Source organism: Dryobates pubescens, chromosome Z (assembly GCF_014839835.1).
Source record: "Dryobates pubescens isolate bDryPub1 chromosome Z, bDryPub1.pri, whole genome shotgun sequence".
Taxonomy (NCBI): domain Eukaryota; kingdom Metazoa; phylum Chordata; class Aves; order Piciformes; family Picidae; genus Dryobates; species Dryobates pubescens.
In genome coordinates, this window is record NC_071657.1 from 54735951 (window position 1) to 54806683 (window position 70733).

General features: G+C 45.1%; 1 protein-coding gene across 1 annotated transcript; it reads right to left on the reverse strand.

Annotated features, from left to right (window-relative positions):
• Positions 1–18291: 18291 nt before the first annotated feature.
• On the reverse strand, positions 18292–56457 carry RCL1 (RNA terminal phosphate cyclase like 1). Its single transcript, XM_054178756.1, has 9 exons — positions 56295–56457; positions 53893–53964; positions 52863–53038; positions 46022–46096; positions 44643–44767; positions 43188–43313; positions 40357–40513; positions 22995–23098; positions 18292–19007 (listed from the first exon to the last, which is right to left on the reverse strand). The coding sequence occupies exons 1-9, from the start codon at positions 56440–56442 to the stop codon at positions 18857–18859; spliced, it is 1134 nt and encodes a 377-aa protein (XP_054034731.1). The 5' UTR covers positions 56443–56457; the 3' UTR covers positions 18292–18856.
• Positions 56458–70733: the final 14276 nt, after the last annotated feature.

The following is a 70733-nucleotide window of genomic DNA, read 5'->3' on the forward strand; positions in this document are numbered from 1 at the left end:
CTGAGGTTGGAAGAGACCCCAAGGATCAAGTCCAACCTGTCTCGGTAGACCTCATGACTAGACCATGGCACCAAGTGCCATGCCCAGTCTCCTCTTGAACACTTCCAGGGACGGTGACTCCACCACCTCCCTGGGCAGCCCATTCCAATGACAAACAACTCGCTCAGTGAAGAACTTTCTCCTCATTTCGAGTCTAAACCTCCCCTGGCGCAGCTTGAGACTGTGTCCCCTTGTTCTGGTGCTGGTTGCCTGGGAGAAGAGACCAACCCCTTCCTGGCTACAACCACCTTTCAGGTAGTTGTAGAGGACAATGAGGTCACCCCTGATCCTTCTCCAGGCTAAACAATCCCAGCTCCCTCAGCCTCTCCTCACAGGGCTTGTGCTCAAGGCCTCTCACCAGCCTTGTTGCCCTTCTCTGGACACGCTCAAGTGTCTCGATGTCCTGTCATTAACTACACAGAAACAGTGATTTTTACAACTGTTGTAGCAACTTCCCTTCAGCGTCAGATTGCTTTTCAAAGCAGGTTAGAAAACTTGCCATCTGTGCAAAAGATACTGTTTTACTTTCATTACTTCTGTGTTCCAAATTCCGAGATTAACCTACAGACCAAGTAACAGACTTTGTTTCATTTTCGTATTCAAACATCTAAAAAAGGATAGAAGCAGTTGTGTGGTAGCTACTTGAAAAATTCTAATAGATTTATTTTTCAGCTGAAAATAAACTCAAAGTACATTTCATATTCAGGAACACGGGTGTTGTTTACAAAACTTTCACAAATTAGAAAAAGGATGAGGAAGTTACTGATTTAAATAAAATCTGTGAAACCAGGCTGTGTGTATTTTGCTTTTGTTCTATGTTTGGAGAAGGATATAAAACTCTTAATATTTAAAGATAAGTACATAAGTTGTAACAGGTTTCCCCTTGTCTGTTTGTAGTCCCAGCCTTAGAAAAACACAATACTTTGGCTAAAAAGACACACATGCATTTTCTTTAAATGTATGGCACAAAGAACATTCTTGAAGGAAACTTTTTAATTACTCACGTTCATTCTCTGAAACCTATTTCTTCCTTTTCCTAGGGGACAAAAAAAGGGACAAGCACCTGCAAGTATAGATTTGCATATGACTCAGCTCCTGAAAGGATGTGTGTGTCCCAATGGTACGCATTTGTCCCCTGCTAAACACTCCCTTGATGACTTTCCTCTGAAAGACAGGAAAAAAAAAAAGCATTCCTGCAAAGGCTGCTTTTGGAGCATATATCTAAGAATGCAGCATACGCTTCCCCAGACATTAAATTCTACCCTTAGCATTGCTTCTGGTAGATGTTCTTCTTTGTCAATACCTTCTCTAATAGCCCCCTGCTATTCACTTCATGTTGAAGTGAAATCTTCGGTGTTAGAATAGAACAGAATAGCATAGCATAGCATAGCATAGCATAGCATAGCATAGCATAGCATAGCATAGCATAGACCAGACCAGGTTGGAAGAGACCTTCAAGATCATCGCGTCCAACCTATCAACCAATCCAACCCACCTAAACAACTAGACCATGGCACCAAGCACCCCATCAAGTCTCCTCCTGAACACCTCCAATGATGGTGACTCCACCACCTCCCCAGGCAGCCCATTCCAATGTGCAATCACTCTTTCTGTATAGAACTTCTTCCTAACATCCAGCCTAAACCTCCCCTGGCACAGACTGAGACTGTGTCCTCTTGTTCTGGTACTGGCTGCCTGGGAGAAGAGACCAACATCTGTCTGTCTACAACCTCCCTTCAGGTAGTTGTAGAGAGCAATAAGGTCACCCCTGAGTCCTCCTCTCCAGGCTAAGCAACCCCAGCTCCCTCAGCCTCTCCTCATAGGGCTTGTGTTCCAAACCCCTCACCAACTTTGTTGCCCTTCTCTGGACTCGTTCCAGCAAGTCAACATCCTTCCTAAACTGAGGGGCCCAGAACTGGACACAGTACTCGAGGTGTGGCCTAACCAGTGCAGTGTACAGGGGCAGAATGACCTCCCTGCTCCTGCTGGCCACACTGTTCAAGCTTGTACCCATTGTTCCTTGTCTTATTATTGCATACCACTGAAAAGACATTCGTCCCCTCCACTTGACACCCACCTCTCAGATATTTATGGACACTGATCAGGTCCCCTGTCAGTCTTCTCAAGACTAAACTGCCCCAGGTTTCTCAATCTCTCTTTGTAGGGAAGATGCTCAAGTTCCCTGATCATCCTCATGGGTCTCCATTGGATTCTCTTCAGCAGTTCCCTGTCTCTCTCGAACTGGGGAGCCCAAAAGGCAGAGTAGAGGGAGAGAAGAACCTCCCTAGACCTGCTGGACACACTTTGCTTGATGCACTCCCAGATACCATTGGCTCAGAGAGTGGTTGCATTACTGTGTCGACTTCCTTTGGCAGGGGGAGTTGGACTCAATGATCTCTGGAGGTCTTCCAACCTCTAATGTTCTGTGATTCTGTGATTGGCCAACCTCCAGCCATCTGGGGCCTTCCCAGTTATCCAGCACCAGCAACAAATGATGGAGAACAGATTTGACAGCTCTTGTGCCAGCGCCCTAAGCACCCTAGAATGAATCCCATCTGGACCCACTGACTTGTTAGGATCTAAGTGGCACAGCAGGTCACTAATTACTTTCTCCTGGATTGCAGGAGGGATATTCTGTTCTCCATCCCTGTCTACCAACTCAGGAACCCAGTTGCCCTGAGGATATCCAGTCTTTTTGTAAAAGACTGAGGCAAAGAAGCTGGTAAGTACCTCAGCCTTTTCCTTGTTTTCCATTACTATGTTCCCCCCTTCATCCAATAAGGAATAGAGATTTTCCCTGCCCCTTTTTTGTTACTAAAATATTTATAGAAACACTTTTTATTATCCTTAACAGAACTGGCCAGATTAGGTTCTAACTGAGCTTTCATATCTCTAATTCTCTTTCTACATGACCTTACAATATCCTTAAACATTTCCTGGTTCAACTGCCCCTTTTTCCAAAGTTGATACACTCTCTTTTTTAGCCCCCGAGTTCTTGCAAAACCTTCCTGCTCACCCAGGCTGCTCTTCTTCCCACCAGCTCATTTCTCATCACACAGGGACAGCCTGCTCCTGTGCCTTCATAATTTCGTCCTTAAAGTAAGCCCAGCTTTCCCAGACCCCTTTGTTTTTGAGGGCTGCTTCCAAAGGGACTGTCTGAACCAGAATCCTGAATAGATCAAAGCCAGCCCTCTGGAAGTCCAAGGTAGAGATTTTTCTGATGGCCCCTCTGACTTCACCACATATTGAAAATTCTATCATATGGTTGCTGTCCCCCAGGCAACCTCCGACCACCACATCTTGCACCAGCCCTTCCCTGCTTGTAAACAGTAGGCTTAGGGAGGCACTACCCCTGGTAAGCTCACTCACCAGCTGCAACAGGAAGTTGTCATCCACACATTCCAGAAACCTCCTGCACTGCCCCCTTTCTGCTGTGGTGTACTTTCAGCAGACATCTGGTAAGTTGAAGTCCCCCACAAGAACGAGGTATAGGGAATGTGAGACATCTCTAAGTTGTTGAAGGAATGTCTTATTGGTGTCTTTATCCTGGTCAGGTGGTCTGTAGCAGACTCCCACCAGGATATCAGCCTCGATCGTCTTCCGCTTTATCCCTATCCATACACATTCCACCTTGGATGTGTCTAATACTGAATTCAAGGCAGTCAAAGCACTCCTTAACACACAGTGCTACCTGCCTCCTCTCTTTCCTTGCCTATCCTTTGTAAAAAACCTGTACCCATGGAAGCCATCCCACCATGTTTCCATGATGGCAGCTATATCATGGTTCCCCTGGTGTACAATAGTTTCTAACTCCTTCTGTTTATTCCCCAGACTCCCTGCGTTGGTATATAAGCATTTCAGAGAGGGAGTTAAGCCCCAGTGCAGAAATCCTTTCCTCTGAGGTCTTCAGTATGTTAGTCATGGGCAAAATAAAACTAAAACTACTTTATTAAAATAATAATATTATTAAAATAAAATATACATTGGTATATACAAAACTGATACCGAACCCAGCCCCTCTGATAGCAATTAGTCACTGCCACCACTGCCACTGTGTCAGAAGCCCCTGACTGAAGAGAGCTTGACTCTCATGATCTCCCGGGTTTATATTGAATATGATGCATATGGAATGTCTCAGTCAGTTCAGGGTCACCTGGCCCATCTGCTCCTCTCTGCAGGTGCAGCTGCAGCCTTTCACTCTGCACCTCCATGCAGTACAGAACATACAGCAGTCGCTGCTCCACATAATAATTCTTGGCACTAAATAGAAATGTTGAACTTCCTGAAGTACACACTGTTTGGGGAAACATGCCACTAATGTCAGAAAGTGCCATTACTTAGAAGAGACTGAGCTGAAAAGTGGAATGACTGAATAGAATCAGTTCTGTTGTAACTCAAACCAGAAGAGAAACCCCGCATGAAAGCCCCTGAAAGTGAGACAGATCAGCAACCATGGCATGAAAGAGAGGGAAGTTGTCTGGGTGAGTGGTCAGGGACAGCCTGCAGAGAAATCTGTGTATGTGCCGGGGAATAGAGAAGTGCAGCAGCTCAGAACTCTACAGGAGTATGGTTAGTGCTCTTCTTCCAGCTTTACAGTGGAGGAAAGACCATGGAGCTAACTGGAACAGGGAGAACAAGTCAGCAGAGTAAAGGAAATATTTCTTCACTAAAAATGGCAAGGTTTAGTCTTTATAAGAATCTAATGTAGACAAAATATGCCAAACAAATCCTATGACCAAAACAGATACAAATTTCAGGGAAAAAAAACAAACCACAAACCAAACCCCAACAAAAATCAAAACAGTATGTATTGGGTTTGGCTGAGCTGGAGTTGATTCTCCTCACAGCCTTCTTCTCGTGCTATGTTTTGCAGTACTGTAACTGATAACATAGCAGTATTTTGGCGGCTGCTGAACAAGCACCCAGGCCGTGTTTTTCCAACATCTCCCTGTGCCAAGAGTATGCTGAGGGATGGGCAAGACCTTGGGAGGGGACCCTCAAAAGCGTGCCATATGACGTCAGCTCAGATAGAAGAATGAAGTGAAACAAGGAAGTGTGTGTGGGGATATTCATCCATGGCGTACGTCCTCCAGAGGAACCATTACACATAGAGCCCTGCCTCCTGACTACCATCTTATAATGGAAAGTAGAGATAAATGTCTCACAGTATCACAGTATAACTAAGGTTGGAAGAGACCCCAAGGATCATCAAGTCCAACCTGTCTCGACAGACCTCATGACTAGACCATGGCACCAAGTGCCACGTCCAATCTCCCCTTGAACACCTCCAGGGACGGTGACTCCACCACCTCCCTGGGCAGCCCATTCCAATGACGAACGACTCGCTCAGTGAAGAACTTTCTCCTCACCTCGAGTCTAAACCTCCCCTGGCGCAGCTTGAGACTGTGTCCCCTTGTGCTGGTGCTGGTTGCCTGGGAGAAGAGACCAACCCCCTCCTGTCTACAACCACCTTTCAGGTAGTTGTAGAGGGCAATGAGGTCACCCCTGATCCTTCTCTTCTTCAGGCTAAACAATCCCAGCTCCCTCAGCCTCTCCTCATAGGGCTTGTGCTCAAGGCCTCTCTCCAGCCTTGTTGCCCTTCTCTGGACACGTTCAAGTGTCTTGATGTCCTTCTTAAACTGAGGGGCCCAGAACTGGACACAATACTCAAGGTGTGGCCTAACCAATGCTTTCTGCTTTTGCTTCCATGTGGTCTGCTGCTTTGCTCATCATCATTATTAAATTGCTTCTATCTTATAAATGCCTTTTGTTATATTTTCTCCCCTCCCCTGTCCATCTAAGATGGGAAGTGATAGAGCAGCTTTGGGGGGTAAGCCAGGGCCAGGGCCAAATCACCACACAGCAAAAATAAGCCAAGGAAATTTGAGATTGTAGAGCCACACCATGCTTATTCTTCTTAAAGTGAGGGAAATGTTTATACAAAGCTGAGAATCTGTGGATCTATATTTTTCTAGTCCACTTCCTTGTAGGATACAAATAAGTCACTTCATTTTACTGGAACCTGAAAAGATGTGATAAGAGGCCTCTGTGTCCTAAGACCTATTAGGTGAAAGACAGAAGCTTAAATGAAGTGTGTGAGTGGTGCTAGGTTCATGGCGTCAAGTGCTCATAGCAACCTCTTCCACAAGGAAGAAGAGTTCTGGTTGTTGGAGACTTGCTCCAGAGGGCCCAGTATGCAGGTTTGACCCTCATCATAGGGAAGTCTTCAGTCTTCCTGGAGCCCAAATCAGGGATATCACTAGAGAACTCCCCAAATTGGTATGTTCACCAGACTGTCATCCATTAGTGATCTTCCAGGCAAGCCGCATCCCACAGTCTGAGGGGAATGAAGAGAGATTTCAGGACTTTGGGACAGTTAGTGAAAGAGTCTGGGGCACAAGTTATTGTCTCTTCCCTACTTCCTGTACCCAGCCATGATATGGAAAGGAGTAGAAGAATACAGTCATAAATGCCTGGCTCTGAGGCTGGTCCTACAGACAGGGGTTTGGGTTCTTTGATAATGGCTGGGTTTACAGGACACCAGGACCAATGGCAGTACAGATGCACAGAGAGAGGATCCAGGTAGCTATAGAGCAGTCAGCCTCAAATCCATCCCTAGAAAGATAATGGGACAACTTATCCTTGGTGCTGTCCTTAGGCATATCAAGAACAAGAAGGTCATTAGGAGCAGTCAGCATGGTTTTACCAAGGGGAAGTCATGTTTGACCAACCTGATAGCCTTTTATGAGGATATAACCAGATGGATAGATGATGGTAGAGCTGTGGATGTGGTTTACCTTGATTTCAGTAAAGCATTTGACACTGTCTCCCACAACATCCTTGCAGCTAAACTGAGGCAGTGTGGTCTGGATGATCAGGTAGTGAGGTGGATTTGGAACTCTTCGCAGGAAAGAAGTCAGAGAGTTGTGGTCAATGGGACAGAGTCTAGTTGGAGGCCTGTGTCTAGTGGAGTCCCTCAGGGGACAGTACTGGGACCAGTACTATTCAATATATTCATCAACAATCTGGATGAGGGCACAGAGTGCACTGTCAGCAAGTTTGCTGATGACGCCAAACTGAGTGGAGTGGCTGACACAGCAGAGCATTCTGCTGCCATACAGTGAGACCTGGACAGGCTGGAGAACTGGGCAGGGAGAAACTGAATGAAATTCAACAAGGGAAAGTGGAAAGTCTGCACCTAGGAAAGAACAACCCCATGTATCAGTATAGGTTGGGGACTGACCTTCTGGAGAGCAGTGAAGGGGAAAGGGACCCTGGAAGGCTGACCATGAGCCAGCAATGTGCTCTTGTGGCCAAGAAGGCCAATGCCATTCTGGGGTGTATTAGAAGGGGTGTGGACAGTATACATAGAATACATAGAATAAACCAGGTTGGAAGAGACCTTCAAGATCACCTCGTCCAACCCATCAACCAATCCAACACCACCCAAACAACTAACCCACGGCACCAAGCACCCCATCAAGTCTCCTCCTGAAAACCTCCAGTGATGGCAACTCCACCACCTCCCCAGGCAGCCCATTCCAATGGGCAATCACTCTCTCTGTATAGAACTTTTTCCTAACATCTAGCCTGAACCTCCCCTGGCGCAGCCTGAGACTGTGTCCTCTTGTTCTGGTACTGGCTGCCTGGGAGAAGAGACCAACATCTGTCTACAACCTCCCTTCAGGTAGTTGTAGAGAGTAATAAGGTCACCCCTCAGTCTCCTCTTCTCCAGGCTAAGCAACCCCAGCTCCCTCAGCCTCTCCTCACAGGGCTTATGTTCCAAACCCCTCACCAACTTTGTTGCTCTTCTCTGGACTTGTTCCAGCAAGTCAACATCCTTCCTAAACTGAGGGGCCCAGAACTGGACACAGTACTCAAGGTGTGGCCTAACCAGTGCAGTGTACAGGGGCAGAATGACCTCCCTGCTCCTGCTGGCCACACTGTTCCTGATGCAGGCCAGGATGCCATTGGCCCTCTTAGCTGCCTGGGCACACTGCAGGCTCATGTTCAGTCTACCATCAACCAGCACCCCCAGGTCCCTCTCAGCCTGACTGTTCTCCAGCCACTCTGACCCCAGCTTGTAACTCTGCATGGGGTTGCTGTGGCCAATGTGCAGAACCTGGCACTTGGATGTGTTCAATCTCATGCCGTTGGACTCTGCCCATCTGCCCAGCCTGTCGAGGTCCCTCTGCAGAGCCTCTCTACCCTCCAGCAGATCAACTCCTGCCCCCAGCTTGGTGTCGTCAGCAAATTTACTGATGATGGACTCGATGCCCTCATCCAGATCATCAATAAAGATGTTAAAGAGCATGGGGCCCAGCACTGATCCCTGGGGCACACTGCTAGTGACTGGCTGCCAGCTGGATGTGGCACCATTCACTACCACTCTCTGGGCTCGGCCCTCCAGCCAGTTCCTAACCCATCGCAGTGTGCTCCCATCCAAGCCATGGGCTGACAGCTTGGCCAGGAGTTTGCTATGGGGAACGGTGTCAAAGGCCTTGCTGAGGTCCAGGTAGACTACATCCACAGGCCTCCCCACATCCACCAGGCAGTCACCTGATCATAGAAGGAGATCAGGTTGGTCAGGCAGGACCTGCCATTCCAAACTTGTAGTTTGGAAGTAGTGAAGTAGTTTGAGAGAGGTACTCCTCCCTCTCTACTCTGCCCTGATGAGGCCACATCTGGGATATTGTATCCAGTTCTGGACCCCTCCATTCAAGAAGGACAGAGAACTGTTTGAAAGAGTCCAGTGGAGAGCCACAAAGATGATTAATGGAGTGGAACATCTTCCTTACGAGGAGAGACTGAGGACCCAAGAGGATGGAGCCAGGCTCTTCTTAGTGATGACTGGTGACAGGACAAGGGGCAATTGGTGGAAGTTGAGCCATAGGAAACTCCATGTAAACATGAGGAAAAATTATTTCACTGTGAGGGTGACAGAACACTGGAACAGGCTGCCCAGGGCAGTCGTGGAATCTCCTTCTCTGGAGATATTCAAGACCTGCCTGGATGCATTCCTGTGTGATCTGCTCTAGGTGATCCTGCTCTGGCAGAGGGGGTGGACTAGATGACCCCTTGAGGTCCCTTCCAATCCCCTAACATTCTGTGATTCTGTGAAGAAAAGTTTCAGTCAAGTTGTCTCTGCGTGTCTTTTTCTTTGAAAACAGGGCCAGTGAAGAAAATGTCATGAATGTAAGTATGGATAATGTTTTATTTTGTGTTTCAGTCAATTGAGTGAATACTTTGGCAGTTTTCTGTATTTTCCTTATAGTGTCTCAGCAGATAATAAATCAATCAATAATCAATAAAAAGTGGCTCAGTTGATAGTGCATAAGACCTTTAATGGGAAGGTCATGAGTTCAAGCCTGCAGTGGGCAGTAGTGTCCTCCCTCTTCTAGTCATGAGGTCTGTGGTGACAGGTTGGACTCGATGATCTTTGAGGTCTCTTCCAACCTTAGTGATACTGAATGCTGAAAGCTGTGGTGCGTAGTGATAAGGTTCAGGGCAGACGTGGCAGTGTGAGGCTCATGGCTGGATTGGACCTTGCCTGAGCAGTTTCCTGACTCAGATATCCAGCAGTTCCCAACGAAGATGCTCTCTTCTCTGTAAACTTGTAAGGCTGGGGAGAGTTAAAAAAGGGTTGTAGGATTCTGTAAGATCCATCTCCTTGTCTGTTACACTCCTTTTTCATTAATATTCCTTACCATTAATTTTAAGTCTTAAAAACATCTGCTTACAATACTTCTTTAATTCTGCAAGCTGAAACAGATGTTCATTCTTTATTTGCATTTTGAAACTGAAAATTAAGACGAAAAACTATTTAGGCAGCTGCCACATTCTTCATGTGGCCAACCACAGATGACGTACCTTTAGATTCGCAGCCCCCTGCTCCTTATCATTCGCTTTTGAGTAAGAAGCTGTTAAGGAGCCTGTGAATTGTGTAATAGCCTATTCTTCTAACATGCAATTACATACCATGGAAAAAGACAGACCTTTTCAGATCAGCGTTTCTTCACTTTGAATCCATGCATCATTACTTAGAAAACACTAGAACAAGATCTTGACACAGTTTCAATGAAAAACTTGCTACTGACATTAACAGTGAAGGATGAGGAAGCACTGGTTTTATTAATAAACCAACAAACACATTTCCAAAAGAAACAGGAATAGTATTTTCTAGGCCATCTTATTTATTCCTTATTTACTGTGAATGTTTTCTTTGAATGTAGATTACATACATCATTTAAGTCACAAAGAAAACAGGGATGATACACTTCTGGTGTGAAACATCAAGTAGATTTTTATGTTCTGTACTCAGAAACATTCTGCAGCAGAAAGCCTTTGCTACAGACAGATTCTGAGTCTGTAGATGTGTTTCTAAATACACCTACTTAAACAAATCTTTCAAGAAGACTCACTGAGTCAGGTAACTGCTGAATGCTGACACACAAACAAGCCATAAGGTTGGGGTGTATTCCCCCCCCACTTTCCTCCCCCCACCCCCCCACTTTGGAGATGTTAAAAATGAGAGAATAATCAAACAATTCATATTTTAACAGAATAAGAGAATGATAGAATTTGGAAGTGACCTCTGGGTATCATTTAGTCCAATCTCCCTGCCAGAGCAGGTTCACCTGGAGTGGGTTATACAGGACAGCATACAGGCTGGTTTTGAGATACTCTAGAAATGGAGAATTTACCATAGAATCATCTCTCTGGGCAGCCTGTTCCCGGTGTTCTACCATCCTCTAATAAAGAAGTTCCTCCTTATGGAACTTCCTACATTCAAGTTTGTGCCCATTGCCTCTGAAAACAGACTGTCCCTATCCTCCTGACACCCACCATTCACATATTTATAAGCATTGATTATATCCCACCTCACTCTCCTCTACACTAAAAAGACTCAGCCTATCTTCCTAAGGGAGATGTTCTAGTCCTGTAATTATCTTGGTAACTTTTTGCTGTACCCCCTCAAGCAGGTCCCTGTCCTTGAACCAGGGTACCCAGAACTGGACACCATATTCCATTTGAGGCCTCACCAGGGCAGAATAGAGAGAAGCTCTCTTGACCTGTTTGCCATGCTATTCTTGATACACCCCAGTATGCCATTGGCTTTCTGGGCCTCAGGGGCACATTGCTGGCTCATGGGCATCCTGTCATCTACCAGGACTCCCAGGTCTTTTTATCACAGAGCTGCTTTCCAGCAAGTCTATCCCCAACTTGTATTGATACATGGGGTTCTTCCTCCCTATACTTGCCCTTGTTGAATTTCCTAAGGTTACTCTCTTCCCACCTTCTCCAGCCTGTCCAGGTCTCACTGGATGGCACAGACTGATGGGGTGTCATCCAATCCTCCCAGTTTTGTGTCATCAGCAGTCTTACTGAGGGTGTGTTCTATCCCTTCACCCAGGTTGTTGATGTATTTATCACACTGAACAGGACTGGACCCAGTACTGACACCAGGGGAATACCACTTATGGACCTCCAGCTAGACTGTGTGCTACTGACCACAGCCTTCTGAGCTCTGTCTTTCAGCCAGTTTTCAATCCGTTCCACTGTCCATTCATCTAACCCCCTATGCTTGCCTATAAGCACAGAGCATGCTGTGGAAGATGATGTGAGAAGCCTTGATGAAGTCAAGGTAGAAAACATCCACTGGCATCCCCTCATCTATCTATCCAGTCATACCCTTGTAGAATGTTATCAGATTAGTCAGCCATTACTTCCCCTTGGTGAGTCCATTCTGACAACCTTCCTTTCCTCCACATGCTTTGCCATGATGCCCAGAACAAGCTGTTCCACTACTTTTCCAGGGATGGAGGTGATGCTGACTGGCCTGTAATTTCCTTGACCTAGACACAGCTTGCAGATGCATAGTATTTTACATCTCATCAAAACTACATTTCCAGACATGTGGAAGAAAATTGTCTGCCCTGAGGGATGAGCATTTACAACAGTCTTACCTTACAGACTAGATCTATATTTGTGGTTTATTTTTTTCTTACCCACTGAGAAAGTTTAGAACTTGCCAAGGTGTAGGTAACTTCCAAGGAGAAGACTGGTTGCAAGTCAGAGGCAAAGTACGGAGTAAAACAAGTCCAACATGATGGCATACTACAAATGATGGCATTCCACAAATCCAAGTGCTGGGTGCTGCACTTTGGCCACAGCAACCCCATGCAGAGCTACAAGCTGGGGTCAGAGTGGCTGGAGAGTGGCCAGGCAGAGAGGGACCTGGGGGTGCTGCTTGACCGCCGCCTAAACATGAGCCAGCAGTGTGCCCAGGAGGCCAGGAAGGCCAATGGCATCCTGGCCTGCATTAGGAATAGTGTGGCCAGCAGGAGCAGGGAAGTCATTGTGTCCCTGTACTCCGCATTGGTTAGGCCACACCTTGAGTACTGTGTCCACTTCTGGGTCCCTCAGTTTAAGAAGGACATTGAAATGCTTGAACATGTCCAACAAGGCTGGTGAGAGGTCTTGAGCATAAGCCTTACAAGGAGAGGCTGAGGGAGCTGGGATTGTTTAGCCTGGAGAGGAGGAGGCTCAGGGGTGACCTTATTGCTGTCTACAACTACCTTAAGGGTGGTTGTACCCAGGAAGGCGTTGGTCTCTTCTCTCTAGCGACCAGCACCAGAACAAGGGGACACAGTCTCAAGATGCACCAGGGGAGGTTTAGACTCGAGGTGAGGAGAAAATTCTTCACTGAGCGAGTCATTCATCATTGGAATGTGCTGCCCAGGGAGGTGGTGCAGTCGCCGTCCCTGGAGGTGTTCAAGAGGGGATTGGGCATGGCACTTGGTGACAGGTTGGACTCAATGATCTTTGAGGTCCAACCTTGGTGATACTGTGATACTGTGAAAATGTTTGTTCTCAGGTGGTGTGACTTTTGATGCAGCCTGCAAATATGGACTCTCTATTGAGCCTGTTACGTTTTGTGTAATAGGATGCCTCACTGGCATGTAGTGATGATCACTTAAATCAACCTCTTGATCCTACTAGCTTGCCTGTGATTAAGCACTGGTTGCTTCACATGGATCGGTTTCTCATGGACTGGGATTATTTTCACCATGGGCTGTAAAAGCACTATCAATGTTTCTCATGTGGAAAAGCACAGTGGAGGCTGCCATGGAAGTGTGTCCAAAGTGACAGAGTGAGGCAAGTGTGGGCAATCTGGCAGACATACAGCAGGAAAGCAAATGTGCTCCGCTCTGGCGAGACCCCATCTGGAGTACTGCATCCAGTTCTGGAGCCCCTATTACAGGAAGGATCTGGACGTGCTGAAGCATGTCCAGGGAAGGGCCACGAGGCTGGAGCACATCTCCTGTGAGGACGGACAGAGCGTTGGGGTTATTCAGTCTGGAGAAGTCTCCAAGGAGACCTTTTTGTGGCCTCCCAGTATCTTAAGGGGGCCTACAAGAAAGCTGGAGAGGTACTTTTTAGGGTGTCAGGTAATGATAGTGCTAGGGGGAATGGAACAACAATAGAAATGGGTAGATTCAGAAGTTTTTCACCATGAGAATGGTGAGACACTGTAATAGGTGGCCCAGGGAGATGGTAGAAGCCCCATCCCTGGAGGTTTTTAAGGCCAGGCTGGATGTGGCACTGGGCAACCTGATCTACTGTGAGGTGTCCCTGCCCACAGCAGGGCGGGTTGGAAGTGGATGATCCTTGAGGTCCCTTCCAACCCCAACAATTCTATTAATCTGTTCTACATACAGATGTCAGTCCATGCCTGGTGTGCACAATGGACTGACCCCTCAATAGCTGCACAGTTGTGCAAAGGAGTTGCCAGCAATGAGAGGCTTCTGGACACTTCAGTTCTAATTGTTCTCACCTGCATTGCAGAAATGGCTAGTGAGCCCTGCTGAAGCCAGCCATTGTTCACTGTCATGAGGTGCCTTTGGCTGTTGTTTTCTTGTGGATCTCCTTGTTGCTATCCCCACAAACACAGCTGCTTCTACACGCTGTAGCACACAGGAAATATAGGTCAGGGCAGACCTCTTGGTGTGTGTATACATAATCATCTTACTGTTCCAGAAGACAGAGTAATACTCATACTTAATGTCTGTGGCTACAGATATGCTACAAATCATCCTAACAAATACATCACATAACTATGTCACAATTTAACTTTACCTAGCACAAGAGCAATTTGAACACTGTGATGCTCTGTTGCAGTGCATGACTGACTTTCATTACATATACAATACTGTAACCAGAGTTCACTCCACGCACTCTATTCCCTGTGGGACTTTCTGCCTTTTTACCCCTCCCACTGACAACAGGTACTATGTGTTTTTTCAGAGCGTGTCAGTGCTGCTGCTAGACCAGACAGAAGGAGAACTTGTATACAACCCACCAAGAATGATCTTTGAAGACAGTGCTTATGAATATCTAAGCAGTAACTGTAAAATATACCCCTTCCACCTTTACTTCCCTCCCCCCCCACCCCCCCCGAAATACAAAATAAAAGTGTAAGAATGGCCATGCAATATCAAAAAATGAGAAAGAAACTCACAGGCAAAATTATGCCTCCTGAAACCTGGTACTTCTTTTTTTCCTCTTGTTGCTGTCTCAAAAGCACGATTGAAAAAGAAGGAAGAGAATGTCAGAGCTTGCAAGCAACAGAATTACACCTTAGTGGCTTGAAACAAAATGCATTTAACTCATAATATCACCAGTGGGGAAGAAGAAAAAGAGAGTACCCATGCTCTGGCAGTAACATAATCACCATTTCGAAAATGCTACCCAAGACGGCCATGTACTCACTGTTTTGGCCTAGCTAACTTAACTGCTGTGTTTCCCCAGACAGTTATTACTCTGGCTTCTAGTGATACACCCTCAGTAAAGTGCGCTGGCTTGGACTGAAGCAATTTCACCTTCAGCGTAATCTCTACTACACCAGGGCCTGTCCTACAGCAGGTTAATATGAATTTTCTGACATAATCACAAAAGATGCAGTCAAGTTACTGTCACAGCTTAGAAACTGAAGAGTATGACAACATATTTTAAAAGGGGAAACAGGTGCAAAGTAAAAGCATATTTTGCAAATACCTTTGAGACCACCACTGTAGGAGCCTTTCCTTTTAGGCACATTTAAAGAAGATGGGGCCATTTAATGAGGCACTCTGATTCATTCTCCCCCATACCATTTTTCTGTGTGTTCCTCACCCTCTCCCTGTGTAATAAAATGATTGCAACTAAAATGCACATTACAAAATACTTCTGTTAATTAGTCCCCTTCCACACCTGTACCTCCTTACAATGATCCCTTAAAGCTTTCTGCAAGCAGGAATGTTTCTGATCACAGCAGAAGGGTGTTACTAGTGTTGTTCACCCAAACAGATTAATTGAATCGCTCAAAGGGTACAGAAGTATTCGCATACAGCTCATCAGTTCAAGTCACCTAAGTATCAAATCTGCCATGATGGACTGAGATGAAAGATATATCACCTAGTAACTAACACTCTTGCCATAAAGTCCATAGCTATAAGCTGTATGAATTTCCTTCACCAAAAATTAAGTTCCTCTGCCTAGATCTAAAATTAAACTATTTACTGCTTGTGGGATCAGACCACCCTAAAGAGCTGTTAGTTGCTGTTCTGCCAAGAAACAAACTGATTTTATCTGCAGAATCTCCTTCTATTAAGTACTTCTCACAAAATGTGAAGCCCAAACAATTTTAAAGAAAGCTATTACCTAAAAACTCCTCTGGAATTGCTCCTGTTTCTCCAGAGACTGGCTGTTCTGGAAAAAGCATATTCCTTTCACATACATCTCTTTTTCCCTGCAAAGCAACAAGCAATTCTGGTCATAGGAAGTACTGTGCTGGAGAGTAGGCACCTTGCAGCAGGCTTAAGTGTTAGCAGTCTAACTTTACCACTGAGGTCTTGTTAAGCACAGGTAATTTTGTGACATAGTAACTTTACTGCTACCTGGGCAACACATTGCCCTTTCTGTGTTTGGGGTAACTGGAGCATCTGGAAAAGCTGTCATAGCTTCAAAGTTGAAAGCTTCAGAAGTTTCAGGATAATAAAACTTCACATTTTTTAAGTTGTGATAATACTTACAAATTTTGGTTAGATCAGTTTTGGAAACCTGAGCTGTGCTAGAAATGTGTATCTTTAATTAGGGTAAACTTTCTATTTTTATTGCAGAGGCTGTTAATCTCAGCTTGCACATTTTACCTTCCAGATCACTGGCTCTCTGTATTTTTAGGATCATTTTAATTTAGAAACTCTCTAGTCTTTGCATTACATAGGTGACAAAGGGGAGTAAAGTGAATTCTCCCTTGCCCATGTACTTTATCCTAGTGGAACTTGAAATGTAAAGAATAGAATAGAATAGAATAGAATAGAATAGAATAGAATAGAATAGAATAGAATAGAATAGAATAGAATAGACCAGGTTGGAAGAGACCTTCAAGATCATAGTGTCCAACCTATCATCCAACACCACCCAACCAACTAAACCATGCAACCAAGCACCCTATCAAGTCTCCTCCTGAACACCTCCAGTGGTGGTGACCTCACCACCTCCCCAGGCAGCCCATTCCAATAGACAATCACCCTCGCTGTGTAAAACTTCCTCCTAACCTCCAGCCTAAACCTCCCCTGGGGCAGCCTGAGACTGTGTCCTCTTGTTCTGGTGCTGGTTGACTGGGAGGAGACCAACCTCTGCCTGTCTACAATCTCCCTTCAGGTAGTTGCAGAGGGCAAGAAGGTCTCCCCTGAGTCTCCTCTTCTCCAGGCTAAGCAACCCCAGCTCCCTCAGTCTCCCCTCATAGGGCTTGTGTTCCAAGCCCCTCACCAACCTTGTTGTCCTTCTCTGGACACGTTCCAGCAAGTCAACATCCTTCCTAAACTGAGGGGCCCAGAACTGGACACAGTACGCGAGGTGTGGCCTAACCAGTGCAGTGTACAGGGGCAGAAAGACCTCCCTGCTCCTGCTGGCCACACTGTTCTTGATGCAGGCCAGGATGCCATTGGCCCTCTTAGTTGCCTGGGCACACTGCAGGCTCATGTTCAGCCTACCATCGACCAGCACCCCCAGGTCCCTCTCAGCCTGACTGCTCTCCAGCCACTCTGACCCCAGCCTGTAGCTCTGCATGGGGTTGTTGTGGCCAATGTGCAGAACCCGGCACTTGGATGTGTTCAATCTCATGCCGTTGGACTCCGCCCATCTGTCCAGCCTGTCGAGGTCCCTCTGCAGAGCCTCTCTACTCTCCAGCAGATCAATACCTGCCCCCATCTTGGTGTCATAGAGTAGAAATAGAGTAGAAGAATTTTATTACACATTCTACTATTTTGTTTAGGGGTTTCATAGCTGCAAATGGAATTTTTGAAACCTTTCATATTAAAAGAAAGGCCTCACCCTCTCCCTTCCTCCCACCCCAACAACTCTCAGTGCTGTTCTTTTGAGGTATCAGTTCAAAACAGACATTTATTTTTTGAAGTGCCATCTTACAGGACTGGGGAAAAGCATTTTTGTTGTTGTTTGTTTAGTTTTAAAAGGAAATAAAGCCTTATTTAGGAAAAAAAACCAAACACTTTATTTTTCCAAAATGCCTTTAGACAGATTGCAACAAGAACAAAGTACAGTATAAAAATTACTCACACAGCCTACAGTAGTTAATAATCCACTAATCAACTACCTAACTTTTTGTCAAAGTCCTTTTGGGCCAAATATACATCTTTTGTATTGCAGAGGTAATGCCCACTTTACAGTGGGCATCACATAAAATTCGTTAGACCATTAAAACACAGTCACTAGTGTTTGCCCTCTATAGATAACAGCTTTTGACAATGTTGTATTTCAGCCCAGACACATTCAACACAGTCTGAAGTCTGAAGTATTTCTTTCCTTGTGTTAGAAGTTCAACATTAACTCCAGCAGGTTTGCCTGGCATCTACCAGAAGCCTTTCTTGGGTAAATATTGACACACCGTTATCCCTTCTTTCAAAAGAAAGCAGCTGCACAAAACGTGATGGCATAACACTGCATTTTTCTCTCAAAGCTTACAGCATTTTTTGCTGCATTTCACAACTAATTGCAAACTGCACTATGAGGCATGCCAAACAAACCTGAAGAGAATACATGTAGTAAGGCAAAAACTGGCAAGGTTTCTCCTCCATGACCATCTTTGCAGAGGAAGCTAAAACAAGTCAGTATAGGCTGTCACTTGTTCTGTAGCATTCTAGCACTGAGGAAAATTAAAAGACAGGTACTTCTTTCTTTCTGAACAAATTGCAATTTAGTCAGTGTAGCCAGGAGCAAAGCATTTGGTGAATCCCACACACATGCAATGTATAAACAAAAAGTTATTGTCACACCTTGAATTTTATTTCCATGCCAATATTGTCTCTGCAATTCCCTGAAGAATCTGTAACAGTTTCTATTGTGATTGTTTATTTTTCACTGAAGAGGTCTTGTTTTCCATATCTAAATCTTTCAGAAAAGGTAAGAGTGAAGTAGATACAAAGCAGAGCACCCACTGCACTAAGGCATGAGGACATAGGGACATAAGGGGCATGTGCTCCATGCAGAGGAACGCAGTGCAAAGAGTCCCAAGCCTGCTGAGACTCTGGGCAGCTATTCCATGCAGCAGCGAATAGTGGCACTGCATTTATAAACAACATCAGTCTAAATAGCCTAGAGTCAGCTTTACTGCTTACATGAAGCAAGCCTGGGTACCTCTGCACTGGGTTTGTCACTCATTTCCCTGGGCCAGAGTAAGCACACAGGAAAAGGCAGGTTTGGTCAGATCTTTGCAGTGTTTTCTGTCATGCTGTTTCATGAAGTCTGCAGATGTTTCTTATCTTATGGTTTTGCTAATATTGGAAAATCCAACGCCAACACAAGTCATTAAGATTTTCTCCCCGCCCACGTGCTCTTCCTCAGGGGTCTTTGTTTCAATTTTAAACATGATCTGGAAGAAGCTTCTCAGGTGTCGCAGAAACTCAATTCTGAGGGAGAAAAAAACAACACAGTTTAAGAAACAAAAGAGAAAGCCAATTAGCAGTATGTACTAATGCTGATTACAGCAGTGAACATAGTGAACAGAGCATGACAACAGTGCTTAGTACAGAGAAGCAAGTCTACAAAGCCATGGCTTAGTTAGTCATGAGGTGTTGGGTGACAGGTTGGACTTGATGATCTCTGAGGTCTTTTCCAACCTTATTGATTCTATGATTCTACAGGCTACTAATATTGTTCTCAATTGTGTTGGAGAAGTGCCTAGTGAGCTCTGCTGAAACCACTGCGCTCTTTGTACAAGCAGAGAGAAAGGGAATGCCTGGTAACATAGCAGGACAAAATGGTGAGGGAAGAGAAAAGGAGAAAGTAGCCAGGTAAGGTGACTTATGATGCTGACTTTCCATGTTACAGTCATGTGGTAGTCCTCCCCGCCACCCCTGTCCCCCAGTAGCTAAAGCAGAAATAAGAGATAAGTAGGGAGAGATACCTTGAGAGGCACCATATCCTAAAGCGTACATTTGATTTGTATTACTATTGTATTACTACTTGTATTAGTGTTAGTTTGATAGAATCACATTCAGACTCAGATTCATCATTTTGGAATGAGAGGCATGAAAACAGACTAAGAAAACATTTCTAATGATTTCCCCAGAAGAGAAAACAAGCAATTACACCAAAAGGCTATGAATACAAAATAGGGAATTGTTCCTGACACAAGTCTGGTCCCTTCCAGTTATGGCCACAAGGAAGTCTGCAGTCTTGAATTATTCAAGTTTATTCTCCTGCAACAACCAGCATGTGCCCTTCTTAGGTTAAGTTTAACCTTTAAAGAAAGGGAATGTGCACATCCAGTCCACACATTTGTTTGGCTGACAATCTGAAAAAAGCCTCTACTCTGCATGCTGAGAGCATAATCACAAGCTAATCACACTTAATCAAACCAAAGTGCTGACAAATTGGGCCACAGGAGACTAAGAGGGCTGTTCCCACTGCAACATCATAAGGCTTCTGAAAGCCTCCTGGCAACTCATATTCACAGAAATTGTGAATAAGCACAGCAAAAGTTTAATGAACAAGAACTCCCTTATCTGCTCCAGTTGTACATGCTTGCTTTTCCTGTGACTGGGTACCTGCATGGGGTGAGGAGGGAAAGAGCAGGAGCTGGACTAAAAGAGGCTGCTGTTACTTACACTCGTCAGTGCTCTAGAACGTCTCAGAGTTAACTCTGGAGCAGTTAACTGAATACCTCTGAAGGGTGAAAGTGGGCTCATCACTCCTCATGGTACGTACACCTTTCTACCTCACCTTCCTGGCTGGTAACTAGCCTGAGCATAGACACCAGCTCCTTCATTTCTCAAACAGATTAACAGTTAAAAGAAGAACTGGAAAGCACCTGTTCTTATATTCCTCCCCAAATGCAGTGTTTCCAGTTGCTGCTAGGATAAGGCAAATGGGCATGTGCTGGCACAAGTGCTTCAGTAGAGCTCACAGGCAAGAAGCTCTGTATCTGCCTCCTCCTCATCTGGGTACTTTTCAAGAGCTCTGGCAGTGTGGCAAGAAAGCAGCCAAGCCCAAAACAGCAGGAGTGCCATGCTGAACTGCAAGGTGGGCACAGAATAAACTGTACAAATACCACAGTCAGTATGGAGCTGGAAGCTCAGGGTAAAATCCTAAAAGCTGATCAGCAAACTCTACAACACATTGGTGCCACCAGTTCTGTCCATACTTCTCTTTGCACATGTGGACTACTGTGCTTTCTTTACCTCTTCTCACTTTTGAAGAAGGGTGAGGAAAAGCAAGCCACAGCCCCCAGGTACATCATAAAGCCTCAGGCAATGCAAGTGAAAGGGAGTCTGCCCAGGAATATAGCCCTAGGGAGAATTCAGGTGGATCAAAAGGCCATATCTGTCTTGCAGTAGTAGAAGCACAAGTGCTAAGAGCCCTGTAGATAGGGAAAAATGAGGGGGGAAGGCAGGGGTAAGTGAGAGAAGTGCAACAGAAAGCAGGTTTGTACTAGCCTGAGGCTGATACGGCTCACATACAGGAAGGTTTGCATATCAAATAGTATGGTGGAGGCTGCATCAGACATACACATACAGACTGGAGGACAGAGGGAGGGGGTGACAGGTATATAGAAGTTCTGTTTTGCTGAACATCTAGATTGTGTGCTGAAGCAAGAGCATGGGACCAACACTTTTCCCAAGGCCCAAGAACAGCTATGTGGGCCACACTGGAGGTTCTCTTCAGGGATAGCCATTTTCAAAGGAAAAGACATTATATTACCAGCAAAAAAAAAAAAGAGTAGGGGTGGGGGAGTCTACTTCTCTAAGCACAGTCTGTCCCCAGAAGCCTGACTAAGCAACAGCAAAAGATGCACAACCACACAACCACTTCACACATTTTAGCTTGCTGTCTGGGCAAAGAGACCAACTCAAAGATCAGAGTGAGAGGATCTGTGCACCAGCAACACCTTCTTGGTCTGACTACCCTAAGAAAGGCCTGTCAGGGCCAGTGGATCCCTTATTACTCCCCAGCGTCCCGCTAAGGGCCATTGCCCAGCCAGGGTCCGGGTCTGACATGGAGCTGCTGGGTGTGGCCCGCGGGCGGTGCTCGAAGGCCGGAGCCGCCAGGGGGCGCCGTGACCCTGAGCCAACAGGCAGCGGGCGGGCTGTGGGCCAGGAAAGAGAGATGCCATGGAGCTACCGGTGGGACCCACACCTCCTCTCTCCCGACCAATGCCATTAGCAGGGGCAAAGGATGCCCCCTTGGAAATACAGAAATTTTGGAGAGATTTAATGATCTCATGTGACACATACTGCTTCAGGATGTCTTCTCCTCACCTTCATCCCTACTGCATACTCCTAGCTTGGAAGAAGAGACAACCCACCCCTTTGACATGACCCTGCTTACAAAATAAACTAGTGCAGGTGTGTGATTTCCATAGCATCAGAAAAGAGACCAGACCACAGCGAGTGATTATTTTGTTTCACTTGCTTCACTGTGCACTTCAAACACCTGGATACTTCAAAGCCTGGATACTTTACATAGGATTACTTAACCCCTGTACAATGGGAGGCTCCCCATCATCCCCTCAAAATCTGATATATGCTGTTTCTGAGATGCCAGGGGTTGAGAATAGCAGTTAGGCAATTTCTAGCTGTCATGTGATGGCACCACCATTCTTCAGTTATCACAGTACTGTACCTTTCACATATACAGCACCGGTACCATGATAACCGAAAAAGGACAGTTCACGGTCTTACTATTTGATGCCATTGTAGGATAAACAGCTCTACCTTCATTTTTTTAAAGGAAAACAGCTCAGTCTCTAGGGATAACTGTGACCTAGTCATTCTAATAGAGTAAATGAGATTTTTGGTATGGGATGCCCTTCCCCTAACCTTCAAGTTGCAACTAACAACATAAGAAACCCAGTCCTTTCTCTATCCTCTGAACCTCTACCAGCCACAAAGCTTTAATAAAAATGGACTAGACAGAACTAGATAAAAGTGCTTCCTAATAGGGCTAAAGCTTTGGGGTTGTACAGAACTCTATGAATTGAACTCTTAAGCTGTTTCCTATGAACAATCACGGCTTCGGCATTTGGTTAAGCATTTGAAAAATGCCATTTAATGCCAGTTACTGAGAGATCACTAGGAAAACACAGCAGTGTACACCAGGCAACAAAAAAACAAACTGATGCACACATACATTCCATGACCAAGAATCAACAACAAAACCCATCTCTCTAATTCTGAGAATCACAAATGATATGGAAGAGCAAAGGAATCAAATCATCTTCTAATGTGTAGCAATAAACACTAGGTAACTTACACCATCTGTCTCATTTGAAGATGGGTACAAGCTGTTCTATTCATAGCCATCAGCAAAGTCTTCCATAGTAAAAAAAAATAGCTGTGCAGTAAATCTAGGGAATTAAACAAGACTGGGTAATGAAACTTAACAAACCAACTTACGTGTATGGAGACAAAGGTCCTAACAGGACTTTGGAAACATCCCGTTGGCCAAGGGTCATAAGGAGCAGAGCAAGGCCCTGATTTGTTGAATCTACACAGCCTCCCTGCAAACCAAAATGTTTTAATAATTAATCTCTATACAAACCAGAATTTGAGATGAGCTGAGACTAACAAAGGAAGAAGATACACTTAAAAGGTTGGGTTATTGTTGGCCCTTTTGAGGGCCAAAAAGACAAAAATCTAGATTTAGTAACAAACACAAATTAGTTTCACATGGCAGGCTGGGAAAGGAACAGAACTTACCCAAAACTCAGCAGCAAGGTCACATTAAAGATCCCCCCCAAGCTCTCCCAACCTATTTTCTTCCAGTGTCACATAATGTAATCACTGAAGAATTTCTTTGCAGTAAACTGAAAATAGGTATTAATTACAGTTCATGAGCATTTGAATATACCAGGAACTGCAGAGCTTTATGGTGACTATGAAGTTACATTTGTACAAACAGTTCAGCATCAGCAGGTGCAAACCAGCAAGCTAAAATTTTGTTCTCACAAACATCCACCTAAGATCTTGCTGCTAACTTCTATGGTTTTACATTTGTAAAACATTTTCTCCACATATTTAACATGGGGATTGAAAAAATAATAATTATTGTTGTCATGTGGAAGACCCATGCATAAAAGGATATAGAACTACATGTACTCTTGTACATATTTGACTGTTGTAAGCCATACATGCATTGTCAGTTGTTCTCTATGTGGGAGGTGTTAACAATGATACATACATAAATTAGGACTGGAAAGTCTTTCAGTCAGGGCTGTTGTAGAAAGAATTTACAAACTATGCAAATACACTGAAAATAGAAAAAAAATCTGGCATAACATTATTTCTAATAATAATAATATTCATGATTCACAGCCACATGAAAGTTGTGAACAGCTTCCTACTGCATCAAGCCTGATGCTAAATCCTTTGAATAGGCTCTCTAGAGAGGATAAAACTGAAAATTCATCCTCTAAACCCAAATGCTCTAATGATGTAAACTTACAGTTATCTTTGTGGGCAAGGAGCAACTTGACATCATTCTGAGAGATAACACCATCCAAAAATGCAAGGCAAGGGCAAAATACATTTTGGCCTATACTGATTAAGAAAACACAAGGAAGTGCAACCTCAGCACATTTACTCAGTGAGAGGGCAGGAAGGATACTTTTCCAAGGAGAGTTACTGAAGGTTTCATTCTCAAGATGGCCTTGCTTCAGTGTGACAAGTCTCAGCTCTGCTCTTCTGAAAAAGTCTCTGCACTTCATGCAACTAAGCATACACCGCAACAAAGGAAACATCTTCATTACATTCACTACCACGAGCATGTAAGAGCATGCATATCTTGCAACCTGCTCTTACAACAGTCCTCGTCCTTTTAACTGTGTGAATCTGCCATATCATAGTGAAGTTCATTTACTCAAACTAACGTCCTCTGGGATTGATAAAAAATGTTCCTCATCTTGAGCAAGTAGGGTACCTGCAGAAAATTTACTGGGGCAATCCAGAGCCATAGCTCTCACCAGCTGTATTTGCCAATCTGAAACATGTACAAGAAGCACATGAGAGTTTGCTAAGGAGTATTCCTGACACAGGACCATCTGTATTTGTAGTTTGGTTAATAATTCAAAATGCTTCTTTATCACTTGGATGAAACCTTCACACTACCTGAGCTGGTTTTTGTTTTTCTAAAGCTGAAAACACTGTAAACCACCTATTTTTACAACAAAATATATGCAGAAGTTTCAATCAGCATGGACACAATTATGTCCTAAACAATAAAGCAAAACAAGATGCATCCACAACACATCCCAGCTGCTTACATAAGGTCTCTTGATGCAGTGAGTCAGTCATCCTTGCTGTTGTTCTGCATTAGCAGTGCACTGCTATGCCCTTTCCTGCATAGGCAGTGTCCAGACAGAGAAATTTATTTGCTTGTAATCTGATGACAGAACTGTAACTTGTGCCACATAAGAACATGTTGCTCCCAAGAAGGACAGGCTTTTTCTCTCTATCCACCTGTCACTTACTTGAGAGTGCAAAATAAAACAGACCCTCCCAAGAGAAATAGAACAGGGTAGAATAGAATAGAATAGAATAGAATAGAATAGAATAGAATAGAATAGAATAGAATAGAATAGAATAAACCAGGTTGGAAGAGACCTTCGAGATCGTGTCCAACCTATCATCCAACACCACCCAATCAACTAAACCATGGAACCAAGCATCCTGTCAAGCCTTGCCCTGAACACCCCCAGCGACGGCGACCCCACCACCTCCTCAGGCAGCCCATTCCAGTGGGCAATCACTCTCTCTGTGTAAAACTTCCTCCTAACCTCCAGCCTAAACCTCTCCTGATGCAGCCTGAGACTGTGCCCTCTTGTTCTGGTACTGGTTGCCTGGGAGAAGAGACCAACCGCCGCCTCGGATAGGATAGGATAGGATAGGATAGGATAGGATAGGATAGGATAGGATAGGATAGGATAGGATAGGATAGGATAGAATAGAATAGAATAAGCCAGGTTGGAAGAGACCTTTGAGATCATCGTGTCCAACCTATCATCCCACTCACCTAATCAACTAAGCCATGCAACCAAGCACCCTATCAAGTCTCCTCCTAAACACCTCCAAGGATGGGGAAAGTCAGAGCTAAAGTGCTGTTATGAATGTATGGCTACTATTGATATTTAATAGGTGGAATGATTAATAAAAATATTGGTAACTTCATTTTAAAAAATCCCATGGAAAATATTAATAAAATCTATTCAGTAGTTCAAAATATTTGGTTGTGGAACAGACACCTCATCAGCAGGAACACGTAACAATTTAAACAATATTACCAAAAAACCCAGAAACAACAAACAGTAATTTAAACTGTAAAGAAAACAGAGAAGAACATCAGCAACATGCCGGCTTTGCCCACAAGGGGGGGAACTCCAGAACTCTCTAGGGCAACAGACCTTTTTAACAGACACTTATAAAAACCAAATTTAGTAGATTACTCACTTCAAATCACTTTAGTCCAGTACATTCAGACACAATGTTTATAATCCACAGATCGTGGTACCACGCTGCACATACGTGGATTTAAACAAAACCAAAACGGTGTGAAACAGGTGAAAGCTGCAGGAATACAGTTTCACTTTCTGTTGGCTTCTGCAGCTTGCTGCTGAGGCGCCTACAGGGTTTATTTTTCCAATGGCTTTATACAGGAAAGCTTTGGAGAAAAGAGGCTGCTGCTGAGGCTTGCAGGGCTTGTCAGCTTTGTAGCTTTGCCTGTTTTTGAGAGGTTCTTCAGCTGCAATATTCATTGCAGTCCTTGTTGCTTCTTACAATAAAACGAAACTGTCCCAGGGTCTTGGCTCCTCCAGGGTTTGTCTCTGTCTGTTCCTGGGCTTTACAACACATTACTGCAAGGGGCACTTGCAGTCTTTCTGGATAAACTGAAGCACAGCTTGGATTCCAAATTGCAAGGCAAGCAAGGTTTGGCTTTTCGGGCTTGCAGGGTTAAGGCTTGTGGCTTCTCCTAGATCTTGGACAAGGCAAGACAAGGCACTCACTCTTTGGGCTAGCATTTATAGATTTACCAAGACAATGATGGCCAGTGACAACAAAGATTAAGAGATAGAAACCTGATACTTTAACCTATAGAACCACTTTTTTCCAAACATGGCCAACAGCACACACACCTGGCCCACTTGGCCCCAGGGCATGTTCAGACAAGCCCAGGCAACATGGGCAATCTCCTGGAAAACAGACCTACTAGCTCCTGCCCCATTGTCTGGTTCAGGGCATTTTTGAGGCTTTTGTTCCTTCAGGACAAGTACTAACATTTCTTCCAAAATAGCTGGTACTCATTACCAACCTAGGATGCAGCTTCTAGTGCATATTAATTCAGTTTATGAGAGTTTCTCCACTATTGTTTCCATTGACAACAGACCCAGATCCAGCCGGAAGTGACAATTACAGACAAGGAGCACTTAAAATCCTGTCCATTTTGTTATACAACTGTGGTGGTTCAGGCTGGGTGCCCCCTGCTGCTGCCACATAGGACACACCTCTGGTGTCCTGAGGGTCCAGGCCAGGGGGTGGGCACAGGGAGCTGCGTATTTCATCCCAAAATGCCCTGCTCCCTACCCAAACCACCTCCAAAGTCCTGCACCTCCTCTTTCTTCCCTCACCGCTCCTATGGAGATGGTCCCTGTCTGGTAATGGAGGGGGTGTCATCTGGAGGCCTCTTGGGCCTGGCTAGGCCTAAGGCCTGGAGAAGAAGGGGGAAGGGCAATCTCAGATCTGGCCAGCTGAGATTAGCCTGACAGTGGAGCGGGGGGAAGAAAGAGGCCTGGGGGTTTTTGGGTGTACCCTCAGGTGGGGAGAGGGAAGTGTTGGGATGCTTCTGGTTATGCTTTGGGATCTCCTTTTGTCACTGTGCTTATGGTTCTCTGTAAAATATTCACTGCTTTTCCATTTAAACTTTTCCACCATTTCTGCAATCCGTTTGTCTGAGTCTCATTTTTTCTGCCCATGGTGGGAGGGAAGGAGGGATCGGCCCTTCAACCCATCACAACAACAGCTGACATGCACATACAAATAGCACATCTTTGAGTATTGGACCACAGTCTTTTGAAGAGGATTACTCTTCTGAGCTTCACTCCAGCTTTGATTTAGTCTTGGTTATATTCTGGCACATGAACAATTTCCTCCCTTACCTGCACGCCTCAGTAATTTGTCATGTGAATTGCTCAGGTTTTGAAATTGCAAAGGTTAAGGAGTAGCAGAGAGTGTGAGAATGAGATAGGTTGGTGAAACCACACCCTGAGGCAAATACAAAGGATAGAACCTCCACAAGAAGCAGAGGATGCCCTCCCCTCTTGTCTGCAGGCAGAAGGAGGGGACCCAAGTGACTGGGAGGAATGGAAACAGGTCCCTGCTCCCTCACCTTCCCACTTGTCCTTATAAAATAGGTAAAATGCTCTGGAACTTGAGGGTCAGGCAAATGAGGATATGGATGCAGGTCTATCAGCAGGTTGCTTGGGGTGAGTCAGCCAGCCCCACACACTAGGACTGCTTGTATTAAGAAGAAAGGGACAGTAATTATAGGTGATTCCCTTCTGAGCAGAACAGAGAGCCTCATGTGCCAACTGGATCCATCTTACAGGGAAATCTGCAGCCTCCCTGGGGCCTGAGTTAGAGGCATCACTAGGAAATTCCCTGATCTGGTACAGCCCTCTGATTATTACCCACTACTGGTAATGCAGATGGGCAGTGACAAGATAGTGAATAGAAGGTTAAAAGGGACTTTAGGACACTGGGGCAATAGGCTGAAGGGTAGGAGCACAAGCAGTGTTTTCCTCAAACCCTTCAAAGGCTCAGAAAAATACTGAAAGGAACAGGAAAACATACTTGATTTAACACATGCCTCAGAGGCTGCTGCTGCCAGTGGAAGTTTGGTGGTTCTGGCCAGGGGATACCAGGCCTGCTGGCAACAGACAGGGAACACCTGACTCAACATGGGAAAAGGATCCTGGGGCAAGAGCTAGCACAGCTCACTAAAAGGGCTTTAAATGTGGCATTTGACAGTTCAGGCTGGGTGCCTCCTGTTACTGCCACATCAGTCACACCTCTGGCATCCTGAGCCTCCAACCCAGTAAAGTGGACCCAGGAAACAGCATGTTTCATACCCATAAATCCTGTGCCCTATAACTCTGTCTGCAAAGTCATTCTCTTCCTCTTTGTTCCCTCTCTGCTCCTGTGGGAGATGCTCCCTATTGGATAACGGTGGGGAAGTATCCCTAAGCCTCTTGGCCTGTCTAGGCCTAATGCCAGGAGAAGAGGAGAGGGCAGTTTCAGACCTGGCCAGCCTGAGACCAGCCTAGCAGTGGGGTGGAAGAAAGAGCCCTGGGGGTTTTTGGGTTTTTCACCTCTCCCTCAGGTGGGGAGAAGGGAAGTGTTGGGAAGCCTTGGGTGTAGTGTAAGGGACTCTGTATGCTTTGGGATTCTTTGCCATTATGCTTTGTAAAACACTAACTGCCTTTCCAATCCATTTGTGCGAGTGTCATTCTTTTACCCCTTTCAGGGGCAACAGAGGATCTGTCTGGTCTCAAACCAGAACAGATTACTGGTAGCAAAGGATGGTTTCTGCAGGGAACTCTGCAAATTGGATTGGAGAAGTGCAGAGATGGAAAAGTTAAAATGGAAATCTGGGCGGTGTTGGTTTTGGTGGTTGGGCTCAAGGCTTTCCCGGAGCGACCGTGTGGACCTTTTATGGGTTCCAAGGGGACAGCTGGGCATGTAGCCGTGGCGTGGAATCCCTCCTGCTGTTTCAAGGTGGCAGCAGCGATTCTGTAAGCCAGCAGCATCGGGTGAAAGCTTAAGAAAGTGGTGCCTGCCCTTTTCCCTTTGCTCCATGCAGAGTGTCAAGCAGCGTGGAGTGGGGGAGGTGGCAATTTTAAGCAGACCAGAGTCAGCTTGTCCTGTGGTGGTGGGGGCTAGCAGCAGTGGGAAGGTGAGCCATGGCTCCCAGAATCCAAAAAGGTGAGCAGTGGCTTTAGCTCAAAAGCTGCTCCCGAGGCCCAGGGAGTGAGTAATGGCTTTGGCTGGAAAAGCCGCTTATGGGGCCTGAGGGCTGCTGGTGGCTTTGATCTGTACTGCGGTGGCAGCAGAGGCGATGGCAGTGCTGTCATTCTGTATACTGAGCAGCAGTGGTGGCAGCTGTTACACCTCCCCTGAAACCAGCGTCTAGTACCTGGCTCTGCCTCTCTTCTCAGTGGCTTGCAGTGCAGCCACTCCCTCTCCTGGGAGAGGGCTGTGTAGCCGGATGCAGCCATGCCTCCATACGCTATCACCCCGTGGTGAGCAGCGTGCCTGTGCGTGGTGTGCACATGTGCAGCGTGGGCTGCAGCTGGAAGTGGTCAGCACTGGGCTTGGGAAAGGTCCGTGCAGTTTTTTGAAGTCTCAGAGTGCTGTTTCCTGGAGGGAATACTGAATACTGAATACTGATGGAAGGAGTTGATGAACCTGATTGTTCTGACTCGATTGCCCCAGGGGGTGGAAACATGCTGCTTGAGCAGATGTGGGTGGAGAGGGAGGTTCTGTTGAGAAATTATGAGGTTTTTTCCCAGGTGACCAGGATGTCCATAGGAACCATGAAGAGCTCGCACTGCAGAAGAATGTCGCTGAAGAGGTTCCATCAGATGAGGGAAAGTAACTGGAAGGAACTGCTACCTGAGCCTGAACAAGAGACTATTTGAAAGGAAGCCCAGATGAAGACTTGGGCTTTACTATATATATCATCTAAAGATTGTTTTTAATTTGATGATATGTTTTGGGTGCAGGAATTATAGTATGAAATAACAGGTGGCACATGGCAGTTCGGGCAGGGTGCCTCCTGTTATTGCCACATTAGTTACACCTCTGGTGGCCCTAGTGTCAAACCCAGTAGGTGGACACAGGAAACAGCATGTTTCATACCCATAAATCCTGTGCCCTATAAATCCATCTGCAAAGTCTCTCTCTTCCTCTTTCTTCCCTCTCTGCTCCCGTGGGAGATGCTCCCTCTCAGGTAATGCTGGGGACTAAGGCCTCTTAGGCCTGGCTAGGCCTAATGCCAGGAGAGGAAGTGGGGGGGGCAGTCTTGGACGTGGCCAGCCTGAGACTAGCCTAGCAGTGGCAGGAGAAGAAAAAGCCCTGGGGGTTTTGGGTAGACCCTCAGGTGGGGAGAAGGGAAGTGTTGGGGGCCTTTGGGTGTAGTGTAAGGGACTCTCTGCGCTTTGGGATTCTTTGCCACTATGCTTTGTAGTTTCTGTAAAACACTAATTGCCTTTCCCTTTAAACTTTCCATCACTTTCCAATCCATTTATGTGAGTGTCATTCTTTTGTCCCTTTCAGGGGCAATAGAAGATCTCTGCGGCCTCAAACTAGGACAAGATGAAACTGGACTTGCTAGAGAGAAGCCTGGGAGCAGCATACTAGTACACACGGGACGGTGTGGTAGTAAGGTCACACAGTTGGCTGTCTCAGTGGAGGTGTGGGATGATGACCCATGAGGGAGTAAAGACACAAGAGTTTATAGGCTGGTAACTCATGAAGTATCTGAGAATGTCCTGCAGGAAACTGGGGCTTCTTCCTCCAAGAAGGCAGCAGGACCATTAGCCCAACTGAAGCACATCCATACTAATGCATGCAGCATGTACAACAAGTAGGCCATTGTGCAGCGAGAGAACTATGGTATAGGTGCCATCATGGAAATGTGGTGGGATGACTCACAGGACTGGAGTGCTGCAATTCATAGCTACCACTTTTCAGAGGAGACAAGACGAGGTAGGTGTGGTGGCTCTATGTCAAGGAGGGATATGAATGTCTGCAACTTAAATATGGAGATAAGAGGCTTGGGTGTTTATGGGTAAGAACCAAGGGGAAGGCCAAGAAGTCAGATATTGTGGTGGGAGTTTGTTACAGACAACCCATTCAGGATGAGACTGATGAAGTACTCTATAAAACAGTTGGGAGAACAAAGTGCTCACAAAATCTCTCCCGGAGGACTTCAGCTTTCTAGACTTGTGCTGAGAATATAATGCAGCAGAGAATTCCAGGGGTTCTTGGAGTGTATAGAAACTAACTTCCTGACACAGCTGGTGAAGGAACCAACTGGAGAAGGTGGACACCTCCTGGACACCTTCTGCTTGTTAACAGACACAGACTTGTAGGAGATGTAACAGCTGGAGGCTGTCTTGGTCTCAGTGATCACAATATGCTGGAGTTTTTGATTATCAGAGAAGTAAGGAGGGGCTTTAGTGGAACAGCCACCCTGGACTTCCATAGTGCAGACTTTGGCCTATTCAGGAGACTGATTGGCAGTGTTCCTTAAAGGCTCTCCTGAAGGACAAAGGAGTCAAGGAGGGCTGGGCACTCTTCCAGAAGGAAATCTTAACAGCATGGGAACAGGTCATCCCCGTGTGCTGAAAGATGAGCCAGTGGGAAGGCTGGCATGGCTGAATGGAGACCTTTGGTTGGAATTCAGGAACAAGAGGAGAATTTATGTCCTTTGGAAAAGGGACAGGCCACTCAGGAGACTACAGACACAGTGAAGTTTTGCAGGGAGAAAACTAGAAGGGCCAAAGCTCAATTAGAACTCAAATCTATCTATTGCTGCAAGACAATAAAAAATGCTTCTACAAACACATTAACAACAAAAGGAGGACAAGGGAGGATTTTCATCCTTTATTTTATGCAGGAGAAAAACAGTGACTGAGGATGAGGAAAATGTTGAGGTGCTTAGTGCCTTCTTTGTTTCATCTGTTATTAGCAGGCCTACATGTTTGCTGGGTAGCCAGCACCTTGAGCTGGAAGACAGGGATGCTGAACCACCTGGGCACACACAAGGCTATGCAGCCAGATGGGTTAGTCCCAAGAGTTCTGAAGAAGGTGGCAGATGTGCTTGCCAAGCCACTGTTGTGATTTGTCATCAGTCCTCACTAAGTGGGAAAGTCCCAACAGACTGGGGATTAGCAAATGCAATACCCATCTACAAGAAGGGATGGAAGGAGGATCCAGAGAACTACAGATCTGTCATCTGACTTCAGTGCCAGACAAGGTGATAAAACAAATAATTTTGAGTGCCATTAACATACCATTCGCAAGACAATCAGGGTATCAGGCCCAGCCAGCATGGATTCACACAGGCAGGACCTGCTTAACAAACCTCATTCTCTCTCTGTCACAACACGACCTGCTTGGTGGATGAGGAAAAGGCTGTGGCTATTGTTTACCTGGACTTCAGTAAAGTCTTTGATACTGTTCCCCACAGCATCCTCAAGAAAAAAAATGGATGCTGGGTAGAATACTGGCTGGATGGCTGGGCCCAGAGAGTAATGGTGAATAGAGTTAAATCCAATTGGCCACTGGTCACAAGTGGTGTTCCCCAGAGCTCAGTGCTGGGGCCACTCCTGTTCAATATCTTTATAAATGATCTTGAAGACGACAGTGAGAGCAGCCAGAGTGAGTTTGCAGATGACACCAAGTTAGGTGGGCATATTGATCTGCTGGAGGGTAGGAAAGCTCTTCAGAGTGACCTACACAGGCTGGATCGATGGGCTGAGGTCAATCACACAAGCTTCAACAAGGTCATGTGCTGAGGGTCACAACAACCCCATGCAATGCTACATGCTTTGGGCTGAGTGGCTGGAAAGCTGCCCAGCACAAAGGGACCTGTGGGTGCTGATCAACAGCCAGGTGAACTTGAGCCAACCACAAGAAGGCCAGTGACATCTTGGTTTGCATCAGGAATATTGTGGCCAGCAGGAATAGAGGTGATTGTCCCAGTGTACCTGACTGGTGAGACCACACCTTGAGATGCCACACCTTGAGAACTGCGTTCAGTTTTGGGCACTGGAGTGCAAAAGAGATGTTGAGGTGCTGGAGTGTGTGCAGAGAAGGGCAACAAAGATGGTGAAGGGTCTTGAAAAGGAGTGACTGAGGGGGAGGTGTTTAGTTTGGAGAAAAGGAAGATGATAGGAGACCTTATTGCTCTCTACAACTACCTGAAGGGAGGTTGTAGAGGTGGGTGGTTGGTCTTTTCTCACAAGTCACAACTGATAGGACAAGAGGAAATGGCATCAAGTTAAGCCAGGGGCAGTTTAGATTAGGCATTAGGAAAAACTTCTATACTGAACCTTCTATACAGGTTATCAAAACCTGGAACTCACTGCCCAGGGATGTGGTTGAATTGCCATTCCTGAGTGTATTTAAAAGCCATCTAGATATGGTACTCAAGGATATGGTACAGTAGTATTCCTGGTAGAGTTAGATACTGATTGGACTTGGTCTTGAAGGTCTTTTCCAACCACAGTGCATTGATGATAATGTCCTCCTCCAGTGGTAAAGGAAGGTGTAAGAAAAGCTGCAGCCCTGGCTGCAGTGACCATGAAATGGTAGAGTTTAAGATCCTCAAGGCATCAAAGAGTGTGCAAAGCAAGCTCACTACTCTGGATTTCAAGAGAGCAGACTTCATTCTTTTCAGGTATCTGCTTGGCAGGGTGTTATGTGATAAAGCCCTGGAGGGAAGAGGGGCCCAAGAAAGCTGGTCAATATTCAAGGGCCATCTTCTCCAAGCTCAAGCTCAGAAGCACTACATCCCAAGGTGACAGGCAAGAATGCCAGGAGGCCAGCATGGATGAAAAAGGTGCTCCTGGACTTCTTTGGGCACAACAATAGAGTATATAGGGAGTGGAAGCAACAACAGGTCACATGGCAGGATTACAAATAAGTTGTGGGAGCAGCCAGGAGTTAGGTTAGACAGAATTAAACTTGGATAGGGACATAAAGGGGAAGAAGAAGAAATTTCTTCAGGTACATCAGTGACAAAAAGAAGGCTAGGGAAGGTGTGGGGCCTCTCCAGAAGGAATATGGAGATCTGATCATGAGAGATATCACAGTGTATTAGAATTTGGAAGGTATGTCAAGAGATCATCGGGTCCAACCCTCCTGCCAAAGCAGGATCACTTATGGTAGTCTGCAGAGGAGCAGGGAAGTCATTCTGCCCCTGTACTCAGCACTGGTTAGGCCACACCTTGAGTACTGTGTCCAGTTCGGGGCTCCTCAAGAAGGACATTGAGATACTTGAACACATCCAGAGAAGGGCAACGAGGCTGGAGAGAGCTCTCAAGCACAAGCCCTGTGAGGAGAGGCTGAGAGAGCTGGGGTTGTTTAGCCTAGAGAAAAGGAGGCTCAGGGGAGACCTTATTGCTCTCTACATCTACCTGATGTACAAGGTTGTAGCCACGTGAGGATTAGTCTCTTCTCCCAGGCAACCAGTGGCAGAACAAGAAGACACAGTTTCAAGCTGCGCCAGGAGAAGCTTAGACTTGAGGTGAGGAGAAAGTTCTTCACAGAAAGAGTAATTGGCCATTGGAATGTGCTGCTCAGGGAGGTGGTGGAGTCACCGTCCCTTGAGGTGTGCAAAAAGGGACTGGACATGGCACTCGAAGCCATGGTTTAGTTAGTCATGATCTGTTAGCTATTAGGTAATAGGTTGGACTTGATGATCTCGGAGGTCTTTTCCAAACTGGTTGATTTTATGATGAATGCATCCAGGTGGGTTTTGAAAGTCTCCAGAGAAGGAGACTCCACAACACCCCTGGGCAGCCTTTCCAGTGCTCTGTCACCCTCAGTGTAAAGAAGTTTCTCCTCATGTTGAGGTGAAATCTTCTATGTTCAAGTTTGAACCTGTTGTTTCTTGTCTTATTACTGTGCACCACTGAAAAGAGCTTGGCCCCTTCCACTTGACACCCACCCCTCAGATATTTATACACATTGATGATATGGAGAAGGCTGAGGTGCTCAATGACTTATTTGCCTCAGGCTTTACCAGCAAGGGCTCCAGCCACACTGCTCAAGCTCTAGAAAGCAAAGGTAGGGACTAGAAAAATGAAGTTCTACCTACTGTAAGTGAAGATTCAGTCTGAGACCACCTAAAGAAGCCTATGGTGCACAAGTCCTTGGGCCCTGATGAGATTCACCCATGGGTCCTGGTGGAACTGGCAGATAAAGCTGCCAAGCCACTATCCATCGTATTTGAAAGGTAATGGCCATCTAGTGAAAGTCCTGCTGACTGGAAAAGAAGAAACATGAGCCTTGTCTTCAGAAAGGGAAAAAAAGGAAGACACTGAAAACTATAGGTCTTGCATACAGAAAATGAGGAAGAGGTGATTGCTGGTAACCAGCACGGCTTTACCAAGGGAAAATCATGAGTGACAAATTTAGCAGCCTTTTATGATGGAATTACAGCATCAGTCAATAAGGGAGGAGCAACTGATGTCATCTAGCTGGACTTGAGTAAAGCATTTGGCACTGTCCTGCACAACATCCTGGTCACCAAACTGGAAAAGCAGGGATTTGAGGGGTGGAACACTCACTGGATAATGAATTGACTGGATGGGTGCACTCAGAAAGTTGTGGTCAATGGCTCAATGTCCAAATAGAGACCAGTGATGAGTAGTGTCCCTCAGGGGTTGGTACAGGGACCAGTGCTGTTTAACATCCTGGTCATTGATATGGACAGTGGGATTGAGCCACCCTCAGCAAGTCTACAGATGACATTGAACTGTGTGGCCCAGTTAGCATGTGGAAGGGAAGGGATGCCATCCAGAGGAACTTCGACAGGTTTGAGAGGTGGGCTCATGCCAACCTCAGGAAGTTCAACAAGGCCAAGTACAAGGTCTGGCACCTGGGTTGGGGCAATCCCAATCACAAACATAGGCTGAGCAGAAAACAGCTTGAGGGCGGACTTGAGAGGAAAGACTTGGGGGTGTTCAGTTGATGAAACATTCAATGTGAGTTGTCAACGTGCACTTGCAGCCCAGAAAGTCAACTTTGTGCTGGGCTGCATCAAAGGAATCATGACCAGCAGGACACATGAGGTAATTCTTCCCCTCTACTCTGCTCATGTGAGACACCACCTTGAGAACTGCATCCAGTTCCGGGGCTCCCAACACAAGGACATTGAACTGTCAGAGTGGGTCCAGAGGACTGCCATGAAGATGATCAGAGGGTTGGAGCACCTCCCCTGTGGGGGCAGGCTGAGAGATTCGGGGCTGTCCAGCCTGGAGAAGAGAAGGCTCCTGGAAGACCTTATAGTGGTCTTCCAGCATCTGAAGGGGGCGTAAAAGAAACCTGGGGAGGGACTTTTTACAAGGGCTTGCAGTGGTAGGATGAGAGGGAATGAACAGAAGCTTGAGGAGGGTAAATTTCAAATTAATACTAGGAAGAAATTCTTTACAGGGAGGGTGGTGAGACACTGGAGTAGGTTGCCCAGGGAGGTTGTGGATGCCCACTCCCTGGAAATAGTCAAAGCCAGGTTGGACAGGGCTTTGAGTAACCTGGTCTAGTGAAAGGTGTCCTTGCCCATGACAGGGGGCTTGGAGCTAGGTGATCTTTTAAGGCCCCTTCAAAACCAAACCATTCTGTGATACATGTTTTGGGCTTGTTTGTTTTTTTTTTTCTTTCAGAAGAATGGACGAAAGCCTTGTCACACTGAAGTAAGGCAATCTTGAAAATTTATCCATTTTAGCTCCAGTCAAATAAATAGCTTTAGCCCTCCTGCCTCTACAAACCCTCTAATAATTTGACCTTTCTTCATTAAACAACACAGCCTTAAACAGGTATTGCATACTACCCTATTTTGCTTTATGATAAGTAGCATAAACATTGTCTTTTATTCAGTTGTTCCAGACCTTTCCATTCTGCCAATCATTTGCTATGTAAATCTCCCATAACCAACACCTTTCTCAGACAAGGGGAAAATCCTTACGGGCCTTCTGTTTAATAACTGTGGGGAAAACTGTATGTCTAAAGACAGTGACAGCTAGTCACTCCATGCCCCCTCTTTCAGGGCCACTGTAATTAGCACTGTGCCAGTCATAATTAGCTGGTTAGTTCAGAAATTCTTCAGTGAACAAATGCACATAAAAAGGGTCCACTGACTCGAAGCATCATACTACATCTCATTGCCTTTTGGAGGCTTAGTAAAAGGGACCATTTGACATTTAAGACAGTGTGCTAAAGACTCAAACCCTTAGATTTCCTACGTGGTAAAGGTCACAAGCACTAAGCAAGCAATTTAATCCATGCTCTTGGGCCCCTTTAAACAGTGATGAAATCCTGCAGATTCATGGGTGATCTCAACAGCTAAAACCCTTCTGCAGAAAATTAGCTCCAGTGCTCCCAGGATGCCCTTTTCTAGTCAACCTTCCCTGGCTCTTACAGCATGGCACCTACAGGCAAAGACACAGATGGAGAAATAATCTCATAAAGAGATGTAATCACAGTGAGAGAAATTCTCTCATGAGCCTTGAATTCAGTGAGTAGGTGGTGTAACAAGAAAGATTTAAGAAATGCCTGTTCAGAGCAATCTACTCTTGCTACATACAGAACATTCCCAAATCTTTACTGTTTCAATAGACATCTTTTCCACCACAAGCTGCTGCAGTAGAGGACCACAAGCAGTTCATGCACCGCTTAGCACTCATTGGTCACTCTTTGGACTGAAGCAGCCCAGACATAAGAGCCTGCTAGGAGCACCAGTGGCACCATAGCAGACCACAGCTAACAATCTCACTCAGAATCTTGTCTTCAAAGACACTGAAACCTCACAGCCCACCCCTTTATCATTCAAAGACTTGTCTGACTCTACTGCCCCCTCAGATGTCTTTTTTTCCTGTTGTCCTGAGATCCTCACTATTCCAGCATTTCAGAGAAGTTGACTCATTACATTCAAACAGCTGCAGTACACTAAACCAGAAAATTACCTGGTTCTGGCCTTTCTAGGCCTCTTCATTTTGGGAAGTTCTCTGACATCTGAAATGTCTAGACAAATTCCCTCAGTAGATTCCATCAGTGATGTGCTAGATGGTTTTCAGGGAAAAAAATACCTACTGCTGCTGATAAAGGTACACAGAAATTGAATCTGTTGTGCTTTCTATCATATGACTACTCAAAAATGTCTTCGAAGAGATTTAGACAAAGCACAAAATGTGCTAAACTTTAGGTTGCACTGATTGGGTTCTTTTGGGGTTTGTGCATTGTTTGTTTTAATATTTACTTTTTTTTTTGGCAGGCAAGGAGGAACTGGCATACTCTGTCTACAAAGTTTCTGCCGGTGATGCAGGTGACTGAAGAACCAACAAGGAGAGGTGTGATGCTAGACCTTGTATTAAGAAAGAATCATAGAATCAATAAGGTTGGAAAAGACCTCAGAAATCATCAAGTCCAACCTGTCACCCAACACCTCATGACTAACTAAGCCATGGCTTCAAATGCCACGTCCAATCCCCTCTTGAACACCGGTCTAATCAAGGATATTACAGCAGGAGGCAGCCTTGGCATGAAATGCTAGAGCTTAATATTGTTAGGCAAAGAAAGAAAGCAAACAGAAAACTTCTCCCCTGGACTTTAAAAGGAGGGCTAACTTTGTCCTATTCAAAGAACTACTTAAAACTGTCCCATGAGCTGTAGATGGTAGGGGATTCCAAGAGAGGGTTAATATTCAAACATCACCTCCTCCAAGCTCAAGATAAACATACACCTTTGAAAAAAAATCTAGTAGAGGAGGCAGGAGACCTGTGTGGATAAGCAAGGACCTGCTAGAAAAGTTCAAATGGAAGAGGGAAGTCTACAGTAAATGGAGAAAAGGTCTGAGCAGTTGGGAGGATTATAGAAATACTGTCAAAGCATGCTGAGATGCAACAAGGAAGGCCAAGGGTCTCTTGGAACTAAACCTGGCTAGGTTAGGTAAGTGAAAGATAACAAGGAGGGCTTCTATAAATACATCAATAATAAAAGGAAGAAGAGGGAAATAGTGGATTCACTGTTAAATAAGGTGGGAGACATGGTGACAGGCAATGCAGAGATGGTGCAATTACTAAATGCCTTCATGTGGTTTATGAGAGTAATTTTGTAATTGACATTACCTAATACAGAATCTCATTAACAGCATTTTTAACACTTTGCAAAGTTTCATCAGGCTACTCCAGTTTGGAGCAATTACTTACTTGTTTATTTGTTTTAAACAGTGAGTACAATTGGTAGGTGATTGCCTCCTAAAGGCCATCACTGACAGCTACTTCTTTTAACATTTGTGGACATACACAGCAAGGACAAACAGATTCTCTGTTAAGTGAGAAATTCATTATGATGCTAATTGCCAAACAGTTTGTAAGGTTGAAAACTGCCCATCCACTAAAAGTCTCACCACAAATTAAAAACTATTTTAATTATAATACAGTACCAATTATGCTGTGGGAGACTGTGATGCACTCAAGACTCCTATGCAAACACTGTCCCACCTCCTTTCTGACAAATCACACATTTGGCTTTGTCATCATCACCACCATAAAATAGCCAGCATTCAGGCTACCTGCTTTTTTCCCCCCTGCCCCTCTTCCTCATATGTTCTCATTCATAACACCCCATTCCAACTGCTAGTTTAAAAGCATTAACGCTCTCAGTCCTGCAACTTAGTATTAAATAAAGTAACAGCCCATGCAAAGCCACCCCAGTTCTGCTGGGGACAGAAAGCAAAATAAAAATATGTCACTACAATGTTTCATAGTAATATCTTCAGGACATGGGAAATAACATCGCCCAGTAAGTCATTATGCTGTTAATGGAACCATTTAAAACCATCACTTACGTGGATGAAGAGGACACCAGCAGCATCTGTTTATCTCAGCTCTGCCTCAGTACCCCCAGACCACCTCCTCCTTTACCAAAATATCATCATCTTCTTACCCTACAGCTAAATGCACAAAACATATTGGCTGCTTACCCTGTAGATCTCTTCAAGCAACAGCTTAGCACAGTTCTGGCCCAGTTCCTCAGGACGCACAGCTTCTCCCTGGCCCTGAGGGTTTGAGGCTAGCTCAGCACTGAGAATAGTGCCATTGATGGTTTCTGCAGTAAGGCACATGCCGAAACCTGGTGATCTGGAAGAAAGCAAAAAAGTGCACTTAAGGACAAAAATTGAGTTATGAGCCAAGAAATACTCCCAGCCAAGCTCCTCCTCAAGTCACAAACAGCTACTCTCACAGGACAATAGTGGGAATGTGGACTTGCCAACCATTTTCCCATCATATATATTTGATAAACCCTGGAGAAAACATTAACAACAGTACTTTGCCTTAAACCTATTGTGCTGGATATTCCTGGCAGAAACTCTTTAAAACAGAAAAATAATAAAACATTCACACCTCAGAACTATTCTTCTCTATTGAAAATAAAGAAAAGAAAGAAATTTATTTCACATTTATTTGTGTATGGTGAATATATTTTGAAGGTTTCTGTAGTTTATTTTATACTCTGCCACATTCAAAACCAAAACTAACTCTCTTTAGGGATCAAGCTCTTTCCCCAGAAGCTTCAAATTTTAACAAGATTAGACCATAACCATGCCAGCAGGCAGGAAAATTTAAAAAAGGGGGGAAAAAGTGCAGTTCAATACCATCCAAACTGTTACCATCATGTAAGAATTCTGAGCATATGATTTTAAACAAAGAAACAAAACCCCTGTTTTCCTTAGAACTCAGGATCCTACAAAATGCTATTGCTAGGGTTAAGAAACACTTGCTGCAAGAAACTCCAGATGGCCGAGTAGAGCTTTCTGAGAAATCAGAAAGTTGTAAGGAAAGCAAATAAAATGCCACAAAATCCTCTTATTTATATGCCCTGGAAGAACACCAATAACTAGCCATTCAAAAGAAGGTTAGTTGACTTGACTCCAGACACAGGATTTTCTACAGTTCTGGGCTCCTGCTGTCTCCACCACCCCAAGCTCTTAATTAAAAAAGTCACACTGACCCTGAATTGCAAGGAACATCACCATCATCAACAAACCAGAAAAACAAACCCCAAGTATCAACACACATAAGCTCTCCCAGTGCCAGAAATATAACATTTCCTCCAGAGGTATTTCAGTAGGGCAGGAACAGAAAGGTATCAGTGGTTCCCACCCATATTTAACTGCCTGCTTTTGCTAAGCAACACAGAAGGTATGGTCAAGATGTTCTTTTCCTCCTTCCTCTGAAAGAGAGAGCGAGATCTAGATAGCAAGACAGAAACAGTGTTAAAGATGCAATTCTGGGGGCAAGAACCCTTAATAGCTATGCACACTGGCAGAATTCCTTAGTGTTCAATAGCCCACAGCAATCTGTGCCAAGAGCATTAGACAGCATCTACACAGACAAATGTTTGAGAGCTCAAAACAGAACTGGGAAGGTTTTGGTTAAAGAGACATTACAGGTGGCAGAAGATTTTCAGATAACGTATCTTCTGAAGTTTCCGTTACTGGGGAAGGGACATATTGTTCAGTGCTTTATATTCTGAAACCAGGGCTTGGTTTTGGCTGGGCACTGATGGGCTGAACTAGTCCTTGCTGGTCTTGCTTGCTACCAGAAGCAGTGTCAGAAACAATGGGGCATATTGCTTTCCTAGTCCTCGTGCTGCTAAGACACATACACAAGTGCTGGGAAACAGGTAATGAGAAAAGCTTTGCCAAAGTGGCAAAATGTTACTATCTGATATAATGCAATCAAACTGGCACCCTACTTATGCTGAATGTGGCAGCACAGCAACATCAAAAAAATGCATGCACCAGCAGGATGGAGAGGCATTCAGTTCACCCTCCCATGCTATTCTTTATGCCCTTACAAGCAGTAAATGTACCACTACTGCCCCAAATAATTTGACTTTTTCACTTTATAGACAGATAATAACTAAAATATGTCCCCTGAAACACACACCTCCCAGAAATGTTTTCACAATTCTGATTACTGTTAAGTCTGGAGCCACAAGCCTTACTAAATTAGGTTATTAAATGTGATGGAGGATCAGAAAAGAGTAAAAATACTTAAAAGTGAGTAGACAATTCTAAATTGTCTACTTGACTAGACAATTCTACATTACTAAATACGCAGATATAACATGGTTTTCTTTAAAGGTAATACAGGAACAGCAAAAGAAAACGTGCAGGCTTGGATTTGAGCATACAGATAAAGACAAATGTTATCCAGAACTCCTTCAAACCCCATCAAAAAGTGACAAGGATAATAAACCAATAATATTGTTTGAATCACATTCATCGCTTCTGTGTTCTGCTGGCAAACAAAATGTGTGAAAGTAAGTAAATTAATCTCTTGGTTTTCCAGTCCTTGCTGCTGAAAGGACACTTCTTCAACTACTTATGTAATGGTGAAGTGGAAGACAATCTATACAGTTCAAACACTTTCTAAACCAGTTTTGTCCCTTCCTTAATACCACCATTTCCATCACAGGGTGTACAGTCAATTTGAATGTTGTTTTTCACAATACACCATGGTGCCTCTGATTTTAATCTCACCTCAAAACAACAAGAAGAAAGCTCAAGTTGCTGTTGGTGGCAGTAATGACACATCACATTCCTTGTTCAAGAAAACACATAAATGAGTAAAACAAGCATATCTAGCGATTAATTTCTTTTTTTTTTTCCTGCAAGGATTATTTATTTCAACTCAGCAAAACAGAAGATTGTGGTGTAAAACTTGATGAAATTACAGATCAGAATACTCTAGCAGACAAACAAATGCAGAATGGAATTTCTGTTCTCTGTGAATACTGGATACTTACTTTCCAGAGCTGACCCCCTTCATATGATCTGTGTAGATATATATGTCTGGCAGGAATTTATTCAGGATGCTCCTTGCAGATTCCACCATTCTGTTTGCCATCTGTGGTGACACTCTGACAGAGTATCTACATTTCCAAGCTAAGGAATTCATTGTGTTCACAAAAGAAATTTAAACCAGAGATTGATGAAAGTGGCCAAGAGGTCCCAATGCATTATTCTGCAAAATGCAGTTTTGTCCTGCACATCCATTCCAGAGCACTAGTCCATTCTCCTGTATTTAAAAAGCATATATGTGCAAGTGCTTCCTATAGCCTTTTCACTGACAATACCTCGAAGTGAGGTATGCAGAACATGTGCAGAACAGCTCGTTATTGCTAGATAACTACCTATCTTAAAAACACCCTTTGATAATTTTAAATTCCTGTTCAGTCATCTTGTGCTTTCTTATGATGGAGTAAATCCTGCGTGCTCTGCTCTTCCTATACTACTGAAAGGTGATGACAGGTGAAGTTTCTCTGAATTAACAGCAAGATATCTTTTCTTTCCATCCATCTGCTAACAGAGAGACATTGAGCAGATTACAAATGGTTTAACAAAATTAGAAAGTAGTAACATGCTTTAAAATAAAACTGTCTTTGCTCTCTCCAACTACTTTGTAGTGCTGTGAGGCTATCAAGTCCACCAGTTCTTGAGTCACTCAGCATCTGAAGGTAACAGTTCCCAGGAAGAAGAAATTACCATCTTCCCACTCACCCCAGCGCACCTCTTCAAACTACACAACAGATGAACTGCCTTTATGCCTTTTTACTCAGGTGCTGCTGCAGCGATATTCATAACGTGTCTTCAAATGCACGAAGCACATCGTGTTCCACATTCCATTCGAACTACAGCACAGAGACACGTTCTGCACGTTTAACCACACGTTTTTACCTACATGCACATAGCAATGCAGGGAAATACACTCTCAAACCTCCCTCCCAGCTTCTCCCCAGCAGAAGGGGAGTTCCTTTTCTGCAAATTTCTATGGCATTCTCTTGTGGAATAGGTAAACCAAAAGTTTCAAGATCGTAAGGCCAAAACCAGTAAACAACTATCAGAAAACTGATCATTCTGTACAGCTGGTGCATTCAGCATTTTGGATCACTCTAAGAGGTTGCTGCAACACAGCTCCCCTGCTGTATTACTGCCTCATTACATGATGGAAGGTATTTTAATTTCTTGCTGTTGAAAAGATTTTAAATAGTGCTAGTTTAAATTTACTTACTTGTCTACCAATGCTTTTTGAACAGCAGCATTCTGAAAACAGCAGTTTTAAGACATGGTCTTGAAATCTAGTTGTGTGATCTGTCTGTGTAATGTCACTCTGCATTACCTGGACACATTCTCAGCAACACGGGCATACTCCTGCAACCTTAAGTTGGGAGTTTAAAGGAATAACAAACAAACAAGGATACGCAGTGCCTCTGATGCGTTTGATTTTGCCAGGGTCTGTGAACTGAATAGGCTGCAAGACTTTTCTCACTGGGCAAGCAAACAGTATCTCTCCACCCCCTTTGGGAGGCATTCCTCTCCGGTTGATCTAGAAACAACAATGGAGGAAAGAAGCAGGTTAGAAAAGAGCACAGAGAATGTACTGAGAAACTGAAAAATTACACTTCTATTTCACATACAATAAAATGCTATCAGTAGGCGTATTATGTCAACAGCAGGCAGGAAAAGGACACTGTAATAGCAAAAATGGATTTTGCAAAATGGGTTTTGAACCAAGCCTGTAAACAAAATTTGATTTGGCTTCTTCCTCTCCTCTCTCAAGTACAGTAGGGTGTAACGTCTCAAGTGAAAACAGCCAAACAAAAAACCCCCATCTTTACCAGGAAGGCAACCCTGACTGGTGTCTTAAGCAAACCTGTCCTGCACAGCTGACCATAGACTAAAAGTGTTTGATATTCAGTATGCGTATGAGGGACCAGAATGTGCTTACTCCCACAAATAGGCCTGGCCAGCCTGACCCTGGTGCCTCACCCCAGCCAACATCCACAAAGATGGGGTTGGCACATAAGCCTGTCAGTGAGTCTAGCTCAGGGTGCTCATGGGTGGGTAGGGCAGGGCTGTGGAGAGCTAGAGACTGGCCCTGCAGCAGCATCACTGGAACAACGGCAGACAGTCCCAGAGTGATGACATGGGGTCTTGGGCTATAGGCAGGGTGAAGGGAGGCACCTGGGGTGCAGGGCTTGGCAGAGCATGCAGAGACCAGTAGCTCAGCAAGAAATTTCACACATTCAAAATGACTGATCTTAACTTTTAAAGGCTGTAGTTTTATTTTTCAACACAAAACAAAACGAAACACCCCAAAACCCAAACATTCTGCATCCAGAATTATTTGGCCTGTGAAAAGTGTAGTCTTTGACAAAAAGTTTCTTTCCTGTATTTTCCAAACTGGAAGCAAATCTCAATCACCCAAACACAGACTCAGCTCCCTAGTCCTAAGCAGGGCAAGAGAAACAAGAGCAAGGAAAAATCAATTAAAGTAACTGAAATGGGATAAGAAAGCAAAAAGGTTTCTTAGCTTGCTGAGATGTCAGACACTAAGAAAAGTCACTGCTTTCTTCTTACCCTCTCTACCCATAGCTTTTGCATCTCTTTTCTACACCATCGGCAAACACTGTGTGGCTGGTGTGCCATTTAAATCATGCCAAGAGGAGAAGGCAATTATGCACAGCTACAACTATGTATCTGCTGGAGACAGATACTGGCAGCAAGCATATGGCCCTGTGAAGCAGAACAGAGTATCATTTCAACATGTGCTAGAAAAGAAAGGAACAAGTTGTTTTACCTTGATTTCCAGACCTTCACCATCAATTCCAAACTTCTTCAGTAGGGGTAGAGATGTTGCCTTAAGAACATCAACCTACAAACACAGGATTAAAAAAACAGAGTCTTTATTGCAAGTTACACAAGTCAGTAAGTTAAGAATCATTGCATTATGAGGTGTCTAACAAGGGCAAGACTTCTCCATACTAGGTGTCCATAGGAAAACATGGGAATGCAGCACAGAAAGCTTCAGCTACTCCTAAACAACCACAGTATCTCACAACTCAAAAATATTTCTGAAACAAAATATTGGGAGATAGAATTTCCTGTTCTGAATTTCTTCCTCAACCTGATTTTTACCACTATAACACCTCAGTTAAAACAGCTCATTTGCTTTTCTGAAACCAGGTATTGGAAAAAAAAAAATCACATTTTTCTGTCATCATTAAAAATTACTACAGTTATATAATCATGATTGCAGGACCCTTTGCATTCTGAAGCAGGCCCTTAATTTGTCAGGAAGAACTTCATCCTTCTGTCAAGAACTTCTTTTAACTGTTTCTGAGGAACAAAAACTTCTCTTGAAATACTTAGAAGAATCTGGAATGGGTGAGACATCTTCTGTGTACTCCCTTTGAGCCAGACGCTCACCAAATCCAGATCTGAGCAGGATTTTCTTTGCTATTGCTTGTCCTAATTGCTGATCTAACACAACAGTGACTTGTCTTCAGAAGCATTTCCACAGGTGACAAAAATAATTTAGCAGTGCAACAGCACAGGACAAACAGCTTGGGAGAGACAGGACCATGGCCAAAGAGTAACTAGATTCAGGTGAAGCAAACAGGCATGCTGTAGATGGCAGCTGAGGAGGGGAAAAAAAAAAGGAAAAGAGAAAAAAAGGCCTTCATCCAGAATCCACAACTCTTGAGTTTCATTCTCTCTGCAATTAGTAGCACAGACCTCATCTACAATGCTGTCAACCACCTGTAAGAGCTACCTGAGTAGCTACAAGTGCATGCCACAGGTCGTGCCCTTTAAATTTTGCTGGCCAACATACTTATTCTCTTAGAGAAGCACTTGGTGTTGTTTTTAATGGTAATATCAATATTTGAAAGTCTTAGTTAAAAAAAATAAATGCTGTAAGTCAATGATTCCTTCTATGGCTTTTTATGTTTTTAACCCTTTTTACAGCCAGGCTGCCTTATTCAGGCTCCTTCACTAATCATACACATTTGTCTTTCAGAGCAAAACCCCTTACTCACACGTACACACATACACATGTTCACACTCGTGGAGGTTCCGACAAGCTGATGTGGTTTGCGTTTAAGTTACACAAAATTTCTTTCCTATGAAATAAAATACATCAGTAAAAAAGGAAAAGCTTTCCCCTCCTCTATTTCCACTTCTGCAACACTTTGGACTGAACCCTATCTCTGGTGAAAGCATGTTATCCCAGCATTAGGAAGCTGGACCAGCTTTGTCTGTTTCAAAAATTTTAGAGATGCATCATATTTAGGGGACACAGTCTCAAGCTGCGCCAGGGGAGGTTTAGACTCGAGGTGAGGAGAAAGTTCTTCACTGAGTGAGTCGTTCGTCACTGGAATGGGCTGCCCAGGGAGGTGGTGGAGTCACCATCCCTGGAGGTGTTCAAGAGGAGATTGGACGTGGCACTTGGTGCCAGGGTCTAGTCATGAGGTCTGTGGAGACAGGTTGGACTCGATGATCCTTGAGGTCTCTTCCAACCTTAGTTATACTGTGATATTTCTCAGACCTCAGTCAAATTACAGACATGATACTTACCAGGTCCCAGACAGACAAATAATAAAGGACTGTCATAGTTCCAGATTTGCAGCCTCAATAGAGAGGTGATTGGCAGCACTTGAAGTAGAAAAGGTTGTTCTGCTTGGTAGATGAGCCATCTCTATGGAGATCACAAGATGGTAGCAGAACTGAAACCTAAAGTCATATTTTCTAGAGTCTTGACTATACTCTGCCATAAACCTATCCTTTGGCAACCCTTAAAGGGCAGTTACTTCATTTCCAGAGCAGAGAACACACGACCACGTTGTACCAAAGCAAATGCATCATACAATTGAAAGCATAACTCACCACAAATGACAACACGCTAAGAATAGAATAAAGTAGGTTGGAAAAGACCTTTGCGATCACTGAGTCCAACCCATCACCCAACAACCATCTAATCAACTAAACTATGGCACCACGTGTCCCATCCAGTCTCTTCTTAAACACCTCCAGTGATGGTGACTCCACCACCTCCCCAGGCAGCCCATTCCAATGGCCAATCACCCTTTCTATGAAGAACTTCCTAAAATCCAGCCTAAACCTCCCCTGACGCAGCCTGAGACTGTGTCCTCTTCTTCTGGTGCTGGGTGCCTGGGAGAAGAGACCAACCCCCACTGGGCTAGAACCTACCTTCAGGTAGTTGTAGACAGCAATAAGGTCTCCTCTGAGCCACCTCCTCTCCAGGCTAAGCAACCCTAACTCCCTCCGCCTCTCCTCACAGGGCTTGTGCTCCAAACCCCTCCCCAGCTTTGTTGCCTTTCTCTGGACACATTCCAGCAACTTAATATTCTTCCTAAACTGAGGGGCCCAGAACTGGACACAGTACTCAAAGTGTGGCCTAACCAGTGCTGAGTACAGGGGCACAATGACCTCCCTGCTCCTGCTGGCCACACTATTCCTGATACAGGCCAGGATGCCAGTGGCCTTCTTGGCCACCTGGGCACACTGCAGGCTCATGCTCAGCCTACTATCAACCAGTACCCCCAGGTCCCTCTCTGCCTGGCTCCTCTCCAGCCACTCTGACCCTTGCCTGTAGCACTGCATGGGGTTGTTGTGGCCAATGTGCAGAACCCAGCACTTGGATGTGTTAAATCTCAAGCCCTTGCACTCTGCCCATCTGTCCAGCCTGTCAAGGTCCCTCTGCAGAGCTCTCCCACCCTCTAACAGATCAACTCCTGCCCCCAGCTTGGTGTCATCTGCAAATTTACTGATGATGGACTCAATGCCCTTGTCCAGATCATCAATAAAGATATTCAACAGGATGGGGCCAAGCACCGATCCCTGGGGCACACCACTAGTGACTGGCTGCCAGCTGGATGTGGCACCATTCACCACCACTCTCTGGGCTCTGCCCTCCAGCCGGTTACTAACCCAGCACAGAGTGCTGCTGTCCAAGCCATGGGCTGACAGTTTGGCCAGGAGTTTGCTGTGGGGGATGGTGTCAAAGGCCTTGCTGAAGTCCAGGTAGACTTCATCCACAGCCTGCCCCACATCCACCAGGCAGTCACCTGATCATAGAAGGAGATCAGGTTGGTCAGGCAAGACCTTCCCTTCCTAAATCCATGCTGGCTGGGCCTGATCCCTTGGCCATCTTGTAAGTGCTGTGTTATTGCACTCTAGATGACCTGTTCCACAATCTTGTCTGGCACTGAGGTCAGGCTGACAGGTCTGTAATTCCCTGGCTCCTCCTTCCAGCCCTTCTTGTGGATGGGCATCACGTTGGCCAGCTTCCAGTCATCTGGGACCTCTCCAGTGAGCCAGGACTGTTGAAAAATGACGGAGAGCAGCTTGGCCAGCTCATCTGCCAGCTCTCTCCGCACCCTAGGATGGATCCCATCTGGTCCCATAGACCTGTGGGGATCCAAGTGGCTAAGTAGGTCACTAACTACTTCCTCCTGGACTACAGGGAAACTATACTGCTCTCTGAATCCATCTGCCAGCTGAGGAGGCCAACTGTCTGGAAGACAACCAATCCTGCTATTAAAAATTGAGGCAAAGAAGGGGTTAAGTACCTAAGTCCCACAGACATTTCTTGTTCACAAACTATTGGAAATACAAACCTTTTTCCCTTAAAGAAGTATGATTACAAAAAAAACACCACAAGGTAGTAACTTTTGGTGGTTTATAAAATTCCATGGCAAGTGCAAAACAAAACTGACATACCCTACAGCTCATGGCTACCTAGGAAAGGGGCAAGCACTTGCTGGTCTGCACAGCCATTAGCACTGCATGGAAGCGCGTTTATCCCTGCCATATGTACAGTGTTATGTTGTGGGGCCAACAGCCTACTCAGGGCAGGCAGCAAAGTTTAAAATCACAGTTTAGCAAGTGTAAAAAAAAAAAAAAAAAGAGGCAGAAAAGTCAGTAGGTAAAACTTTTTTTCCTGGGATTACAGATAACTGAATTTTGATTTGCATTGGAAAATCACTGCTCCCACGACAAAACTTCACATGGTAGACCCATGCCAGAATGAAAGTAATTTCAGCTGAAAGTCCTATAGCAGAGCCATAAAAAAGCCTTAATTACTTTCAGATGCAAACATTAAGAGCAGTTGTTATAAAATCAGGTTACTGTAGCACTCTGCATCCATCAGAAAAACAACAAGAGGAGAAGGGAAGGAAAACAGGAACTATTATTTGCATGCCACCTCCATTCCCTTCAAAGACACCTTACAAAGACACCTACAGACATATTCTCTATACAGACAAACTTGAAACTACCTTAACTTTATACACCAGTCCCATATTGCTGTCCCTCAAGCTATCTGTGGTCAGGCCCCACCAGTGGTCATGCAGGAAAATGCAACACAAACAAGAAGGCTGCCAGCGAACAGTTCAGGCTGGTATTTCAAAACCACATTTCTTCCTGACGAGTGTAAGTAAAGTGGTATCCCACTCAGTCATTTAGGATGTATCACTGACTATTTATCACCAGGGCAAGTGCACTTTACCCTGGGTTTTATTGGCTCCTTCAGAATGGAGGAGGCTATTAATATATATAAATAAATGCCAGCATAAACACTCTGTTTATGTACCAGGAATTCATCCTGACCTGTCTCTCACTCTCCACACAGCAGATTTGCTGTGTTTCCTTTTGTCCTCCTGACAAAAAGACATTCTCAGGCAAAGAGCACCCTCAAACTCACAACTTGGCAATCACATCCAGCAGATATGATTGGATGAGATGCAAGACCTCAGTGATGAGAACAGATTCCAAAAAGCCCAGTGGGTCAGCCTACCTGCACATTGCTACCACGAGTGAAAGATCTCATTTCTCTAGCTGCACACACACTCCTGCTATTCATCTTGTGGATACCTCCAGAAGAAAAGTCAAGGGAACAGCTCTCTGTGATTTTGCCATTTAGCTGAACTGTCATAGGGAAAGCTTTGAAAAGCATTCATGGTATTGGAGCACACAGGATTGTGTGGTTGAAAGCAGGAGATACGGAGGGGGGATTGGTAGGACTACCTTCTTTCAAGCACAAGGGTGCTGTTGTGGGATCATATCTGTGTGTGTGTATATATATATATATTCACACACATATGTAAATTGTGCATTTGTCTGTAGATGGCAGATATTGAATACAATCATGCAAGGATACATCTGCAGAGTTCATCTAGCTCCAGAAGACACGTTTATAACACATAGGATTGTTTTTACAAACAAACCAAATGAAAAATCTCAAAAGCAGATGAGTATGTATCTTGCCTGTTGTATCTACTGAGGTGAGATGGAGAGGTTCTTGCATGAAGAGCAACAGGGAAAACTTGCCCATTTTAAAGCAGCCACAATATATTTATGTTTCCCCCTTCTCCTTGGAAAGCCAGAAAGAGTACAGTAAATAGTCGTATTGGGGCAAGCACAGGTAATAAATGTTCACCCAGTTTCTAAACAACTTCTGCCTATTGAAAAATAAAAGCTCAAATCAATTTAAAACCAATGGTACAATGATTCAGCTGATGTATTCCAATACCCTTCTTTGTCTGAGCTTTGGCTAGTGAAAGCCCCCTTCAAGCACAAAATTAACTGGCTTAAATTCTTGCACTCATTTCAATTAAAATTGTTTCACCTATATTGGTTCACGTGGCTGATGCCTGAAGAGGAGTAATTTCCAGAATCATGACTCAGTTACTTAGATGAGTCCAAAATTACTTGAAATCAACAGTAAAACTGGACTGTTCTTTGTTTCCAAATTCTTCAATAATTTCTCCTCTGTGACTAAAAAGACGGGCAACCAAAAGAGACCTCTTTGATTTTTACTACCTATTAAGTACTTTTAATGACAGTGACTGGAAGGTTAGCAAAACATGCTTCCTCTTTCTTTTTTTCTGACAGTGCTGAAAGTAATCCACTTTGATCATACTTTGACATATGTGGATGTCTCACAGAGCCATTGGTGAGAGACCAATTTTCCAAATTACAGGAGAAATATTGAAGAAAAGCCATGAATACCAGAAGGACTCAGAAAGTCCTCTAATATCTGCAGTTACACTTCACAGTACTTGTATTTATTTAAACTGGTTAAGTTTTCACATGACAAAGTTTCCTTAATCTACTCAGAGGGAAACAGGCAGCCTCACTCAACAGGCAAACAGCAACGCTGTTCTCCAGATGCCATTGTGTTTGGTTTTTCTGGGGTTTGGTTTTCTTTTTCTTTTTGTTTTAATTAAAAACAAACATTATAAAAATCTCAGCATAACCACTAACTGTTACTCTAGTGTTTTAATCCCATGGTAGGAGAAACATTTGGTTTAATTTCTAATAGAATAGGAGAAGCAAATCAGTGGCCTGGCCTCACATCGTATTTAAAAGCAATTTTCAGAGAAGACAACTGAAGCAGTTAAGAGAACTGAAAGTCAAAAGGTGGATTATAAACCAGAGTCCAGAGTATGATGCAGAAAGCGAACAGCTTAACAGATGCTTGATTCAGGGAGTTTGCTGGCAGATGCAGCAACACTGCATACTTCTGGATGTGAAGGATTACAAAAACGTAACACAGTTTAGACACTTCATTCTAATCTTTCTATATCAGGGAAAAATAACTGTATTTAATTACTTACGGAAGGATCTACTTGATCATTTGTTACTCCCCTCAAGACAATCTTCAGTGGATGTTTCATGAAAGGTGCCAGGCAGAGCAGACCTTCCAAATAGTAGCCAATACTACGACTGGGGCTGCAGTCATGTTCCAACGAGCCTCCGTACAGAAGACCAGGCTGATAATATAAGGTGGTACCTGGGGAAGATGCCAGAGAAGTAAACCAAATAAAAGCACTGTCAGCACACCAGCCACTATTAGAGATTGCAGCAACACATACAGGCAACTGCATAAATGGGAGACAGACAATTTCATGAAAGATGGTAGCACTTCCAACATGTTACTTCTATGTCTGTGGTTAATAAATGGGCCAATACAAAAGAGTCTGTCTTGCACATCACTTTTCCTACTTTCCCCTTTGTCCCACAAACAGAAGATCTCTTAGCAGCCCCAAAATGATGAAACAAGCAATTACTGCTCTCCACAGCAGCTAAATCTTCACCAGACCATTGGATCATTGCTATCTCAGCATAGCTGGTGATAGCTCATCTGCTATACTGACTAGCCATAATCCTTAATACACTCAAAGGAAAAAAAAAAGAAAGAGAGAGAGAAAGAAAAAAAAGGACAAGAACCAGACAAGGCTGTTATGCAGGATGCTTCTCACTCAAATCAATACCTTTTTCTGAGCATGACTAGGCAAACAAATAAAAAGTCTTCCTCAGAAGTTTGTCTTTTTGGAATGTAAACCTTGCCTTCTACAAAACTCCATTCCAGTTCAGAAGGCACTTCCCCTCTCTGAAATCCTGCATACCAAACAAAATACTAATTTTAATTATTCAGCAGAAGAGTTTCCTTAACTCTCTGCATTACAGTAGAGCACTGATCTTCCTGCATCAATCAGTTTCTGTAGAAGTTCTCAGCTTGGTTATTTCCGATTTTCTCTGATTCATCTGAACACCTACATCCGCCAAGCCAAAACTCTGATTCCACTGCAGCAAATGAGAGAGCCCACAAGAACAAAACAGAGGAAGAAGAGAAAACAATCTCACCTGTTTGGTTTATTTCAATCCGAGAGCCATTGGTCACTTTGTCAATCAGGCGAATAAAACTTGCTTCAAAATCTAGGGGGAAGAACAAAGACAGAATTTTAAAGTTCCTTAAATTCATTCCTGGAAAAAATAAAACTTCAGCACCACACTTAACCATTTTCCCATTCCTGCCTCTCATGACAGTAAGGCCATACAAGAAAAAGCAAGTTACTATAAAACTAGAGATGTTAATTTGAGCCTCCACGCTTACAGGAATCTTGGATTGATTGCGATGCCCCCAGGATACAACCACTGTAACAGCCACAGTCCTCTTCCCCGCTCACAGTACTTCTGAGCACAGTGGCCTGATGGATTACTCAAGCACATTTTGCTTGAGTACTTATATTTTGCTCAGTATGAAGCACAACATACAAATCCCAACAAACAGGATCCCATCAAGATGATGACAGCTTCCCATTATTCTCTGTACAAGTCGTCGTTTAAAAGAGGGAGACATTCAGATGCAAAGTACTGCTGCACAGCTGCTCCTTCCACAGACACACTCACCTGCAGACTTTCAAATTTCTGCAGACTTTAAACTTTTCATCTACAAACCTGTTGCTGGCATAAGGCCTACAAAAAAATGATACAAGTCTCCACATGACCTCTTTTATTGCTTACTGTATATACTGCAATGGTTTGTGGACCTAATTCCTATTTTTCTGATTTGTGTGGATTCTTGTCCAGAAAGGTGGGAAAGGACAAGCACATTTAAGGGGGGGGAAAAAGGGAATAAGATATGCTAGTATTTTAGTATTTAGGTATCCCAAACTGATACAGACCAGTATCAAAGAAAATATGTGAACACACACACACAAGTGAAAAACCCAGGTAGTTTTAAGGACCCATAACACCTGCATAACAGTTGGTAGGTTGCAGACTCCCCCAGCAATAACACTGTGCTACTTCTTCAACACACTTTTCTTCTTATACAAGCTTCTAAGATGCAACAGGCATTTAAACTAGAGAACTACCTGCAGGAATTACAGTTCATGAATGTTTGCATAACATAGTAGATGCCCCAGTCACACAGTGCAGGTTCTGCTCTTTGTTCAGATAACTTCTAAAACTAAAGGTTTAGAGTACAGTATGGGGAGCTCTTCCAGTACAAGAGTGATTCCTTACCTTCTGGAGAACAAACCTGTAAAAAACTTTTCCTTGCAAATATTACAGTCACAAAAAGCAGAGATAACTCCATGTTGAACCATCACCACAAAGCATACTTTGCTGTTATTATTTGTAACAGTTTACAGTTTAACCCATACTTTTTAAAAGCAATTCAAACACGTTTTATAAAAGACATGGTAAAACCTAAATTCCACCACTACCAAACTTCCCATGACAACAATAAATACTTTGAGCCACGGTAAATGTTAAAGTCCAGTACACAAGAATGTTTTGACAGGCTTGAAAGAAAATGTCTAGCTATAAAGCCTCCTCAAGAGGCTAAGTAGGATTTATGCTGGGTCTTAACGTCACACCTTGTTCAAAAAATAGGTGAACACCACAATAACATTTCTTTCTCAGTCTCTACCCTCTTGCCTTCTTCAGTCCAACAACGAAATTTATTCTGGGTTGCCAAAGGTCCTATTAGGGGAGTAAAGAGCCCTCAAGCAAGGTTTTCCTCAAGGGAATCCATAGCACTGAAAGCTTTCAGAAATTGGGTGTGTATGGCCTTCCACGTCTTCCACCTGTAGGACTGTTTGGGCAAAATTCAGATTAAAAAAGCCCAAACCAACAACAAACCCAACGTGACACAACGTGAAAGCTGAGCCGTTAAAACTGTGGGCACTTGGGCTCCCATAGAGACGGAGCACGCGGCAGGAAACGGCGGCCAGAGTGCCAGCAAGTGCGACAACTTGTGCCCGGAGAGCCGCTGCCAGAGGCACCGCCAGCCCCGCGCCTGGCATCCCTGCCCCGCACATCCCGCTCCTGTCGCCCGGTGCGCTTCGTTTCGGACCGGCTCACGAAGGCTCGCGCTGGGACAGAAGCATCACGGCTGCGGAGCGCCGCGGAAAGCCGCACCGCTGCCGGCACGGGGTCTCTCCACGGCACGTGGCTGCCACGAAAACAATTCGGGTGACATCCTCCTCCCGCTGCTCCCACGCCTTCTGCTTCCAAAGCCGCGCCACCCACGTGTGCCAGCCCAGCAGACTCGCCTCCCGTGCAGGGTATGCGGGGTGGGCAGGGGACAGCTCTTCCACGATGTTACACTGACATGCAGCTGGGACCCGCCGGCAGAAGCTGCCGAGAAAGTGTCAAAGCTGCCCCTGCCTCGCACCAAGCCTCCGGCACAGCCGTAGCCGTGGCTCCCAAGCCCTTCCGACCCCTTCCCTCTGCGGCCGCCGGTACCCCCCGCTCACCCCTGAGGCCAGGGTCCTCCTCCTTGGAGCGGATCTTGTGGATTTTCAGCGGCCGCCCGCTGAGCGTGGACAACACCAGGCGCTGCCGCAGGAAGTTGCACCCCGCGTAGCTGAGGCACTGCACCTCGCCCGCCGCCCCGCCCGCCATGCCGCCGCCGTGCCCGCCGCGCCCACGCGGTTGGGAACAGGAAGCGCAGAGACAGCGGCGGCGGGGTCAGAGTGCAAGGGGCGGGGCCAGAGTGCAAGGGGCGGGGCAGCGGCTTCCGCTACGGGTCGGGCGCGGATAGCGGCGGGAGCGGCTTGTCGCTGTGTTGCGGCTCCCGCGCTCTGCCTGCGCCGCGCTCTGCCTGCGCCGCGCTCTGCCTGCGCCGCGCTCTGCCTGCGCCGCGCTCTGCCTGCGCCGCGCTCTGCCTGCGCCGCGCTCTGCCTGCGCCGCGCTCTGCCTGCGCCGCGCTCTGCCTGCGCCGCGCTCTGCCTGCGCCGCGCTCGGAGAGGTGGGTGGAGTGGCCGCGGAGCCGTTACTGTCTCTGCCTTCGCTGCAGCCCTCCCTAGCTGCATTCTCTTAACTGAGGTTTTTAACGGTTAAAACTCTTGTTGGTTTGTGTTGTGACTTTCTTGCTTGTTTGTTTTTAACGGAAGCTCGGTGCCTCTCCACCTGCGGCTGGGCAGCTTCTCCAGCCTTTCTCCCTCGGACTGAGAGAGCTCTCGGTGGGTCGGCGGTGGGTGGTTGCAGCTCGGGGTGAAGCGCGGTGCCTGCGCCAGGGCTGTGCTTGCCCCGGGGTGGCCTGGGAGCCCGTACCTTCCGTTGGGCCTTGCCGGTCATTTATCCCCGGCTGCCGCAAGGAAAAGGCTAAGGAGAGGAATGGTTATCGATTTCCTGTCTTCTCGCCAGCGCGTTTGCTTAATCGTAGGGGCAGAGCCCACTCAGCCAGAAGAGACTGAGTGAAGCCTTCAGTCTTTCAGAGAAATGTGGATTACAGAAGAGGTGTGACAGTGTCAATTCCAAGGCTACAGGGGTGGGAGAATTAAATAGCGTAGTTCTTAAATTGAAAGAGCCTGCAGCGATCATCTAGCTCAACTGCCTGACCACTTTATGGCTGACCAAAAGTTAAAGCGTGTTGTTAAGGGCATTGTCCCAATGCTTCTGACAGGCTTGGGGCAATAACCACCTCTCTAGGAATCCTGTTCCTGGGTTTGGCTACCCTCTTGGTAGAGAAATGCTTCTGTTTGTCTAGTCTGAACTTCCCTTGGTACAGATTGGAACCATTCCCACGAGTCCTATCACTGGATCCCAGGGAGAAGAGATAGAACCTCCCTCAGCACTTCTCCTCCTCAGGAAGCTGAGAGCAACGAGGTTGCCCTCTGCCTCATTTCCAAACTACAAAAGCCCAAAGTCCATAGCTGTTCGTTACAGGACCTGCCTTCCAATCCTTTCCCCAGCTTTGCTGCCCTCCTCTAGATGAATTCAGGGACCTTCACATCCATCTTAAATGGTGTGCCTCAGAAATGCACACAATACTCTGGGTGAGCCTGTATCAATTATGAGTCATCTCTTTTCCAGGCTGGACAGCTCCAACTCTCTCAGCCTTTCTTGACAGGAGACATGTTCCAGCCCTCTTGATTATTTTCATGGCTTTCCACTGGATTCACCCCATCAGGTCCATGTCCTTCTTGTGCTGAGGGCTCCAGAGCTGGACACATTAGTCCAGGTGGTGTCTCACCAGAGCAGAGTAGAGGGGCAGAATCATCAGCCTCAGCCTGCTGGCTATGCTGCACAGGATAGAACTGGCTTTCTGGACTGCAAGTGCACATTGACATAAGGCTCATGTCCAGCTATTCATCCAGTGATATCACCCAATATTCCTCTGCTGGGCTGGTCTCAATCCCTTCATCCTCCAGCTTCTATTGTTACCATGGGTTGCCTCAGCCCAGGTGCAGGACTTTGTACTTGTCCTTGCTGAGCTTCATGAGGTTCCCATGGGCCTATTCCTCAAGCCTTTCAAGGTGTCTTGGGATGACATCCCATCCCTCAGGCATGTCAACTGCACCACTCAGCTTGGTATCATCTGCAAACATTCTGAAGGTGTGCTCAATCCATGTCATTGATGAAGATATTAAATATCATTGGTACCAATATAGGCTGTTATGGAGTACCACTTGTTACTGGTTTCTTCTTTGACATTGAGACATTCACTTTAATTTGTTGCAGGAGTCCTAACAACCAGTTCCTTATCCATCTAACAGTCCATGTCTTACAAGCCCGTATCTCTAGTTTATCAGCAAGAATGATATGGCAGACTGTACCAAAAACCTTACAGAAGTCTAAGTAGATGTCACCTGTAGCACTTCCCTTGTCCACTGTCTAAAGATGGATTCAGTCTGTTGTAGAAGGCCACTAGATTAGTCAGGCACAATTTACCCATGGTGAAGCCACGTTGTCAGTTTCCAGTCACCCTGTCTTGCATATGTTGCAGCATGTTTTCCAGGAGGATCTGCTCCATGATCTTACCGGCCACTGAGCTGGGGCTGAACAGTTAGTAGTTCCCAGGAGCCTTCTTTTAACCCTTTTTAAAAATGACCATGATGTTTCTCTTTTTTTCAGTGACTTGGGACCTGCCCTGACTGACAGCACTTTTCAGATATGATTGAAAATAGTTAGCCACTGCATCAGCCAGTTCTCTTAGGACCCTGGTATGCACCTCACCAGGGCCTATGGATGTGTGTATGTTCAGGTTCAACCAATGCTCTTGAAGCTGATCTTCCCCTACAGTAGGAGAGACTTCATTCTGCCAGTCCATGCCTTGAACTTTAGGGGCTTTAGGGATGAGGCAGGAGATATTACAATTGAAAAGTAAGGGGGTTAAAAATGGTGGTTGTATATCCATGTTGGTTGTTTTCTCCATGTTGGTTGTTACCAGCTCTTCTGTTTTATTTACCATGGGGTGTACATTTTCTTCAGTCTTCCTTTTCTGGGCAACATACCTCTAAAAGCCATTCTTACTTTTATTTTGCATCCTGTCCCAAATTTAGTATAGCGATTGCTGTCACAATTTGACTATTGTGGTCCTCAACAGAGAAACTTTGTCTTTACTACTAGCTGTGGAAATTACATGACAGTCACCTTCCTGCAGAGTTTTGTGTTGTGAAATTAGCAATCTCATATCATTGGACTTGGATTGTTACTGAATCTTGCAGCAAGCATGTTTCCTAAACCATGGACCTGTCCCTGAGCAAACATGATGTGAGAAATTTAAAGGGATATTTTCTATATTTTAACGTTCAGCTATAACCTTATTCTACTTTAAAATATACAAATGTTTTTCATACATCTCCTATTTATTGTTTTTTTTTGGCATTGATCTGGCTTGCAGGTAAAATATGTCTTTGAATCCCTCATAATAAACCAGTTCTGCCTTTCTGTAAGACAAGATTTCTGTGGTGGTAATGTTGCCTTCTGTACTTTCTGTTGGCTGCAGCCTAAACCATGTTTCACCTGGTAGTCACACATCTATTCCCATAATGAGATGCATTTCAAAGCTATAAATACCAGGTGTTCATAGTAGTCACTAATGGAAAGCTTATACCTGTTTCACAAAGGTCTTTCTTGAGGTAAGATCAATACTGTATTTGTTTAGGCTTTTTATCAGTGAGAGTCCACACCACATAATTGGTGCTTATCCATGAGGGGTTCACAGGCTATTCATAGCCCCTGTGATGCACTGATTTCCACAAGAACTGTGAATGAAATTGCTGCAATTTATTTGTTTGTTTTAAATAAACTGGAGTGCTCTCCCTCAGTAGCCCTCTGCACTTCCTCCTTAGCTAGCTCAGGCAAGCTGAAACTCCTGTCTGAGCAGGTGTAGTGATACAATACTACAGAAGTGTTGAGTTGTTTTGTCTCCTACTCTTACTGCTATCACTGGCACTTTTAAGGCCTCAGACAAGATCTAATCTTGATCTGTGCTCTTTGCACATAGTGAGAGACTAGGTGTTCTTCCTTGTATTACAGGAGTTACATGATGAAAGAAATTTGAGGAAAGACTTGGCCAGCATCAGTATCTGAGCTGCTACAGGCCAAGTCTTAAAATGGCCTGACCTTCCAGTCAAACAAAGGAGGATGAAGATGAGGTTCCGAGTTCTCCAGATGGATCTATTTACAGGAGGGGTTGAGGTGTGTGGCATAGAGATAAATTAAGAAATAGGCAGCAGAGGAAAGAGTGGATCTTTGAAGGATTAGTTGGGAAACCAGTTATGGAAAACCATAATGTGTTTCCAGAGTAGGATGAGGCAGGCTGAAGGTTGAGGGATCATGTGTTCATTTTCCCTTGAATGGTGGTCTGGCTTTGTGAAGTTCCTAAGAGGCCCTCAGCTATCTATTTTGGTGCAGGGTTTAAGCAGTGCAGGGAAAGACTCTGTTGTTTAATTTACGAAAGATTGACTACCTAGCTGGGAGCAAGGAAGGGACAGCAGAAAGTTCCCACAGCATATAAAGCTCTCATTTTGCTCCCCACTGTGCTTCCTTCTAGCAGACCTGTGGGTTACTCTGAGGGCACTGGGAGTTTTTGCCTTTGCTGTTCAAGATCTTAATTCCATGACAGGTTTTAAAAGAGCCAGCCTTCCCCAGTCCTGAAACTCCCAACACACAGCCAGCTCCCAGCTGAATGCTGTACACACAAACTTCTCTCTGTCTTGGGTGCACTTGTCCAGTTCTGCTCTATATCTTCAACAGCCAGTACACAGGTTCATGTCAACTCTGAAGCCTCAAGCAGACAGCTCTACCATCACTCCTGCTACTCTGCTAAGTATAGCAATAGGAGGCCTGAAGACCATTGTAATGTCCCACTCACTGCAGTTGCTGCAGCTTTGCAGGGAAAGCTTGGGCACTTCCGCTCTCTGTCCAAATTGCTTTACTTGTTTGCCTTTGAATGTAAAATGCAAATAGGCAAATTCAGGTGCACGGTTCCAGTTGGGGAGATTGGTGGGCTACTGCCCCATGTTTCCACTTCCACTGTCCTCTGTTGGCAGGGAAATTGTACCACATTGGTGAAAACCTCAATTCCCATGGAAGTCTCCATCTGAAATGCTTGGACAAACAGCATCTCCTCAACTGTCTGCAAGAGGATGGCTGTAAGCTTTTCCTTTCAACCCACCACAGCATCACAGAGTGACTGAAGATGGTCAGTTGCAGCTGCTTGGTGTGGTTTTTCTTAATGCTTTTTCTTGCATTGGTTTTTGATTGGACGTGGCGCTTGGTGCCATGGTCTAGTTGTGGGGTCTGTTGGGACAGGTTGGACTTGATGATCCTTGGGGTCTCTTCCAACCTTGGTTATACTGTGATACTGTGATACTGTATGACCTTTACAGGTCATCTAGTCAAATGCCTCTGCTCTGGCAGGGCCATCCAGAGCCAGTCGCTCAGGACAGTGCCCAGACATCTCTAAGGTAGAAGACTCTACAACCTCCCATGGCAACCTGTGCCAGGGCTCAGTCATCCTCATGATTAAAAAGGTGTTTCCTGATGTTCAGAGGGCACCTCCTGTGTTTTACCCTGTGCCCATTGCCTCCAGTGCTGTCACTGAGCACCACTGAGAAGGGTCTGACCTCTGTTGCACCCTCCCTTCAGGTATTTATATGTATAGATGAGGTCCCCTTTGTGCCATCAACTCTCTAGGCTTAACTGTCCCAGTTCTCAGCCTTTACACACAGGACAGATGCTGCAATGCCTTCAACGTCATACTGGCCCTTTCTGAATTTGTTGTCATGTATTGAAATAAATACTTGTCTATAGCAATAAAACTTCTTCTCTTTCTATAAGCCTAAAATAGAACCCATTTTGATTTCAGTATAAAACTCCAGTAGTGTGACATACTGGGTTTAATCCTCTCTTCAAATATTGGTATCCAAGTCAAGAGATCTGAGAAGTTTACCATCAGGTAATCATTATTCTTAATGCAGATTAAATCTATGTGTTAAGTCTATCTATACTACCTAGATGACAGCCTGTTTTTCACTAATAATCATATATTTCTTGGCAATTTTTCCCTTGAAGTGCTTGAGGTGATGATGGCTGCACTATTTAAATATGTATTCCTGCTCTTCATGAATTTTCTCTACAAATAGTGAAGAATGACTAGAACTTGCAATACTGCACTATCACCTTCTGGGAATAGATTACACCTTCTTTGAAAGGAGTTGCAACAGAAAGAAAAAAGGCTGTCCTTATACAAGTTCTGTTAAGGGAGGTTAACACTCAGAAGATTGATTGGTCAGGACTTTAATATTGGTGTAGATTTGAAAGACAAGAAAATAAGGCAGTATGTTTTATACACAGTTTTAGCACAGGTGCTTTTCTTTAAATTCTAGTGCATTACACATTGGTAGGTTTAAGTCAGCTGTTCAGCTGCCTGAATAGTTGTCTTTTTCAAGCAAGTAGTAAACGATGTTAGCTAGAGAGCACATCAAATTAAAACTTGAGAATTACATTAAAAGGTAAGGAAGGAATACTGTAAACATGTTTTTTGAGACATTTGTAGAAAAAAATAATAGTTGTGTGCTGGTGCAAATCGCTTAAACTACAGGGTCCTGCATCTCCACACATCATCCTTTGCTATGTGATCCCCAGGGGAACACCTGAGTGGCATGGCCCCACATATTTGTTACTTTCAGTAACAAACTCCAAGGAAGTACAAAGGAAGGACAACTTGGTCAGCAGAAAATTCAGAAAGAGGTATGAAAATGCACGTCTTTACAAAAGAGAAGGGCCCACATTTTGCCTTGAACTGGAATATATTCAAGGGAAGTAATCTAGCCAAACCTTAAGTTTCAAAGTCATTTTCCCCGCAATTTAAGTAGATGATCCTGGAAAATCCTTGTTTAATGCTATAGAATGGAATGGAATGGAATGGAATGGAATGGAATGGAATGGAATAGAATAGAATAGAATAGAATAGAATAGAATAGACCAGGTTGGAAGAGACCTTCAAGCTCATCGTGTCCAACCTATCATCCAACACCACCTAATCAACTAAACCATGCAAACAAGCACCCTATCAAGTTTCCTCCTGAACAGCACCAGTGATGGTGACACCACCACCTCCCCAGGCAGCCCATTCCAATGGGCAATCACTCTCTCTGTGTAAAACTTCCTCCTAACCTCCAGCCTAAAGCTATATTTACAAGCACACTAAAATCTGGAAATATGGAATGCAATGAATCTGTACAAAATATACTATTTATATGTATATACATGTATTTACAATTTATAAACAACTCAAGAATCCCCCTGGACAAACCCAGAGGGTTACCAACAGCTTCCCCTTCCTTGCTCCCTTCCCCCACCCTATACAAGGTAAAGGAGAGAAGGAGAAGAGTAGAAGACAATATTCATGACCACCTGAAGAACATATACAAGTCTATAGGATCTGATGAGAGGAATCCCAGAGTCCTGAGGAAGTAGCTGATGTAGCTGCCAGGCCACTCTCCAAGATACTTGAAATGTCCTGTCAGGTGAAGTCCCTTGTGACCAGACAAAGGGAAACATTGCACCCATTTTTGAAAAGGGTAGAAAGGAGGACCCTGGGAACTACCAATTTGTCAGCTTCAGCTCTGTGCCTGGAAAGATTGTGGAATAAATCCTCCTAGAAGCTCTAAGGCCAGAGAGGTGATTTGAGACAGCCAACATGGCTTCACTAAGCACAAGACCTGCCTGAACAACATGGTGGCTTTCTTCAGTGGAGTGACCTCATCAGTGGATGAAAGAAGGGCAATGGGTGTTACCTATCAGGACTTCTGCAAGGCCTTTAACATGGTCCCCTACAACATTCTTATACCTAAGTTGGAGAGATACAGGTTTGATGGGTGGACAATTTGATGGATAAGGAATTGGCTGGGTGGTCACATCCAGAGGGTAGTGGTTGATGGCTCAATGTCCAGATCCCTTAGAGGTCTGTACTGAGTTCAGTGCTGTCAAATATCTTCACCAATGATATAGACAGTGAGATCAAGCGCACCCTCAGCAAGTTTGCAGACAACATCAAGCTGAGTGGTGCAGTCAATATGCCAGAGGGACCTGGACAAGCTGGAGAAGTGGGCCTAGGTGAAACTCACCTGGATCAGGACAATGCTCCTTATCAATACAGGCTGAGGGATGATGTGATAGAGAGGAGCCCTGCAGAAAAGGACTTAGAGGTACTAGTGGATGCAAAGCTGGACATGAGCCAACAATGTGCACTTGCAGCCCAGAACAATCACATCCTGGGCTGCATCAAAAGTAAAAACAATCATTGAGAGAGGTGATTCCACCACTCTGCTCTGCTCTGGTGAGACATCACCTGGAGTACTGTGTCCAGCTTGGGCCTTCAACACAAGAAGGACATGGACCTGCTGGACTGGGTCCAGAGGATGGCTACAAAAATTATCAGAGGCTAGAGCACATCTCCTACAAAGTCAGGCTGAGAGAGCTGGGGCTGTTCAGACTGGAGAAGAGAAAGCTCCAGGGAGACCTTATAGCTGCCTTCCAGTACCTGAAGGTGTCCTACAAGAAAGCTGGGGACTGACTGTTGACAAAGGCATGTAGCACTAGGACATGAGGCAATGCTTTTAAATTAGAGAAGCACAGGTTTAGATTGACCATTAGTAAGAAGTTCTTTACTATGAGGGTGGTGAAGCATGGGAACAGGTTGTCCAGGAAGGTGATGGAGGCCTCATCCCTGGAGACATTCAAGGTCAGACTTGATGAGGCTCTGAACAACCTGATCTAGTTGGTTAAGTCTCAGAGTTATAGAATCATAGAATTGTTAGGGTTGGAAGGGACCTCAAGGATCATCCAGTTCCAATCCCTCTGCCATGAATAGGGACACGTCACACTAGATCAGGTTGCTCAGAGCCACATCCAGCCTGGCCTTCAAAACCCTCAGGGATGGGGCTCCTACCACCTCCCTGGGCAACCTGTTCCAGTGTCTCACCACCCTCATGGTGAAGAACTTCTTGTAACATCCAATCTGAATCTATCCATTTCTGGTTTTGTTCCATTCCCCTTAGTCCTGTCACTGCCTGACACCCTCAAAAGTCCCTCCCCAGCTTTCTTGTAAGCCCCCTTAAGATACTGGGAGGCCACAATAAGGTCTTGGAGCCTTCTCTTCTCCAGACTGAACAGCCCAAACTCCCTTAGTCTGTCCTCATAGGAGAGGTGCTCCAGCCCTCTAATCATCCTCATGGCCCTCATGGCTCCAGCACCTCCAGATCCTTCCTGTAATAGGGGCTCTAGAACTGGACACAGTACTCCAGGTGGGGTCTCACCAGAGCGGAGTAGAGGGGGAGAATCACCTCCCTCGACCTGCTGCCTATGTTTCTCTTTTCTTCAGGACTGCTCTCAAGCCAGTTGCTGCCCAGGCTATATTGGTGCCTGGGATTGCCTCGACCCAGCTGCAGAACCTTGCACTTGGTCTTGTTGAACCCCATGAGGTTGTCATGGGCCCAGGTCTCCAGCCTGTCAAGGTCCCTCTGGATGGCATCCCTTCCCTCCAGTGTGTCTGTTGCACCACACAGCTTGGTGTCATCAGCAAACTTGCTGAGGGTGCACTCAATGCCACTGTTCATGTCACCAACAAAGATGTTAAGCATGACTGGTCCCAGGACTGATCCCTGAGGGACTCCACTTGTCACTGGCCTCCACTTGAACGTGGATCCATTGACAGCCACCCTTTGAGTGCAGCCATTAAGCCTGTTCTTTATCCATCAAACCCATACTGCACAAACTTGGAGACCAGGATGTCATGTGGGATAGTGTCAAAGGCTTTGCTCAGGTCCAGGTAAATGACATCAGTTGATCAGCCTTCATTTTTGGGTTAGATATTATTGCTTTACTTTCCCTAAGGAATAAGGAGTAGTTGGTTAAGGTAATCTATAATTGATCTCCTCCCTTAGGGAACCATCTGGAGAAGGCAGTGTCTTCCTTGTTCTGTGCATTTGTGGAATCTAAGTTGGCTAAGCTGGCTAATCAGAATTACAGATCAGCAAGCATGGCAACAATGAAAAACATTTAATTGTATTTTTCAATTCCGGTCTTGCTGTTAAACATACAAAATCCAAATAATTAAACAAAGGAACACCAAATCTTAGAATGAGCTATTATATGAACAATTCAAACTTAACCTGCGTGGGGTTACTGGCTGTCTACATAGCATTTGGACAGCTCAAAGAAACTGAGAGTTTGGAGAATTGCGGTGAAAGGTGTGTGCTCTTTACATTCCCATTGGCAGTCTTTGGAAAAGCAGCCTTAAGAGAGGTGTGAATGAAATATGTATTTCCTTGCTTTAAGCTATGATGCCAAATCAAAATGAAGGGTGACTACACTACAGTCTATAACTCAAGGGAGGCAGCTGGGGGGAAATGCTGATCTTTCCCTGGAGATCAGGGATGCTGCCTGCAGCGGCCGTGTGGGGACATCTAGTGACCGAAAATGGCACTGCAGGACTGGAACGGTCTGGTTCTCACCACCTTCAGGGTAGCAGTGTTCTGACGAGTTAGCAATCAAGCAGTGTGTAAAGTTTGTGGAGATGATCTGCGGTTTCGACTGGATCAGTTAAGGGTTCCTATTAAAACAGGCCTGAGTTAGGAATCACTGCTTTTATTTTTTTTACCTGCAACAGCTTTACTAAATGTTATGCATACAAACCAGGGTCAAGTGTTGAAAGATCCATGATTAGCTTTAGCTGTAATTGTTCTTCCTTATCCAGGCTAGGATGACATGCAGCATTTGCCATTCATGTAGTTTTACTTATTTTTAGTACCTTTGATAATAAATTTAACACCATGGTTTCCATTACATAAAACGTTTTGATAAACCTGGGTGCCTTTCAGAAATTGAATACATGACAGAGGAAGCAGCACAAACTGGAATTCCAACACCAGTATTCTGTGGGATTTTTCTCATTATTGGGAGTCAGCTGGGATTGTGTTACCATGCCATGTTAATGATGTGAATGATGTGAAAGGTATTTCTTCATACATACAAACTCTTTTCACTTCATGTGACATTAAGTACAGAATAGACTAGACTAGACTAGACTAGACTAGACTAGAATAGAATAGAATAGACCAGACCAGACCAGGTTGGAAAAGACCTTCAAGATCATTGCGTCCAACCTATCATCCAACACCACCTAATCAACTAAACCATGCAACCGAGCATCCTGTCAAGTCTCCTCCTGAACACCTCCAATGATGGTGACTCCACCACCTCCCCAGGCAGCCCATTCCAATGGGCAATCACTCTCTATGTGTAGAACCTCCTCCTAACCTCCAGCCTAAACCTCCCCTGGCACAACTTGAGACTGTGTCCTCTTGTTCTGGTGCTAGTTGCCTGGGAGAAGAGACCAACCCCTACCTGTCTACAACCTCCCTTAAGGTAGTTGCAGAGAGCAATAAGGTCTCCCCTGAGTCTCCTCCTCTCCAGGCTAAGCAACCCCAGCTCCCTCAGTCTCTCCTCATAGGGCTTGTGCTCCAAACCCCTCACCAACTTGTTGCCCTTCTCTGGACACAATCCAGCAAGTCAACATCTTAAATTGAGGGGCCCAGAACTGAACACAGTACTCAAGGTGCGGCCTAACCAGTGCTGAGTACAGGGGCAGAATGACCTCCCTGCTCCTGCTGGCCACACTGTTCCTGATGCAGGCCAGGATTCCACTGGCCATCCTGGCTGCCTGGGCACACTGCAGGCTCATGTTCAGCCTACCATCGACCAGCACCCCCAGGTCCCTCTCTGCCTGGCTGCTCTCCAGCCACTCTGACCTTTGCCTGTAGCACTGCATGGGGTTGTTGTGGCCAATGTGCAGAACCCGGCACTTGGATGTGTTCAATCTCATGCCGTTGGACTCTGCCCATCTGTCCAGCCTGTCGAGGTCCCTCTGCAGAGCCTCTCTACCCTCCAGCAGATCAACTCCTGCCCCCAGCTTGGTGTCATCTGCAAATTTACTGATGATGGACTCGATGCCCTCATCCAGATCATCAATAAAGATGTTAAAGACGATGGGGCCCAGCACTGATCCCTGGGGGACACCACTAGTGACTGGCTGCCAGCTGGATGTGGCACCATTCACCACCACTCTCTGGGCTCTGCCCTCCAGCAAGTTCCTAACCCAGCAGAGAGTGCTGCTGTCCAAGTCATGGGCTGACAGCTTGGCCAGGAGTTTGCTGTGGGGGACATTGTCAAAGGCCTTGCTGAAGTCCAGGTAGACTACATCCACAGCCTGCCCCACATCCACCAGGCAGTCACCTGATAATAGAAGGAGATCAGGTTGGTGAGGCAGGACCTTCCCTTCCTAAATCCATGCTGGCTGGGTCTGATCCCTTGGCCATCCTGTAAGTGCTGTGTGACTGCACTCAAGATGACCTGTTCCATAATCCTGCCTGGCACTGAGGTCAGGCTGACAGGCCTGTAATTCCCTGGCTCATCCAACCGTCCCTTCTTGTGGATGGGCACCACGTTGGCCAGCTTCCAGTCTTCCGGGACCTCTCCAGTGAGCCAGGACTGTATTTTTCTATTCATGAAAGGTCTCTGAACACAGTATGGTTTTGAAAAGCCTGTTGAATCTAAGTGTAACAAGTCCATATTTCCCTGAATTTCAGTGGAGAAGCATAGAATGGTTTGGGTTGGAAGGGAACTTCGAAGACCATCTAGTCCAACTCAGGGACATCTTCCACTTGACCATGTTGATTGAAGCCCCATCTAATCTGACTGTGACCCCTTCCAGGGATAAGGCATCCACAACTTCCCTGGGCAACCTGCTCCAGTATTTCCCCAACTTCATGGTGAAGAATTTCTTTGTAACATCAAATCTAAACCTACCTTCTTTTAGTTTGGAATCGTTGCCTCTTGTCCTGTCACTACAGGCCCTGTTAAGAAATCTCAGTCTTTCTGATAAGCCCCTTTTATATACTGAGAAGCTACAATAAGATCTCTTGAGGTATTCCTGCAGCCTTCCCCAGGAAGGCTCCAACACTCTCACCCTTTATGCATAGAACAGATGTTGTAGCCCTCTGATTGTTTTCATGGCTCTCCTCTGGATCTGCTTAAACTGGACCATGTCATTCTTGTGCTGAGTATTCCAGAGATGGATGCACTACAGGTAAGGTCTCACAAGAGTGAAATAGGAGGCAGAATTGTGTCACTACACTTCTTTCTGTGCAGCCCAGGATACAGTTGGCTTTTTGGGTTGCAAGTGCACATCGATGGTTCATACCCAGCTTTTCATCCACCAGTAGACCCAAGTTCTCCACTCAATCCATTCACCACCCAGCCTGTATTGATACTTGGGGTTTCCGTGACCTGAGTGCAAAGGCAGAAAATCAAATCCAGAAAAATTATACATTCAAATCAAAATAACACATCTATGCTGAAACAGAAGATAAGGCATTTTCTTAATGGAAGCAGCCTGAGAAATTTGTGAAAAATGAGGATCAGAAAATGAAAGCTGGGCTACAGTCTTAGCTCATGTACACAAAATGGAAGATTTCTGAGATATGGGTAAATATGTGTAGGTCTGTTAATGTATAGATGTACACAACTGTAATTTTAGAAAAATAGGTTTCTGCTGTGTTTTTGAGGAATCAGAGGAATGTAGCTTTCTGTGTGCAAGCTTTCTGGTGGTTGTTACAGCCTTGACCCAGGATATGACAGAAATGAGAGTGAATTTCAATAATGCTTTCTCTTTAGCTCCGCATTGCATGAGATCACTTTTTTTACTGTGGACCTTTTAGCTCACAGGGGATCAGATACATCAGAATCTTTATCAGGAAAGCTCACTCCTCCTACTGTGGATGTGACAGTAAACATTCGTGAAGTGGTACAGTCTTCTGTTGTGGTGAAAACACTGCTCTGCTGTAGCTGGGAATTACTGAATTGCATCTGTGGTAAGGAACCTCTAGATGTTGTTTGGAAGAACACTGCTCAAAACAAGGCCAACCTGCAGTAGTTCATGTTCCAAGCATCTTTAAAGAAAACTCAGACACAGGTTTTTGACACTGCAGCTGCTTGGTACCATACAGTCAGAGCTTATTTGATGGAGATCAGTAGGAGCAGGGCTGCTGCAGGGGGAGGGGTGAGCTGGGAGCTGTCCGGGCACGGTACCTGACACCCCAGAGCCTCATGGCACCTGGACAGGGAAGGACAGCAAGAGGATGTGTCGATAGCTTAGCAGTCACCGGGTGACAGCCAAGTAAAAAGCGACGTCGCAGGTCACTCTCACGGTAATTCAGGACCTAGAGTGGGAACAGGCTAGGTTAGGGACTGGTGGTTTCGAGGGCAGCCAAAATGGGGCTCCTGGGCAGAGGGGTGTGAGAAGGTTGGTTAGGGGCAGTCAGAGCAGTGATACTCTAATGCGGTTTTATGTTTGTGTAAAAGGTGAATTTGCTTCAGTTATCGTTCCCCACACAGCGCCC

What these genes read in the sequence shown, in the direction of transcription:
- RCL1 (XM_054178756.1), bottom strand. Translation starts at nt 56,442, where the DNA reads ATGGCGGGCGGGGCGGCGGGCGAGGTGCAGTGCCTCAGCTACGCGGGG. An exon ending in ATGATCAAGTAGATCCTTCC is followed by an intron (nt 46,097 to 52,862) that starts GTAAGTAATTAA and finishes CTGTGTTTGTAG; the next exon opens with GTTGATGTTCTTAAGGCAAC. An exon ending in TGCTTGAAGAGATCTACAGG is followed by an intron (nt 23,099 to 40,356) that starts GTAAGCAGCCAA and finishes TTTGGTTTGCAG; the next exon opens with GGAGGCTGTGTAGATTCAAC.